General features: G+C 37.5%; 1 protein-coding gene and 2 pseudogenes across 1 annotated transcript; 2 read left to right on the forward strand and 1 right to left on the reverse strand.

Annotated features, from left to right (window-relative positions):
• Positions 1-12,728: 12,728 nt before the first annotated feature.
• Positions 12,729-13,189, reverse strand: LOC138169063 (FUN14 domain-containing protein 1-like; annotated as a pseudogene).
• A 21,161-nt stretch (positions 13,190-34,350) lies between these two features.
• On the forward strand, positions 34,351-37,499 carry LOC138169458 (permeability factor 2-like). The gene is made up of 4 exons (XM_069098916.1): positions 34,351-34,620; positions 34,746-34,875; positions 35,014-35,123; positions 36,254-37,499. The coding sequence occupies exons 1-3, from the start codon at positions 34,518-34,520 to the stop codon at positions 35,111-35,113; spliced, it is 333 nt and encodes a 110-aa protein (XP_068955017.1). The 5' UTR covers positions 34,351-34,517; the 3' UTR covers positions 35,114-35,123; positions 36,254-37,499.
• Positions 37,500-51,066: 13,567 nt separating this feature from the next.
• LOC138169069 (RNA-binding motif protein, X-linked 2 pseudogene) lies at positions 51,067-53,986 on the forward strand (annotated as a pseudogene).
• Positions 53,987-71,759: the final 17,773 nt, after the last annotated feature.

Here is a 71,759-nt window from a genome sequence, read left to right on the forward strand (position 1 = left end):
GACACTAGGTACTATGTATTAAGAATCCAAAGACAAAAGTGGAGGGTGCTCAGTCCCTGCAAATGGTTCCAGGAAGGACTTGCCCTTCAGTAAGCACTCCCTCCTTTGTCTTTTCATGCTCAAAGTTCCCTCAAAGTTCATAGTCCCTGGTTGGGGGGGGGGGGGACAAAACTGAGAAGTGGTAGAAAATCCACGCTGAGGGAAGCATTTTCCCTTACCCAAGACAGCTCAGTCATCAGCATATGTAGGGTCCTGGGATGCTTGAAGGGTTTCCCCTTTCCCCTCACATAGTTCAGTACACATTCAAATAAGTTCTTCTGTCCAAACCCAGGATATTGAACTTTGGGAAAATTGGAGAGGGCTGGGAGAGGAATCAATAGTGGGATAAGGCAGCAAAGTCTCCATGAAAAGTGTGGGCCTAGAGAAACAGAGGCCATATCTCTTACCACACCTTGTGGATCACCTGTAGGAGGAGCCACTTTACTCCCTTCACAGGCTGATGGAGCAAGGTGAGGAATTTAGGTCCCCTTCTCAACCACTACTGCTTTTATTCTCTGGGAGCATGTCAAAAGACTGCTGGGAAGGGGCCAGGTTATTCCTTGCTTCCCATTCATATGTCAGAAAGGAGATTTGTTCTTACCTACCTTTGCCCTAGAACCCCAAGACCAAACTCCTTCCCAGTGTTCCTATCCCCTATTCCTAACAGTCATTTACAACTCTTTAGCCAACCCCACTCTTGTTTTCTTACTTAAAGGGATATAATAACCAGTCAAGAGACAGTATAAATCTCCCACTCTAAGGCAAAAGTCTTTATCTCCTACCCTAATTATGACTCTGATGGTCAGTGACATTTCGGATCTGATGTAGAAGTTCCTTCTCCAATCCCAAATACATCACCAATTCCCAAAGACTACAATGAGCTTGTCTTTGATTGGAGAAAAGACTTAAAATTAAATTATTCCTGTGAAATTCATCAATGCCCTAATTTCAGAGCATAGTATAAATTAGAGGGGTCAGTCACTTCAGCCCCCACTGACTGGCCTGAAATAGATTAAAATGTAATTGGGATATATCTAACAAAAATAAATTTAAAAATAGTTAGAACATAGATAATATATATATATATATAATAACATATAATATATATAATAATAAAAATAGTAGAACATAAATAATGATAAGTCAATTTGACCTCAAGGGATACTTAGATATGACTTAATATACTATTTCTCTTTGAATTTGACAGTATTGGTATAAATGATAAATGTCATTCTGTGATAGCAGGTTTAATAGAGGGAGAAGGGATAGAGAGAACACAGAAACTCTGGGAATCTGAATGAAAGAAAGAAAATTGAATAAAAGAGGGGGGCAGAGGAGGGGTAGGGAAGAAAAGTTTGCCAACCTCACATTTGTTCTAAGGACTGGTCCTGGTTCTTAACTTTCAAGGGTTTTGAGTTTGGTTTCATGGAGTCCACATCAGAGCCAAAGACCATCATGTGTTGAACCTAAGTCATTGACCCACCCTTAGAAGGTGCCATGAGATTTACTTGGTTCTTACTTTAAGTTCTTGGACCCTCCACAATACATTCTTTGACCAGAATGAAAAGGAAACAGACTTCTCAAATACAATTCTAATTATTCCCACTTTCAGATCTGAGGTTAGTATTCAAGGGATCATAGATTTGGAACTGGAAGGGTCTTTGAAGGTGATCTAGGTGGAGAAACTGTGGCCTGAGGAGGTAAGGTCATCAAAGCCCAAGATCACACAGTCTGTAGGGGACTGAGCCAGGTCCTCTGACTTTCAACTACGTCATGCCGTATCATTCTCAGAACATTGTTTACATTCTAATTTCATGAAATCTATTCATTTTTGCAGAACAAAAACATAAGGAACAACTTTGCTTACAGCATAACCCCTTTAACTAGATGTTATGCAAAAGATACTTTTGAGAATACTATTGAGAACAGAAAAAAAATGTTGCAGTCATTCATCTCCATTACATCATGATAATAAGTCATGCATATGTAGAACTTGACTGCTTACAAAATAGTTTCCTTAGGATAGTTCTTTGAAGTAGGAAGTACCCAGGGGTATATTCTGGATCCAGGTTCACCCAACTCAGATGATGGTTTGATTTTTAGGGTAAGCACTGATGGTAGAAAATCAGTAAATGCTACTACAAATTAGACTTTGACTTCTTGTTTCATTGATTGTTTATACTTAATGAAAGTGATGGGGAAAATGTTAGTAAATAAAGATTAAACTTAAAAGTATGTCCAATGTATTTTCTTTTTCTTCTCTAAAGCCAGTGGCTAAACATTACCAGTACCCTGCTGGTGGTACCAATATTATATCCTCATTTTATAAATAAGAAAACTGAGTCACACTGCTAGTGTCAGAGTAAGCCTTTAACCTCGGGTCTTCTGAATCTAGCACTCTTTATACTACGCTGGGTTAGTTCTCTGAGTATTTTCCTTGCCAACATACAAGAAGGATTTTTTTTAAACTGTTCCTAAGAAGTACATATATAATGTACTGAATTGACCTATAGGAACCATTCCTGGAGATATGATCTAAGAACTCCAATGGAAATTTCCCAGGATTCCAAGGACATGGTAACTCATTATTTGGGCCTTGTGCGGATGATATACATCCTAACTGCTTCCCTCCATTGGTGAGCACATTGCGAAAAGGAATGGACATTTAAAGTATGATATGATGATCCCAAATGGTCCCTATGTCATCCCCTCACCCCATAAAAGAATCTAGCAGATGGGCTACAGCAGTTGAAAGAGGAGACAGCTTCCAGCTACAGTCCTTCAGGAGGCTCTATGGAAGGGGAAAGGAAGAGTGTGTCCTCCTTTGCTCTGGTATCATGGCCTTGCCAACATGACAGCTGATACAGGGGTCCTCAACTAGTCACACTTTCAGCCCATGGCTGCCTTTGTCCTCTTTGTTCTTCTTTATTCCTCATCTTATACAAACAAGGACCTTTCCAGAGGCGAACATGCTCAGGATCGAAAGCAACCTTCCATTTGTTGGTTAGAAGCTCCAGAGTTCCTAGATCTCACTGGGTTGAAGCTGAAGGGAAATGGGGACAGGGTGAGGGGAGAATCAATAGTATGCAAGCATATATATATATATATATATATATATATATTTTTTTTTTTTAAACTTCCTTTTTAGTTTCTCTGGAGACATGGATAAATGCTATTTCTTTATCCCAAGACCCTATCCAGATTTTTCTTTTCTTTAGGAAAATGGGAATAAAAATATAAAGTCCTTCATTTGAAGTAGAGTAAAGGTAACATCTAAGGTTAACTCTTACAAAGATAACATTGTTACTTGCAAGGTCATGATACTGATCACAGAAAAGAATTCTTAAGTTAAAGTAGTCCAGGAGGAAACCAAGTGGCAGCTCTTCTGGAATGTTACTGTATTTTGATTTATTATAATGTCCTTTTTTGAGATTCCTACAAATGTCACCTTAAATCGTATTGGGGATGGAGTGTCATGTTAAAAGGCACAGGGAGACAATGCCAGTTTGGAAATCTCTCCAAATTAGAAATGTCTTGGATATGGATTAATGTTAAATTCCATAAAATTATTTCCAACAGACATAAGCCTAAATTACAGAGTACATTATCATCATTGACTTTTTCCTTTGCCATCAGTAGCTACTCTCATCCCCTTGGAGGAGGTAGCTATTGACAACAAGACTGGACCAAGTCTGACTATTTTATCATTAAGGTTATGAGGATAGAACTGGGCCAAGGTGAAAGTAAAATGTTTAATTAACAGCATTATTTTATTTTCTGATGAAGTTAAGTAATAATAATAGCTAGCATTTTTTCAATAGCCCCTTAAGGTTTGCAAAGTGCTTTACAAATGATATTTCATTTGATCCTCTGAAGGACCTTGGGAAGTATGTACTATTATTTTGTCCATTTTACAGGGAGGAAACAGAGGCAGACAGAGTGAAGTGCCTTGTTTGGAGTCACACAGTTAGTAAGTGTCTAAACCTAGATTGAACTCAGGTTTCCTGCCTCCAGGCCCAGCACACTATGCCTCGTGCCACCTAGCTGATTGATTGCCAACTAAGGTTGTTTCAGCCTTCCAGCTAATAGTAAAAGAAGTTATTCATTAAGTTATTGAATCCTATTTAAAATAGCAGAATCGAACACAAAAGAGGAAGTTTCTGTAGTGTTAATATGATGAATGGCAGAGTATTTACATCAGAGAAAGGGACAAATTCTAGCTTTTCTGCAAACCTTGAAAGAAGTAGGGCTAGACAAGATCCAACTTGAACACTGTGTATGAATTACTAACAAAGTAAATTTTTTTTTTAATTACCAAATTTGTTTCTGAATCAGTTTTGATTTTGTCTTTGTTAACCCAAAGCATGACATGTTTATTATCAAAAGATGAGAATACCAGTAACCTATACACATATAAGCCATTTGCTTGCTTATGTACTTCATACAAAGCATTCAAAGCTTAAATAATAATTAAAAAATTAAAGATTCAATCAGTGGGCTGGCAAATGTTTAGCAATTGGCTCTCAAAAGAAACGTGTAGGTGACATACTTTTACGTTTAATCTGCATCATAAATATTTTCCTTGTCACTTTCTTAAAAGTCTAGAAATCAACAAAATGATAAATCTAACCATGATTTGAAGTTGATTTTTGTCATGTAAATGCTCACACTGAAAATTTAACACTTAGTTATAGCAAGTTAGATCAAGCTGGTTTTAGCACACCTCTGTTGATCAGAAAACAACATACTGGCTTAACAATAAAAAGGGTGTGATGAAAAGTCCAAGGAGTATAAAAAGTAATCACATGATTTTTAAGCAAATTAGCTCAAAGTTCCCTAATTTTTATAGTACCTTTACTGTCATGAAATATTTTATTCAGTTCTGTACTCATTGCTTATTTATCTAGTGAAAATATATAAAATATATCCAAGTCAGAATGAATGCTGGAATATTTGATACACAATCTGGAAAACTGTTGTCTTTTAAAACATGTAACTAGAGCGACAGTTTCAAGAACAATCAATATAAACTATGTCATACAGTTTAAGGTCATTATGATCTTTATTAGCCTTAAATTAGTTATCATCATTCCTGAATAGAACTAAGGATGGATTGTAGTCAAAGAAGAATTAAAATAAAAACAATTATATTAACTACTTGATAAACATGGATTACATCAAGTTAAATGACTCCATTGAAAATCATATTGAATAACTCCATCAATTAATGGAAACTTTCTCCATCAATATTAAAATATCATTTGTAAAATTCTTAAAGTGTACTAAAGAAGAATAGATACCAAAGACCTTTAGCTTAAATATGGAGGTCAAATGGAATGGATGAAAGTAATGCTTAAAAATTATTTGGTCTTCTCTAGGCAAGACATGTTAACAGTAAGTAAGAAATTCGAGGCTATGCACATCAAGGAACTGATTAGCATCCTAAAGAAAAAGTTGAATGAGAAAAAACATTCAGAGAATTTAACATAGTATAACAACATAATAGCCATATAGCAACATAAGTCATAACAACAGTCTTAATGTCTACTTAAGGCACAGTAAAATTGATGACAACAGATCTATAGGGTATCCAAAGAAACAAAACATACCCACACACACTGTTCACAAAAAGTAATTTTTAAAAGTTCAGAAATACTTTTAGAATGGGGATACCATATTTAAAAACAATAGTAAAGGCTGGCAATACACACACACACACACACACACACACATATATCACCCAATTCATTAAATGTAACCAAAAATAGTTTATTATTGGACAGGGCTCACAAAAGGATTAAGATCCAAGAATGGTATCAAAATGCACTTCATGGTCAAACTCAACCAGCCATACTTCAATAAGGAAGTGAAAGGGTTGAATGACACAACTTTCATTATAAAAACAGGTGTTTAAGATTATGACTCAAGATCAGGTCATGACTACCAGAAATTATCTTTAAGGAACCTAATCCTATTCATAAATGCAGATCAGAAGTTCATAAAATCATAGATTTAGAGCTAAATGAGGCCATAGTAGTCATTGAATTCAACTCCTTTCCTTTTGTAGATGAGGAAACTAAGGCACATAAAAATTAAATGATTTGCTCAGGATTACATAATTTCCAAGTACCCAATTCAGGATTTGAACCTAGGTCTTCCTGATTCTAAATCCAGTGCTCTGTCCCCTAGGAAAACAGTACAATATATTACTGAAGATTGTAAAAGTTTAGCTTTTACAAAATACCAGGAAAGTTATGACTAGGAGAGTAGGGTTATTCACCAGAAATTCACTATCCTTTATAAACCAAGTGACAAAATCCCTGTATTATAAACACAAACCACAAACTCTCCTCGAGAATTCAACAAATAAACAGAACTGTTACAACAGATATAACTAATTGCTGTTCGCAACCATGCAGACCTTCCATTGGTCTATACAAATTTCAGAATATGATTAATAGAATTCTGTCCTAGATACTTATGTTCTCCAAATTGTGTGGAATGAAAATTTTTCCAAATAGAGGCGTAGCAGAAGAAATTAAAACCATGTGTGTTTAATAAAAGCTATTAAATTTTCAAAAATGGAAAAAAAGAGGTCAACCCCCTAAACTAATGGGGGAACAGGACTAGCTGCATGTCAAACCCATCAATCTAACTGTTAGCAAAGCTTCCAAATGATGCTTTTAATCACTCTACAGAAATTTGAGTTGACATCTCAATACTATTTTTCTTTTTCTTTTTTAAAGAAATTGGGGTTAAGTAACTTGCTCAAGGTTACACGGCCAGTTATTTCTGGGTGTGGTGCTAAGTATCGGAGCCTGGATTCAATCCCCAGGTCATCCCGACACTGGGGCTGGTGCTCTTACTCACTGTGCTACCTGGCCACCCCATCTATACTATTTTTCAATTATAAAAAAAGAAGTCATTTAATTCCCTTGTAAAATAGTCCAGAGAAGAGCAAATATAAAGTAACAAAAGGATAGTGACTCAAACTCTGTGAAAAGATAAAAATAATGATTATTTCAATATCACACATATATGCAATACTTTAGTTTACAATTTTACTTTCCTCTCAATAGTCCTACAAGATGAGTAACAAATATTTTACAGATTCACAGAATTTGAGCTAGAAGGGACTTTAATTCTGTGACTAAGCCACTCTGGAGCCACAATGAGCTTATACTGTCATTAAGGAAACAAGGTTTAAACAGAGGAAATAATAACATTTTTTTCCCCAAAATAGGGCCAATTACAGCATCTTACACCTTCTGTGCTAGGTTATGCAAATAGGATGAATAAGGAGTAAGACTCTCCATGTTAAAGGTGCATGACAGATTAAAGAAAGAGAAATGACATCAGGGAAATTAATTTAGAGTCAGAGCTGTTAGGGACACCCAATGGAAGAGATGAGATTTGAGTTCAGTGTTAAAGAACAGACTGGAAATAGATATCACTTTGTAACAACTCTCCTTGGTTTTCCCATCACATGTATGGCCATTTCTTCTCAGCTTTCATTGCTGATTGTAGTATCATCACCTTTCTAAAGGTGGTCATAGTCTAAGCCTCTGTCCTAGGCTCTTTTCTATTGGCCCAATTATTATCTATGTTCAGGTGACTTCCAAATTTGTAACTCCAGTATTAATATCTCCTAGCATAACGTTCCTGAATGAAAACCTGGGTGTCACCTAAACATCTCAAACCCAACATGTCCAAAATGAAAACACTTTATATTCACATGTGTCAATCCCAAATTCATTACTTTCCTGCTATTATTGTGGTCAGTATATTTCCAGTCAGTCAATTTCACAACCTCAAAATTAGCCTGAATCTTCATTCCCTTAATCCCCTTATTCTAGTAGTTGCCAAATCTTGGCATAACTATATTCACCACATCTCTCCTTCTTATTTCTACCCATACAGCTTCTACCCTAATTCAAGCTCTCATCTTTCACCTGAACCATTGCAAGACTCACCTAATTAGACTTCCTGCTTCCAGTCTCTTCTCTCACAACCCTCCCTCTACAGAGCTGCCGAGTTGATATGACTGTAACTAAGGTGAGAAGACATTATGACTCTTCTAGTCAAAAAACTCCAGTAGCTTGCTAAGATAAAATACAAAATCTTCAGCCTGACATTTAAAGCTTCTTTCCCTTTCATAACATGGCTCCCACCTGTTTTTCCAGTCTTAAATAATTTGGTTCCCCTTCATGCATTCTCTGTTTTAAACAAACTGGATTACTAGCTATTTCTTGGAAAAATAAACTTCTACCTCTCAGATTCCTTGTTCCTTCAAACCACAACTAAGTTGTTACCTCCTACATGAGGCTTTTTCAATATGAATTTACCCCTCCTTCTCATCTTTCCTTATTAAATTTGTTCTTTTAGAATAGTACAGTATTTGTACGTTACACTGTCAACTCCTTGAAGGCAAGGATTCCTTCTTATTCATCTTCATATCTTCAATGAATATTTGACGAATTGATAAGCAAGAAGGCATTTGACTGGCAGAGGAAATGGGGTAACCCATCTTAAATAATTGTTAACCAATGTTATTTAGCTTTAAATGGAATTTGTTCTTATCTGGCAAAGGTTCTAAAAATTATATATTTACTACCATCTGATCTATATTTGCCCCCCAAATCTCTAATGTAAAGAATATTTTTTACATATTGAAGGAAAATAATAATATTTTTCAAGGCAAAACCAAATCAACCAAACCATGAACTTCTCAGGATTCCCCAGAGCATTCAGGAGCAACAAAAGAGAGCTCCATCCTACTCAACTATCAAGAAGGTTGGAATTCCCCATAGTAACTCTTAAATTTTTCTTGAGTTGAATAAACTTTCCAGGATTTTCCTGTTGCACTTAATGCTTCAAGGTTGAGGTGTGGCAATGGTTACTAAATATCCCTACAATAATCAGACTTGTGGGAAGTCTTGCCATTTTCAGAGATCAAGCCTGAGGAAATTCTGTTCGGGTAGTAATGTATACATTATCACTGGATGAATCTGCCTTACCGATATGAACATAGACTACCACTTTCATAGTATGACGGGAAAAGGTGATATTGAATGGGTGGATTACCTGCCTTGAAAAAAAAAGTCTACAGAATTTATTTTACTGGAAAAAGTCCCATTTTCTTAAGCATTGAGGACTTCTCAACACTTCAGTACTATGATCATATCTTAAGACTATTTCTTCACTCTCCACTTCTTCCAATCTGAGTCCCACTTCCAAAATTCTATTGTAACTGTTCTCTAAGGATAGTGGACTTTTGTCAATCTTCATCTTCCTTGACCATACTTCTTGCAGGTTTTGACACTGTATTCCACTCCTTCCTACCAGAAACTTTCTCCTCTCCCCTTGGTTTCAGGTACATTATACTAATCTGGTTGTCCTCCTACTTCCTTAACTACTTCCAAGGCCCAGGGTTTCTACTCAATTTTCTAGTTTTCCTACATGCTCTCTTGGTAGTTTCATTTACCCTAATGGTGCAACTTACACCTTTTCAGAGATAACTACCAGATCACCTTCTTAAGTCTTGACCCTCCCTCTGACTGTGATCTATAGTTCTAACTACATATAGTGTATCTCTTTCCAACTAGCATCTCAGACTCAACACATCCAATGACAAGATCAACTAAGTTTCCCCTAAATTTCCTTTCTACTTAAGTGTCTATTACCACTGTTTGCCTAATAAAACTCCCTTAATCATGCTACTATAGGGATTTAGATGCAACCATGGATTCAATCAACCCATAGTTATAAGCTTAGTGATCATTTTTTCATCCCCCCTTCCCTTCTTTTTTCATACACAATCATTTACTAACTGTTATTAATTCCTTATCCAAAATATATACAGTCTATCACTTTTATTCTCACCCCCCACTACAAATACACATTGGAATATCTAGTGGCCTTTAGTATTGCCATAGACCCCTCAGAGGTGTCCTTACTTCCACTCTATATTTCCTCCAATCCATTGTTCATACCATTGCCATAACAATTCCTCTGATGTCTGGATCTGGTTATGTCACTCTGTTCAAAAATCTTCATTTGTTCTCCATTTCTATCCAAATAAAATTTAAACTCTTATTCCTGCCATTCCAGGTCCTCTACAACTTGACACCATTTTCTAGCTTTATCTCATTACTATATAATATGCCTTCCATATACTTTCTGATATCAACAAACCAGACTATTTTTTTTGTCTCCAGAAAATGCAGTTGTCTACATTTGGAATGTCCCTCCTCTTATTTTCCAGTTGTTAAATTTTCAGTGGTCCTTCAAAGCCCAATTCACATGCCACCAATTCTTAAAAACCAATCACACTTATTAGTAGCTTCTACTCCTCTGTAACTATGTCATTTTGTTTTATAACTCTTTAATGCACTTATTATAGAATAGTATATACTCCAGTGATCTACATTGGAGTCTTCTCCCTCCACTAACCCACTTAGAGCAGACAGTATTGCTTCTGTAACCCTTGTATATTTCATAGCTTAATTTCTTTCTTTGTGTTGAATGAAATAATTTAATTCAACAAGCATTTTTTAGACTATTATGTGCAAAACATTATACTAGAACCATAAGGGATGCAAATATGAGTGAGAAAAAGTCCTTGCTCTCAAAAACCTATAATCTACCGGGAAATATGACACTCATAAATAAATATATACTTAATATTAAATTATGATAAAGTTGGTGGGAGAGGTACAAAGTTCTATGACTATAGAATAGATGCCAAAAGGCTCATTTAATACAACTGTCCTGTTATTCTGTGGGCTTAAATCTCTTCACTGTTTCCACAAGTATAATGCCACCTAAATAGCCAAACAAATAGCTAGAAGAGATAATGAAGACAGTTCAATCAAATGAGAACTGCCTTACAATGGGAGTTAATTGAAAGAAAGAAAGTAAGCTACCAACCAAAAATATTGGAGATTAGGCTAAATGTGCTATAGATGGTTAATTGGTCAAAAAAAATGAAGTACTCAACTGAAATGACTGAAAAGCAACTCCAGGGCATGGAGTGAACAGTAGAGATAGTGTTCCTCCTGTAGATGCCAGCTTAGTCATTTGGAATTGTTAGAGGTGAGGTATCTTTTGAGCAAGTGTCCATGACAAAAAGAGGAAGAAAACTCCAGAAAAAGGAAAGTCTGACTCAGCAGAATACATGACTTGGTATGATATACCACATCCTGTTGTTTCCTAGGCCATTAACCAACATCATATGATACAGCAGAAAAAAGCCTTTATTTTCACGATGACATTTAAACAATGGATGAAGAGGGTGGGGAAATGACCAGTAGTCACCAAATCTTTGCTATTATCAAGAAGCAGTTAATAAGAGGAGTTCTTTTATAACAGTGATGGGAGGGCATACCCCCCCTAGTCATGTTGTAGTTGACTTGTTGGCCATAGGGAGGGGCTGAAGGAGGCATTGATTGAATCCATGTTGCTTCTAAATCCCTCTAACTGCATGATGAAAAGAATTCTATTGCATTTGGGTTCTATTTTATTCTCTCTCTGTGTCTCTTTGTCTCTCTCTCTCTCTCTCTCTCTCTCTCTCTCTCTCTCTTTCTCTCTCTCTCTCTCTCTCTCTCTCTCTCTCTCTCTCTCTCTCTCTCTCTCCCTTCTTTCTCCTCTATCTCTTGGATTCTCCCCCTCTGACTTCTCTCTCTTTCCCTTCTCTTTCTCCCCTCCCTTCTCCTTCCCCCTCCCTCCCACCTTTTTGTCTTTAAAAATTTAATGGATAAGAAATGGCATTTGAGATACAATGAAAAAAAATGTGCTAGAATAAAACATCCAAGAATATTAGCATAGCTATTATTTAAGCAAACAGGCAGTACAAGATAGTGTATAGAGAGGTGCCAGCACTCCTGGCTGTCTGAACCTGGGCAAGTCCCTTAGCAAATTGCCTTGGGGCACTAAGATCTCAAGAGCATAAGTGGCAGAACTGGAGCCAGCCTGTGCTAGTGGAGGTGGCTTCTTCACTGGGGAACTCCCTACTCTTGGAAATAGTCCAATAAACTATGTTTGTAACAAAATAAAATAATCTTGAAAAAATAGCACTAAAAAGCAACAGAAGAGTCTAATTTGTTTTTAATATCTCTAATAAGTATTTCTAATTCTTCCATAAAAGTACATGACAATTCTACAGTTTATTGCAAACAGATTTCTTATTTGTAGATATTTGAAGTATAATACCTATTATTTAATTATTGGCACTATTTACTCTACAGAAAAATGGAGAATGTTTTTTTTTAAATAAAGAAAAAATAGCAATTCAGTGGAGGAAATGGCAAACAAAAGGTCCTTTTACCAAGACAATTACATATCTATGCCAAAAGTTACATTAAAAATGCTATTTCTGAACAGGCATAGGATTAAAAAGTCATGACAAAGTTAGCCAGGTTTTGTCCGGAAATGTGCTATATAATTCACAGTTTCTCTCTCTCTCTCTCTTTCTCTCTCTTTCTCTCTCTCTCTCTCTCTCTCTCTCTGCAAATCCTAGTTTGCCAAGCTTCAAAAGGTAAAAGTCTAAAATTATAAATTTCAGTGTTATCCACCATTTTAGTCTTCTTGCCCAGAAGAATCTGGTGACTGGTACTACTTTATAAGAGAGAACACGGTGACCAATGTTTTTGATTGTTAGTTAATCCATCAAAACAGCAATGTTCATGCCCTTAAGATACAAGGTCTAACAAGAAACCTCCCATAAATCCTCGGGATACCACTATGCTCTGTTTGATAAGTTCTGTTGACTCTTCAATGATGGTGTCAATTTCAGGTGCAACTTTATTTGCTCTTTTCTTAACCTTTCTTTTTGCTTTGTTTACATCTTTTCAACTCTCTTCCAGTCACCTTGCACATAGCCACTATGATGGCAATCTGCAGGAGAAGAAAGCCACCACCCACTGCAGTTGCTGCAAGTTTTCCAACTTTCTAGATTAAAAATCCTACACATCATCCAGTAACTCCACCCATTACAATCTGAGTAGCTACAGAAAGATGATTTCTCTACAATAGGTCCAAAACTGTGGTCAAATATTCAGTTCCACTAGTGGTGTCTTCTTGCATATTCTGTTAAATCCAGTACTTCATAAGAACCATTATCACTGTCATATTCTGTGGGATGGGGGTTCCATGGTCATCATTGTCAAAAGACACCCCCATACCCCTATGAGTCCTCCTCTGACAGCTGCTTCTCCCACCACTCTGGGGACCACTCTCTCTCCCCTTTCCTTGAGTGAGAAGTATGATATAATGGAAATACTATCAGATTTGGGGAAGGGAAGGAGAAACTCAGGTTTAATGAAACTGTTATTTGAGGTCAGAGAATTCAAACCCAGATTTTCCAACATGAAACACAGTGCACTTTCCCATTGCTCCATGCTGAATGCTGGTTTGGGATAATCCATTCTGCTTTTCCAAGAATCTCAACCAATATAAAACCATGAACTGCTAGACCATGGAAGAATAAACATTTCAAGAGTGAACATAATAATTAACACATGAAAGTATAAATAATAAGAGGTAATTAGGTAGCAAGATCATTCTCTGCCTCTGTAACAAAAATGGGCACCACTTCCCATTAAAGGCTCCTGAGAGGTTAGCATCACGAATCCTACAGAATATTGGAAGAGAGGCTCATTCACTTAGCTGTCTGCATCATGGAATCTGGCAAAAGCTTCTTAATGTATTCTGGAGATCAGTGAAGCTTCTTGTCAAATCTCTGGGGTCAGCAAGATCTTGTGTGGTTTGCTGTGTTTAGGAATACCCTGGAAATATTGCTTTACCTGGTCATTTCTTTTTCTGTCCCTCTTGTCAGAGGGCACTCCATCACATGTCTTCCCAGATCTCCAGTTTTGCTCCCTCCCACATGTGGGTCTCTTTGTGCCAGGTTTAAGAAACGAATAAAAACTTTCTATGCTCTTTGCAACACTTTCTACAAATCAAAGTCTTTCTTGACAAAGGAAGGCAAAAACCAATCCCTACTCTCAAGGAATTCACTGTCTAATGGGAGAGACACCATGTAAACAAGCCTGCACAAACAGGAAAAATGCAGGAAAAATTCATTGATTCCATTTTCTTAGCTCTCTGACTTTGTGCATTGGTCATACTGGTTGGTGCACTAGTCAGGTCTGAGGGAGAAGCTCCTTACTCCTCCATGACTAGCTTTTTAACTTAGGCCACCAGGAAGCTACATTAATGACTCATGTCTCAACCCCCAGACCAATGTTGTTTCAAGGACAATTCTAGTATCTTTTAAGGGAAAACAAAAACTAAAAAAGCTAGCTTTTGCTTCTATAACACAACTTGATACGTGAAATTGTTCTTATTCAGTTGTTTTCACTCATATCTGACTATTCATGACCCCATCTGGGGTTTTCTTGGCAAAGATACTGGAGTGGTTTGCCATTTCATTCTCTAGTTCATTTTACAGATGAGGAAACTAAGCCAAACAGGGCAAAGTGACTTGCTCAGTGTCATATAGCTAGTAAGTTTATGAGGCCAAATTTGAACTCATGACTCCAGATCTGGCATTCTATCCACTGTGCCACCTCACTGCCCCGGAATGTATGGAATAGAAAAATAAACAATGCACAGCAATATTGTACAATGACCATAAATTGATCCAAGATAATTGTGAAGGATTAATGATAAAAAATACCATCTGCTTCCAGAGAAAGAATGGATGGATGCTTGATTGAAGTATAATTTTTCACTTTCTGTATTTTTATTTTCCTTTTTTTTTGCAACGTGACTAATATATAAATGTGTTTTGCATGATTTCACACTTAGAATTGATATCACATTTCTTGTCTTCACAATGGGTGGGGGAGGGTTGAGAGGTGGAAAATTAGGAACACAAAAAGTTTTTTAAAGAAATGTTAAAATAGATAATTAATTTTAGAAAGAAAAAATTCAAGATACTTCTTGGTTCTGTGTAGCTCCCTTCTGCTTCTGTAGTAATGGTGGAAGGGTGAAAGAAAAGGGGAGGAGAAGGTGTCAAAGAATGCAGTTTTTAGAATGTCTACATATATTAAGCAGCTGCTGATACTTTCAACCTGAAATATTTGCCCTTTCACATCCTGATCAATATTCTTCTTAAAACGTAGAGCTTGAGCTGAGTGCAGCACTCAAAGTGGGTCCATTCAGGGCAGAGTACAATAAGATGGCTATTTCTACATTCCTGGACAAGGGCTGGACCTCTCTGTCCCATTGCACTCTGGGACACAAACCAGACTATCTGCTATTTACAGGGCAAAAGGCAATGGGAGTAATATACGGGAACAGCAAGGTCATGACCAGTCGAATTGCCTTACTCTGATTTGTGGCACAGTGGAGAAAGCATAGAACAAGAAATTTTACTCCATGGTTTCTGGCCTTTATTCCATTCCTGGGCTGGAGTGGAAATTAAAGTAAGTCATTTGATAACTCCAGCCTTAACTTTTTCATCTGCAAGATGGAAAAGATGACACTTATTCTCCCCCATGTTCCCCTCTCATGGCCCGTACCTCACAGAGTTATTGCCAGGATCAGAAGGGATCATATGTGTGAAATGTTTTAAAATTATAAAAAAAAAATTCTTGGCCAGTGGTTCTTTTTCTTATTATTCACAAAGAGGTTACCTTTCCACTCTTGACTTCAGATTCATTTTCTGACTTCTATCCCAGACCTTGGAAAATTCTGCTAATCCAGGGGTTCTTTTTTTTTTTTTTATTTAATTTTTTTTTTATTTTTCTCAATTACATATAAACAAACATTCATTAAAAAAATGAGTTCCATATTCTATCTCTCATCCCCCCCCCTTCTTGAGAATGTAGGGAATTTGATATAGATTATATGTGTGCAGTCATGCAAAATGTTTCCATGTTAGTGATATTGCAAAAGAAAATGCAGATCAAAAACAAAACAAACAAAAACAACACCAATCAGGAATAATAAATATTTTTAAAATTTAAAAATAAGCTCCAATGTACATTCAGACTCCATCAGTTTTTTCCCTCTGGAGATAGATAGTATTCTTTATCATTAGTCCTTTAGAATAGTTTCAGATCATTGTATTGCTGAGAAGAGCTAAGTCATTCACAATTCATTGCATAATGTTGTTATTGTGTAGACTGTTCTCTTGGTTTTTCTTATTTCACTTTGCATCAAATCATATGTTTTCCTAGGTTTTTCTGAAAGCATCTTATTCATTATTTCTTATAGCACAATAGTATTTCATCACAATCATATACCACAACCTGTTCATCCATTTGTCAATTGATCGGTATCCTCATGTTTTACAATTCTTTGCCACCACTAAAAGAGCTGCTATAAATATTTTTGCACATATAGGTCCTTTTCTCTTTTTAAACAATGTCTTTGGGGTGCAGACCCAGTAGTAGTATTGCTGGGTCAAAGCGTATTTGTAGTTTTGTAACCCATTGGGTTTAGGTGTGACTTGCTCTTTAGAATGGTTGAATCAATTTACAACTCCACCAAAAGTATATTAGAGTCCCAATTTTCCCACATCCTTTCCAACATCTGTCATTTTCCTTTTCTGTCATATTTGTTAATCTGCTCAGAGTGGTTTTACTTTGTTTTTCTCTAATCAGTAGAGATTGAGACCATTTTATATGACTATAGGCAACACTGATTTATTCATCAAAACACTTCCTGTTCATATAATTTGAGCATTTATCAATTAGAAAATAAATTTCACTTGGTTCTCTATAAACTTGATAAATGGGGCATTTTTCAGAGAAAATTGCTTTAAAATGTTTCTTTTTTCCCAATTTCCTGATTTCCTTTTAATCTTGGCTTAATTGTTTTTTTTGTGCAAACCTTTTTTAGTTTTATGTAATCAAAATTATCTACTTTATATCACATAATGCTCTCTATCTCTATTTTAGTCATAAATTCTTCTACTATCCATAAATGTGACAGGTAAAATATTCCTTGCTCCCCTAATTTGCTTATGATAATTCCCTTTATGTCTAAATCACATAACTTGTTTTGATATTGTCTCAATTCTTTCTATTTCTTCTGTGCTGATAATTTCTTCCTTTATCCATTAATCCGGCAGGTAAAATATTCTATATTCCCCTAATTTGCTTATGATATCATCTTTTATATCTAAATCATGTACACATTTTAATCTTTCTTGGTGTGCGATATTGATCTATACCTAGTTTCTGCCAAATAGCTTTCCAGTTTTCCTGGCAATTTTTGTTAAACAGTATTTGTCCCCAAATCTTGGATCTTTGGGTTTGTCAAAAATGAGGTTACTAAATTCATTTACTGCTGTGTACTGTGTACTTAATCTATTCCATCAAATCAGTACTCTGTTTCTTTACCAGTAGCAAATTGTTTTGATGATTGTAACTTTGTAATATAATTTGTGATCTGCTACTACTAAAACCACCTTCCTTCATTTTTTTTTATTGATTCCCTTGACATTTTTAACCTTTCATTTTTCTGGATGAATTTAAATATGATTTTTTGTATCTCTATTAAATATTGTTTCGGTAATTTGATTGACATGGCACTGAATAAGTAAATAAATTAGGTAGAATTGCCATTTTCTTATAAGAATTTTTTTTCCAAACTGTTATGTGGTTTTTGATTATATCAGTAAGAAGGATATAGAGTTTTGCAATATCCCAAAGGAAGAGCTGCCCTATTCTTGAAGGAAGAGAGAGAGAGAGAGAGAAAGAGAGAGAGAGAGAGAGAGAGAGAGAGAGAGAGAGAGAGAGAGAGAGAGTTCCAGTAGACGTCTGATGTCTAGATAATTTATATCCTCTGTCACCTTTTTCTAAAAATTCTCTCATATTCAGTTGGACAATATGTATAAGTGGCTTGTAGTATACTCCAATGACAATATCATTTCTGTTTCTTCCTTCTTTGATTTTCACCCAAAGATTATCCATCATACTTTCCTTACTTGGTTCTTAGATTTCTTTACATCAGTATAACTTTATATGCATTAATACCTCTACCTATTTTGTTTCTTTCAAATATGGTATATTTATCAAGAACCTTATTTCAGTCCTGAATTTCATTCCACCAAATCTCAATATCTACATGGTCAAATTTGCCTTAAGTAATACCGTTAATTCCTCCTGTGTGTTAAATAAAATTTGAATTTGTGGTAGACATTTGAAGACATGGCTTCTACTGCTAACTCTTGCTTTGAATGGTTTTCTCCAGTGAGCTTGAGGGTATTTAAATGATGCTTTATTGTCCATCATTGTTGCTATTTATAACCTCTAGCTCTGAAGAAATATATAGATTGTATTTCTCTACCTCCATCTCCACCATCCTTTTTCACTTTAAAGCCCTTTCATTAGATTTAGAATACACCTCACATTCTCATTAGTCTTTCTTAGATGTATTCTGTCTCTGGCCAGGGATATGCCATCCCTGTGTTTTAAACTATGGCATTCTCAGAAATCAGCTTCTTTGCCAGGTATTAACTGTTCTGGTGAATTTTTTTTTCCCACTCTGCCTTCAATTGACAAGAGTGGGAAGAAAATAATATACACCCTAATTGTCCTTAGTTTCTTAACCAAACTTCATTATCATCAGCAGCACATTTTAGGTTCTTTCCAGCAGCATCATTTGTGCCCAGATTAATCACCAGAAGTCAGTAGTCAACATTTGCTTTGATAAGTCTTTGGAGGTTTTCTGTCATATCTTGGATACGTGCCCCAGGAAGAGAACAGACTTCTCCATTGTTGTAAGACTGAGAAATAGCTTCCCCTGTAACTCCAAGCAGAGAATCTTTGATTATTTCTCTGTTTTTTACTTCTGAAGCTGTACTATAAAATTCTTTGGAGGATAGGCAACTGCTTTTTCATTGGAAAAGTCATATTTATTCCCTTCAGGAAGAGTATCAAATCAGGTTTTTATAAATTGACTTTCATTAATATCTTTTTTATATTCTCTACAGTGTATATATCCCTACATGTAAAATTGTGCCACTCCTTGCAAAGAGCTATCACTTGAAACATAAAACAAAGATAGGGACAAGAAAAGAGTGCAGCAAAATTGATCAACATAGTGAAAAAAGCTAACAATATATTTAGTCATTCATACCCATAGTCTCCCACCTCTACAAAGAAATAAGGAGATGCACTCTCTTGTGTTTATTCCAATGTGGCCAATGTATGTCATTATAATTTCAGATACAATTTTAATTGATTAGTCCTCATCGTTCTTTCCATTTATATTGCCCTAGTCATTGTTTATATTGTTTTCCTGTTCTGTTTATTTCACATATAATTAATTCCTATAAAACTTCTTCTGTTTCTTACTATTCATCTTATTCATTGTTTCTTAAAGCAGAATTATATTTCATTATATTCAGGCATCACAAATTTTTAAATCGCTCCCCAATTGGTAGGCATCTACTTTGTCTCAAGTTCCTTGCTGATTAAAAAAAAAGCTGCTGCTATAAATATTTGGCAGCCTTCTTTTGATCATTGACCTCACTGAAGTATGTGATTGGTAGTGGAATTTCAGGATCAAATATATATCTATAAGTCACTTCCTTTTCATGATTAAAAATTGCTATTCTGAATTATTAGGCTAATTAATGACTCCATCAAAAGTGTATTAGTGCGCCCACCTTTTTGTAACCCCTCCAATATTCTCCATTCCCTTCTTGAGTCATTTTACCTAACTTGAATGTGTGGGAAGGCCTAACAGAGAGTTTTGTTCACTCTGTGTTTATCTTTATGCCTCTAATTTCTTTCTCTTCTCTTATTTCTACTAGAAGAGTTTCTAGAATTATATACAGTAACAGCAGTTATGCATAAAAGGAATGCTCATTTCCCTTTTAAACCATTCAGGAATAGTATATTGTGATTCCACATTCTTCTCAAATTCCACAGGGTCTTCTGTATCACCAAGTGTTGGATCATTGTCCTATTACGTTTTTTTTGGTAGTATTTATTCATAAATGCCTGAACTCATTTACTAGATCTGGAAGTTGTATTTCCTTTATTACTGCTATTTTTTCCTGTTGATTTATCTATTTATATTATAGGTCTCTGAGTTTTCTTCATCCTGAAATCTTTGGTACCGTTCAGTCTTTCTCTCCCTTTATTTTCCTTATCACTCACTTTCTGACTCCTTCCTTTCTTAAGGCTAGATCTCAAAGTGTCTTAGCCTCCTCCCACAATGAACAATTCAGAATTCATTGGCCTAGATCTCTACTTCAACTGATGCTATGCTCTTTCCTAGGCTCAGGGTGATGCACAGCTCCCCAGAAGCACAATGTCCTGTCCTGGTGATCTCCCTCTGTTTCTCAATTTTCTTGCCCAGCATTGCTAATTCTGAGCCTGCTTTCCCCAGCAGCTACCCATGTGGGTTGCAGTACCCAACAGACTTTTGTTCCTGTAGGGCAATGGCCAAACTAGCTACTGAGGCCTAGATAAATTTTCACAGCCTGGATCTGGGGTCTCCATGCACTGGAAAGAAGGAGAATGGGATAAAGATATAAAAGTAGGTTTTGATATAAGCTTTGTTTTGTGTCCCTAGCTCTGCTAGTGCAGCTATTGCCAATAGAGTGGGAAGATTATTGAGTACTCAGGGCCAGTGAGTTCCTGAGTTTGGGGGAATTTTTCAAACCTTCTTTTGGATTCTTGGTGTCCTAGATCATGGAAACAGCTGAAGTTGCTTTATCTTTGGCATGTAATTTCTGCTTTGGAGAAGGTTGAAAGGTCATGGGGATTAGAGAAAATGTCTAGTCTACCATCTCATTTGCACTTACTTCCTTTTGTTTGGAATGTTTGCAGTTTAAAAATTCTGTTGATATCTGTTTGATCTCTTCACTCCCTGCAAGAATCTCTCAAATGCCTCTCATATTAAATATAATTCTTTATTTCATTAATAATCATTAGCTTTGGGCTTTCAAGATGTGTCATATTGGATTGGAATGTGAGCAACTTCACATTTTAGAATATGCTATTCCTAACCCTCCTGAAATTTCTTGTTGCTACAGAGCAATGCTCTACTATTTGAATTCCTTTCCTTTATATTTAAAAGTCTTTCTCCTGAACACTTTTAGAATTTATTTGTTGTTGAAGGTTTTAAATTTAGCCTCTTTCTGTCCTGGTGTTTTAAGAGCAGGTTTCTTTTACATTTTTTCCCCTACAGGTTAAATATGGATTGACATGAATAATGCTTTCTTTTCTGTATTCAGAAGCTTTGGACCATTTTCTTATATTATTAATTCATGTATTATTATTATTTATTTTTAATCTTAACATTATTCAATATTACATTATTTATTACATTATAGTTTCAAATTTCTTTTAATTTGCCATCTTTCCCTGGGATTCCTGTAATTATTAATCATTGTCATTGTCTATTCTGTCTTCAAGGTTAATCTCTTTATCTTGAATAACATTCATATGTTCTTTTAGTCTTGTCTTTTATTTCTATTGTATATACTTTTCCACTTTGAATTTTTTCCATGTTCAAAATATGTTAATCCTTCTTTTACTTGTGTAATTAAAATTTCCATTTCATATTATTATTGTTGTTTTTGTTACTATAGTTATTATTAATTACTATTGCTTGCTTTCTGCTAATTGAGTTGTAAAATTCTTCTCTAAGATAATTATATTCTGAGCTATTAGTTATTATTTAGTCATGTCCAACTCTTTGTGACCCCATTTAGGGTTTTCCTGGCAAAGATACTGGAGTGACTTGCCATTTCCTTCTTCAGTTTATTTTACAGGCGAGGAAACTAAGGCAAACAGGGTTAAGAGACATGCCCAGCATCACACAGTTAGCAAGTTTTTGAAGTCAGATTCAAACTCATGAAGATGAGTTTTCCTGAGTCCAGGCCTAGCACTCTATCCACTGTGCCCTGTAGCTGTCCGTATTCTGAGCTATAGTCATTCCTAATGCCTACCTTTGTGGATTTCATTTCTCTTTTAAATATTTCTGAAGATTTTAGTGGTTGTCCCATAATCTATTAGGATTCCCCAGGATTCTGTATTTCTTCAGACATTGGATCACTTTCTTTTGTCTTGTAATATTTGTTAGGAGAGTTCCATAATCTTTTTGAAGTATCAAGACTCAGACTTTCTTCTGGTTTTAGATTCTCTCTGTTGTCTTATTTGTTTATGCTCCAGTCTTTTATTGAGCATTGTCTTGAAACCAATAATGCTTTGGCTTTTTCATATTCTCTCATCACTGACTTTTTGGCTTATTCTTTGCTGGATTTTATTGCCCCACTCCACCCTTGCAAGAACCTGGCTGCAAAGCTACTTCAGTGTACTCACATGAGAGAAATACAGTTCATCTGCCTTGGTCTCTACCTTGAATAGTCTGTGGGGAGACAGGATTGTCCTTAACTGAGTAAGTATGCTAAGGATTAGTCTTCTCAAGTATCAAAATATAAGGATTTTATGTTGTCAGAATTCTCTCTTCCTTATGTCATAGATTAAGCTGTGATTGCTCTATATCTAGAGAATAATTTATTTTATAAGAAGAATTAGAGAGTTAGAGTTGAAGAAAGCAACTACTTCTTCCTTATTCTGTGACCACAAATTAAATAATTTTTAAAAGAATTGCTAACTATAAATGACCTCTTGAAAACATGCTTCAAGTCAGAAGTTGTAAGAGAAATGTAAATTAAAATAACTCTGATATTTCACATAACATAATACAAACAGGCAAAGTTGACAAAAGAGAAGAAAAGTCCATTTTCATGGACTTTGATAAGACATGTACATAACTTGTGATATGCCACAACCATTTCTGAGTCTAAGTTGGGTCCAAAGAAGAAAAATGACTAAACTAGTCAGACCATTGAGCCCATGGTCCCACTACAGATATCAAGAAAACTGATGATGGGGGCGGCCAGGTAGCACAGCAAGTAAGAGTACCGGCCCCAGTGTCCAGATGACCTGGAGATCGAATCCAGGCTCAGACACTTAGCACCCACCCAGAAACACTTGGCCATGTAACTTTGAGCAAGTTACTTAACCTCAATTGCTTAGGGCGGCCAGGTGGCTCAGTGAGTAAGAGCACCGGCCTCAGTGTTGGGATGACCTGGGGATCAAATCTGGGCTCAGATACTTAGCACCACACCCAGAAATAACTGGCTGTGTAACCTTGAGCAAGTTACTTAACCCCGGTTGTTTTTTTAAAAAAAGCTGATGATGGAAACAAAAGTCAGATCTATTCTCCAATATTTTAAGTAGCATACTTTGTGTTAACAATTAACCAGTGGGGCAGCTAGGTGACATAGTGGATAGAGCACTGGCCTTGGAGTCAGGGGAATCTAGTTCAAATCTGGCCTCAGACATTTGACACTTACTTAATGTATGACCCTGGGCAAGTCACTTAACCCTGACTGCCTCACCAAAAAAGTGAACAATAAACTAGGAAGGGGAGTTTCAATTGAACAATAGCTGATAGCATATGACTCAAATTAGTTATTATTGTATAGTAAGAAATGATAAATATGAAGAATTCAGAGACACATGGGAAGATTTGTATGAAATGATACAAAGTAAAAACATCAGAACTAAGAGAACACATAAATACTACAATAATGCAAATGACAAGATCACTGAGAAGAAACTGAATTCTGAGGAATGACAAAATGTATCTATCATGCTAGAGAGGCTGAAGACCACTAAAACAGAATAGTATGTATATTTTTAGATATCACCCTCAAACATTTTACCTAATTATTTCTCTTGCTAAAAACAAAGGATTCAAATTGTTAAGAAGAGAAGTTGAAATGACTATCACATGGACAAAATTTTTCACTCATTTGACTGGACTGGTTAATCCATTCCTATGTTAAATTTTGAGGGCTAGATTTACATTTTCCTCAGTCACCAAGATTGCTTTTCTTTTTAAACTAGGATTTCCCTCTTCTTCTTCTGTAAAGTCAATGTTTTGTCTCTTCAGTTATTTCTGTTTGACCTACTTTAAGACAACCCTTCTTCACCCTCAAGCCTCCTAATTCCCTCCTCATTCTTCCCTTTTCCTCTGCCTTAACTTTTAAATTCCCCTTTCTTTCTCCCTATTATCTATTTAACTTCCCATATTCTTTCCCCCTCTCAGTTAAGAGTTAAGTAAAATCTTCCTCATTCTCTTTAATTTTTTTTCTTTATTTCAATGCCATTTTCTAAAAGAATTTCTTTCTATTATTCTCTTTGTTAATTCTGTTACTTTTCTGCCTATTTGAAACATCTATTGTTTGATTCACCATACTAAAAAGCAGAGATGTTAACTTGCTGACAAAGGTCCATGTAGTTACAACTATGTTTATTTCCAGTAGCAATACATGGCTGTGAAAGTTGGATTATAAGGAACTGTGAATGCTGCAAAATCAACACTTTGGAACTATGATGCAAGAGAAGACTTTTGAGAGTCCCTTGGACAGCAAAGAGGTCAAATTAGTCAATACTTATAGAGATTGATTCAGACTATTCACTGGAAGGTCAAATACTGAAGCTAAATCTTAAATACTTTGACCACATAATGAGAAGACAGGACTCTTTGCAAAGGACCCTGATGTTGAGAAAGATTAAAGGCAAAAAGGAAAAGGAGGCAGCAGAGAATGAAATGAATAGATAACATCATAGAAACAATAAATATGAACTTGGACAGATTTTGAAGGATAGTAGAAGACAGAAAGGTCTGGTGTCCAATGATTCATAGGGTTACAAAGAGTTGGGTATAACTAAATGACTGAATAACAAAAATTCTTTGATTCATGAAACTTAAACTTCAACAAATCAATCAAAAAGCATTTATTAAACTCCTGTGATGTTCCAGGCACTGTCATATGCCCTGTGGATATAAAGAAAAAGAATCTCTTGTATAAAGAAGAGAAAGGCAATATATCAAATGAGAGAGACAATATGAAAACAATTAGGTGCAATCAAGAAATACACATACCCACATATATATACATTCATTCATATAGTGTGCAATATAGATACATATATAATGTGCTATACATATTATAGTAGATAATCAATGGAGGGAAGTCATTAGCATTAAGGAGATTAGGAAAGGTTCTTGTAGAATGTAGGATTTTTGGTGGGACTTTAAGAAAGTCAGTAGGATGAGATGGGTAGGGAGAGAATTCCAGATGTGGAGGACAGACAGTGAAAATTCATGAAGTAAGGAAATAGAGTTTCTTGTGAAAGAAACAGCAGGGAGACCAGTGATCTCAGAGCACGTGGGGTTGAGTAAGGCTTAAAAAGACTGGAAAGACTGGGGAGGGGCAAGATATAGAGGGCTCTGAACATAAAACAGAAGATTTTATATTTGATCCTGAAGGTGATAGTGAGTCAGTGGAACTTACTAAATAGGGAGATGCTGTGGTCAGTCCTGTACTTTAGGAAAATCGCTTTGACAACTGAATAGAGGATGGTCTGGCATAGGGAGAGACTTGAGGCAGATAGATCAATCAGTAGACTTTTGCAATAGACTTGAAGTGATGAGGACCCCCATGAGGATTGTGGCTATGTGAGTGAAGATTCCTGACTACAGACCCAGCCCTCTATTCCACTGCAGCACTGTCTAGCAGTGGCTGGAAAGAGAGTTTACAACCATTAACAAAAACCTTTGGCAACTTCCTTGGTAAATCCCAAAGAATTTACTGTGGCTATGATGACCACTGGTAATCAGGATGTTGAAAAGGACACATCAGCAAATGAATTATATGACATACCCTATGATTCTAAGATATTAGATATTTGGCATAGCATCTGACACAGATTAAAATTTATGCAACATTTCCACTAAAAAATCATCTTCTGGGACACACTGTTCCTAAAGAAAAATCGTCACTCTAGCTTACAAATACTGTTTTTTTTTTAAATAGAACTGATTTGACAATGAATAATGACACTTGAGAGCAGACAGCTCAGTCATTTCACTCACCAGATGGAAGCCATGGGGTATAATTCTATGAATAAGTTTTTAGCATCACAGAGGAAGAACTCCATTTTGAGAATTTTCCCCTTAATTTTCATCTTGGCCTTTATGGAACTTCTAATGGAGCTCTGGGACCAACTTTTTTTAATTCTTGTAAATGTTCTAAAGAAAAATGTTATGTAAAAGCAGTCACTTCTAAGAAAGATTAAAAAAACCCCAGACTTTATAATTTCCTACAATAATAAAATAAGATTTAAAGGGGTAGAATATTTCAGTGCTTCAAGGATCTGGGATTTGAATAAACACATTTATGTAAGAAATTGCTGGCATTTAGGCAATCTGGCAATGACTCTCTTAGAGCTTTGCTGGGTTAAATCCCAAGGCAAAGTACACTGAGTCCATGATTAGTCTATCCTGGAGGGCTTTCCAGATGGATGCTTGTAACAGAGATTGTGCACAAAGCACATGGTTTTTAAGAACCCTGGGCCTCTGGGCATGGAAATGTCTTGAACTTCATGGGAGGATAGAATTCAAATGAAGAATCACCACTAGATTAAAAATAAACCAAATTCTTGACTGCTAAGTAGTAACAATTATCTTGAGGAGTATGTAGGTTTTGCTAGACTTCCAAAGGGAGTTATGATGCAAAAATGGGGTTCAGAACCCTTGCCTTGGAGGGTTAACTAGAGTACTAGTTCTAACAGTGTATCTATGGACATCTTAGAGGTCTCTGAGCCCCTTTGAAAAGGACTTTGAGGTAAAAACTCTTTTCACAATAATACTAAGATGTTTTAATTTCGAAGATGATAAATATTGATAGATGTAACCCACATAAATACAACCTCTTTGGGAGGTGGGGAGGAGTCAATCATTTTTAAGTGTGTAAAGTGGTTCTTAGACCAAAATATTGTGAGAACCACTTATGTAGAATCCTGAGAAGTTAAATCACTGAGACTAGCCCTGGGTCATATAGATAACATGTGTCAGAGACAAAGCCTTAGCCCAGGTCTTCTGTGCTTCAAAATTGGCTCTCTACCCACTAGGTCATAACTAATAGAAATTCATAGTTCTATATGCAAATATGATCTTACCTATTGAAATAGTGTTTTTGTTGATATTTTTCAGCTCATAGTGTTTTTTAAATGTATGCAAAGTAAAACAGGATCCTAATAAAACATTAACAACAACAAAATGATACCATATATTAAATGGAAAAATGTTGAATGAAGATCAATTTTAAAATAAATAGTTAACATTTAGGACATTATGACTTAAGTAAACCATATGTCTTGCAAATTACCTCTAATAATTTTATATACCTCTAAATTTAAATATGTGTTTCTTCTTCTATATTTTTTGTTCTTCCAGTATTGAGTAACTTGCTAGATTTTTGGACCTTGTGGTTTACTTCAAGAAGATGTCATGAGGGAGATATTTTTAACTTTTCCCAAGAGTAACAACTAAGTAATAACCGTGTCGAAAGCCAATCTAGGACAAAGAAACTTATAAGTGAAGACACCAAAAACATTTCCTTGAGGGTTGAATGATTGGTTGATATTACATTAAATAAATCTCTTAATCATGACATTGGTAATCCAAAGCTTAATAAGCTGTTTCTAAAGAAAGTTGACTCATTAAATGAAGATTAAATTTCAGTTTCTCTCCATTTTAAGATTGAGTATACTCATGCTGTTCAATGAAAGAAACATGTTCCTTCAAAACTCTGCTTTGTAAGATACCTCTTTTGGCTTTTTCCTGCTTTGTTAACCCTACCCAGTCTCCAGAAGTTCTTTGGACTTTCAGCATGTATGCACATCATTCACACAGTTCTCATTTGTATTTATTTCTTATTCAGATTCCTTAAGGAAATCTCCATTTTACACTACTTTTCTAGCTTCCTACAGGACCTACATTATAGGAGCTTTATAAACAGTATAATCCTGGTAAATATTGATGATCATATAATAATGTTTTAGAATTAACAAAAGGTAGAGATGAGGCCTGTGATTTTATTGCTTTCCCTTATTTAGAGAACTGTCTAGAATACCAATTCTTTCTTTCCTTTTTTTTTATTTTTTGGAGGGGATAAGGTAGGGCAATTGGGATTAAGTGACTTGCCCAAGGTCACATGACTAGTTTTCTGTGTTAAGTGTCTGAGGTTGGATTTGAACTCAGGTCCTCCTTACTCCAGGCCCAGTTCTCTATTTACTGTGCCACCTAACTGCTCCAACATAAATTCTTAAAGAAGAAATTCCATCTACCAATCAAGTTCACCAACTTCTCTACCATTTGTAGCCCTAGAGAGTTGCCTAGAGCACTGAGAGGTTATCAAAGAGTCTCCACATGTAGTTATGTGTCAGAGACTGGAAGGATAGAGTTAACATTTATTAAGCACCTACTATGTGTCAGATACTATGCTAAATACTTCAAAAATATCATCTCATTTGACCGTGCATATCTGAGAGGTAGATTCTATTATTATGCCCACTTTTAAAAAGTGTAAATAGTATTTTATTTTTTCCAATTACACATAAGGACAATATCAACATGCATTTTTACAAGATTTTGAGCTCCAAATTTTTCTCTCTCCTTCCCCTCCCTCTCCCCAAGATGACAAGCAATTTGCTGTAGATTATACACATTTTTATGGCCATTTTACACTTGAGGAGACTGAAGTGAAATGAAGAATGAACATGGATGGCTTGAGCACTTCCTCAAAAAGGAGTTTCTATGAGGAAATCAACAGTAGATGGAGGGAAGGAGCTTCAGAGATGGAGTCATCTTCCCATATCCACAATTCCCTAATGGAAATTTCAAACTTGATGTTCCTTGGGTATATCAAATTCAACATTTCCAAAACAGAATTCATCACCTTTTCCCCCCAAAGCTACCCCTTCTTGATATTCACTCATATCAAACATGTAATCAGTTCTCAAGCCTTGTAGTTTCTATCTCCACAAAATCTTTCATCCATCTCATTTTCTCTACTCTCAGAACCCCCTTACCACCTTCTCTTGGAATATTTCAAGAGTCCCTTAATAGGTTTTTCTGTTTCCAGTCTCTCCCTCTCTGCAATCCATCAGTCACACAATAGCCAAAGTGGTTTTCCTAAAGCTCAGATCTGAGAATGTCAGTCCCCTCCCCAATAAATTTTATCAATTCCCTAGTAACTCCAGTAATGTGTGTGTGTGTGTGTGTGTGTGTGTGTGTGTGTGTGTGTGTGTGTGGTGCCCTACCTCATGTCTTAGGGAGATGGGAATTTTACCTCTATGAGGGTGCTGAATGATCAGTCTTGATGTCCTATCTTCAAGACATTATTAGATTTGGAATTATATCTATCACAAGTCTGATATTTGGAGTCTATGGGCATGAGTCTTTTGGAACTCAGGAAAAAAGTCATTTTCCTTGGTCACTATGGTTGGGGAAAGTAGTTCTATCCCATATCTGGAAGGTTAGTTAGCTAAATATCCACTAGTTTACTTTCCTCCCTCACTATTAATCAAAAGAAAGTAACAGATAGCAACCAATCATTTATTAAAGTCAACAACACAGTAACTGGATAAGCCACAGAGATTAGTTTAGGTGATAGAATACACAGGAATTAGGAACTTGATGAAATCTCAGCTTAACTGTGGAGAAAACCATTTCACCCGATGAGTCACTCAGGTAGGAATTGCTAGGGGATACAGGTACTGGGAAACCAAGTACGTGTTGGGATGTTGGGTTTTTTTTCCCCACATACCTATAGCTTGGAAGGTCTCCTCTATGCCATTCAAAGTCTTTTCTGTGGCTTTTTTAAAAATTTTGTTTCTCTCCTTCCCTTGATAAACAACCTCTTAGCCAATCTAGTCATGGTTCCTGCAGTGCAATCTTTCAGGGGTCCTCTTAGAGGTAGATTTCATTCAATTTTCATTTTTAGCCTGCTTAATAATATAATTATTAATACAGTAATGCATGTGTATATGGGTGGCTGGTGACACAGTGTAGTCAGAAAGACTGCTCTGGAGTCAGAAAGTCTTATCTTTGTGAGTTCAAATCTAGCCTCAGACACTTACTAACTGTGTGACCCTGGGCAAGTCACTTAACACTGTTTGCCTCAATTTCCTCATCTGTAAAATGAGCTGGAGAAGGAAATTGCAAACCGCTCCAGGATTTTTACCAAGAAATCCCCAAATGGGGCCACAAAGAGTCAGAAATGACTAAACAACAAAGATATGTAAATAATTTATAAAAAAACATATCTATATTTGCAGTGAAAGCTCAAAGAAATTTTTACTGATTAAGGGTCCATAACCCCAAATTCTATGGAGACCACTTATCTAGCTTTCAGACAGCCATGAAATCACAGGGGCATAAGTGGTTGCAGAGAAATGGTTCAGAACTATTTAAATTGCCTTGAGCCAGAGTCTCTTTATACTTATCACTCCGTGGTGAGATAGTTAAAGGTAGGTGCTTTTGACTAGCTCTCTTCAGGCTATGAAGATTATAGTTTTTTAGATTTAGAGAAGAAAGGAACCCTGGAAGACATGTAGTTCAAACAACCCATTCTAGAAACGAGGAAAGTGAAGACCCCAAAGGTTAAGTGATTTGTCTGAGGTTACACAGACGCATCACACATCAAAGGCAGGATTTGAAATGAGTCTCTCTGATTCTAAATCCAGCACTTTTCCCACTGAAATTCTAATAAATGAGATATTCACTCACTCATTCACTCATTCATGCAATGTACATGATAGTTCCCTTCCTCTCAACTATATCACTATAGCAGTGATCTCTGTACAAATAGCTCATGTCAGGAACTCCAAGAACTGAAATTCTATTTTCTCCAAAGGAACTACGCCTTTCAGATCCCCTCCTATTGCATCCATCCCCACTTTCTTGGTGTTGCAAGGATGAATGTTGGGTTTCTTGGATACGTTTCTACATTCCTTTCTGACTTGAGCAGACCCAAGAGAGAAGGAAGCTTGATTCCAGGGATTTTGTGGTTGGCTGAGTTTGCAGGATTCAGGTGACTCACTGTTTGTTGATCAGGTTGGGAATTGAAACTGCCCTCTTACAGGAGAGTCTTCTTTTTCCCCTAAATGCCAACAGGTGAAGATTATTTATTTAATAGACAATTCACAAGGAGCTATTTCAGTGTGCATATCAGATGAGGTAAACTATTTCAAGGGGGAAACCAAAGGTCCCAATGAAGCTGATGAACTCAGATAGACAGCCTTGTCTTGTGGATCAACCTTTTCCTGTCTCGATAGTCAAATTTCCCAGGAACATAAACATGCCCATCTCACTCATTCATGAAAGAGTTTATTTGGGATTAATTGGAAAGCAGTTTTGTAAGTGCCTTGGTCTTATGATTTAAAAGCTCCCTAATAGTTTTCAGTTTATAATTCATTTCCATAGAACTCTATTTATATTTCCTTAGTGTTTTCTAAGTCCTAGAGGCAGTGCATTTGAAGTTAGCCTCATGGGCAGGAAGACACAATAAGATCTGCCTCTGGTGTAGATTGGCTTTGTGACCTTGGGCAAGTCCCAAACTCCCCCTGGCCAATGATGACCTGCATCAACAAAGGGAGTTTCCACTTTGTGAGCTTGATACACATTTGCAACTGTAGATCTGGTTTAATTAAAAAAAAAAAAACAACCTCTACTCTGGAGTTAAGCCAAACAGAGTAAAAAAAAAGGTTTGTTTTCTCTCTCACACATTACAGAAATTGTGGCTAAAATTGCATGGGGGTGAGCTCCAAAATCCTTCTACACACATCAGAGAGTTCATCCCCATGTTCTAGGGTGTAACTCCTAACATAATCAGTGGTCACTTCCCCAGTCAGATGAAAGATGGTTCACTGTACCAGTGCTGGTGCTTGCCCCACAAGTTACTAAATCCTTTGTACCTTTTGGTCTAGCAATATCACAACCAGGTCCATATCTCAAAGAAATCAAAGAAAGAGGAAAAGATTCTATGAACACACAAATTTAGAACAGCTTTTTTCTGTGATGGATAGAACTAGAAACTGAGGGAGTTCTCATCTATTAGGAAACAGCTGAACAAGTTATGGTATTTAACTGTGATGGGATACTATTGTACTATAAAAGATTTGTATAAACTGATACAGTGTTAAGTGAGCAGAACCAAGAGAACAATTTATACAATGACAGCAGTACTCTAAAGATAAACAACTCTGGGTCAGCTAGGTGGCACAGTGAATAGAGGCCAGGAGTCAGGAGGACCTGAGTTCAAATCTGGCTGCAAACACTTAACACTTACTAGCTGTGTGACCTTGGGCAAGTCACTTAACTCAAATTGCCCTGATTTCCCCCCTCCATAAAGACAAAAAAAGATAAGCAACTCTGAGAAACTAAAGAAATCTTATCAATGCAATTATCAACCATGATTCTAAATGACCAGTGGTGAGGACTGATGAACTAAATATGAAGACCGAGACATACATTTTTAGACATAGTTAATGTGTGAATTTGCTTTGTTTGATAATGTCTATTTATTTTGGGGGGGGGGTGGAAGTGATAAAAAATAAATATTTGATAATTGAAAAGAAATTAAAATTAATTTTTAAAAGGACTGATGTTTGAGCTATAGGAAGCAGTATCTCATAAGAGGGAGCTTTGGTATCCACGGAATGAGCACTAAGCTTTGTTTTTCTCTCTATGCATTAGTATTATCTACCACTTTAGGTTTGGTAAAAGGGAATATTTTGAAGGGAGGTTAATCTAAGGAAGATTGGAAGGTGATTTGAGAAAAGAAGTCACTGACAAAGTATTTCTTTTTGTATAAATCAGTATTGATTATTTAAGTTCATGAACAGGTTATGAAGGGAGTGGTGGTACACTCAGAACAGAGTCAAAGATGTAGCCCAAGGGGAGGAGGAGGAGAGAGGAGGCTGGGATACCAGAGTCTCTTAGCTTTGTCTGCTTTAGATGAGGTCTATCCTGATTTCTGAGCCCTAGTCCAGGGCACACGATGACGCACATGATAAGATGAAATTGCAGGGGTACCATTTTGGTCAAACATCAAGGGTTGTCCAAAGTTTACACAGCCCACCAAAGGTGGGGGCTGTGATTCTCTTTAGATCAGATCCTTTTATGGAACCGAAGCCTGGACATTTGATTAATTCCATCCTGTGCACTTCAGCTCTTACTCAACATCCTGGTAGTTAGTCTTTGTGCTAAGGAATGCTTTCATGACCCCTCTTTTTGTACTTGGCTTCTAGTTTCTTTGAATTTGCATCCAACTTGCAGGGGACTTGCTCAAGAGCTGCTACTTGCTACCCCATACAGTGGTCTGATCCAGATCAGGCTGAGTTGCAGCACATTTCTTTTTTCTTTCTTTTTCTTTTTGGAGGACATGGGGTTAAGTGACTTGTCCAAGGTCACGAGGCTAGTAAGTGTTAAGTGTCTGAGGCCGGATTTGAACTCGGGTCCTCCTGGCTCCAAGACCAGGGCTCTATTCACCTAGCCGCCCCCTGTACAACACATTTCTGGTTTCAGTCTTCCAGGTTTCTATCTATGGATAACTTTCATTTCTAGATACTTCGTGCTAGTCAGTTTGCTCATATTTTTCCAGAGGTTTCTAGTCTCCTCTAGTGGCTATCAGCTCGTCTGTCACATACATGGTCATTTTGGTGAGCATGTCCTGGTCCAGCCCCGCGATGTTCGCCTTGGTGGGCTCCGTGGCCTCCTTGGCTATCTCCACCACTCCATCGTCCAGGTCTGGGAAGGGATGGAGAAAAGATGGAGGGAAGGATGGGGATAGGAGAGGGAAATAAGAAGGGGAGAAAGGTAGGGAAGGGGAGAGGGGAGAGAAGGGGAGAGGAGGCGTAAAGGAAAGGGGAGGAAAAGGGGAGCTTTCGTTTCTTTAAATTTAAAGTTCAGTTTAGCTCGATATCACACATATCTTGCCTTCCTTTTTTTTTTAAGTTTGGGGGGACTCATCGCGGCTCGAAGATTTCTATTGCTAATGGAGTCTTCAGATAGCAGGACTGCGGAACAAGCCTCCCTTCCATCCATCCAATCTTCCTCCTCTTCCTTTTTTCCCTGATTTAATCTTTCGAATTCAATGAAGAAACATGGGTCCCTACGGTACAGAAGCTTTCCCTACAGTCGGGAAAACCACACGCTGAGCTGGCATAGCACATAGCATCTCTTCGTCACCAGTGACCACGGTTTGGCCACTGGGGAGGAGTACCTTGGCAGCCCCAGCGCCGGCTCGTGCCTGGTCTCTGCCAGTGGCTCCCCAGCGCAAAAGTTCAGTGGCGAGGTGGACTGGCTTTGGGTTAGTCTGGATTTCCTCAGGCTTTCTTCCCGTTGAGGGCGGGCCAGCCCCAACGAGGTCCTCCACCTACCTTGCACAGCCCGCCCCTTACTCTCCACCTCCCTACCCCCATCTTCTTAGGGAATTTCCCGAAAATGCCTGGGCAGCCAATTTCCTCCCGGAGTCCCTGGATGGACATGGATAAAAGGGCTCCGAAGTGCACGAGGTGCATAAAGCTGACGACCTATCTCCACCTGTGCGCTTAGACCTCCTCCTTCACGCCCGCTCTATTACGATGCGCCCTGCAACTTGCGCCCCAGTCACTGCGGGATCCGCGCTCCTTCGCTCGGGGTTGCTGCGGCTCCTGTTGCTGGCCACTTTAGCCTGCATCGCCAGCGGTGAGAAAGGGAGCTAAGAAGAGGGTTGGTAAAGTGGTTTGGGGAGAGTGAGGATGGCCCCGGATTGCTTAGCCTGGGGTCCGTGGGTTACTAGAACCAATGACCAATCTCTGTTTGCCCCTCAGCTTCCTGGCCAGGGACGGTTGGAGAGCCTCGCTGCAGGTGCGTGAAGACCATACAACGGATTCATCCCAAAACCTTAGCTTCTTTGGAATTGATCAGAGCGGGACCCCACTGTCCCAGGCACGAAATCATGTGAGTCCCTTGTTCTCTGACAGCTCCCAGTTTTTAAAGTTGGGTTTTTTTTGTCCCGTCCCCCCAAGTCCCCAGTTCGGCGACCTCTGTCCCAGCCATGTCTCCCTCACTCTCTGGTTCTTCTCTTTTCACGTGCAGAGCCACTCTGAGGAAGGGGACTGAAATTTGTCTCAACCCAGAAGCTCCTTGGGTGAAGCAATTCGTCCAAAGATATTTAAACGGACAGTCTGCCCCTTGATTTACTTAAGGTGTGTATCGAATAATGTTAAGTTTCTGGGAAAGCTTCATTTTCCAGGATCAGCTCTACTCTACTTAAAACTCCTCAGCTGTCTTACATTCCAAACCTACTTTTATTTAGCATCCTACATTTGTCACGAACAGGTTCCACTGAAAACGAGAAAATGAAGTCAGATCTCTCTCTCTCTCTCTCTCTCTCTCTCTCTCTCTCTCTCTCTCTCTCTTTCTCTCTCTCTCTCTCTATTTCTCTTTATTTCTCTCTCTCTTTCTCTCTCCCTCTCTCTCCCTTTCTCTCTCTCTCACTCATATTGATATGTATGTAAAACACATACATACACACATCTGTATGTACATGTAAGAATATATTTCAATATAATTTTAAAATGCTAGTTTTGGAATGGATGAACTAGTTCAGCTTCTTTGTTTTACTGCTGAGGACAGTGAAGATCAAAGCACATGGAATGGGGACAGAGGTGTACGTGGTAGTGTATAGAACACTGAACTTGGGGTCAGGAAGATCAGGATTCAGATTCTGTCTTCAACACGAATTAGCTTCAGGACCTTGGACAAATCACAACTTCTATAAATCTCATTTTCTTGTGAGTAAAAGGGGCCCTCTAGCAGTACTGATCTCGTGGCCCTTCTACTCCTGTCTTCCCCTGGCTTCCTTTAAGTCTCACCTAAAATTCCACCCTTCCCTGTCTCTTTAATCTTTACTCATTCCCTCTGAGATTCTTCCTATTAATCCCCTAAGTATCTTGTTTGTACATAGTTGTTTAAAAGTTTTCTCCTCCATAGACTGTGAGTACCTTGAGAGTAGGGCCTGTCTTTGCCTTTATTTATATCTTCATCCTTTAGTACAGTGCCTGGCACACAGTAGGTACTTATTTAATGCTTGTTGACTTAACCATGCTACTAAAGTAAACCTGAGCTCTTAGTACCTGATCTTCCTGAGGCTTAGCTTCTTATGTTTCCCATTACACAGGGCCAGGTTTTTCCTAGTAACTTTATTGTTGTTTGTCTTCATCTCTCAATGAATTTAAAGTTGTATTTTAAAAGACTCACCAGTTTTAATTAGTGTAAACAGCAGTTATTTGTTTACAGATTGAAATTTAAACTGATCCTCTCCTTTCCTCAACAGTGGAACTGAGAAAAGACTAGTGAAGTGAAGATGCTCTGTAAGAAAATTTGGATTCCTTAGCAGAAAATCTTTCAAGGATTTTTTTTCCCTTTGGAAATGAATGAATGGATATGAAGAATACTACAAGAAAATGAACATTATTCTGAGTGTGTGGTTCAGCCAGTCAGCTAGCCATCACTCACTGATTTAGGATTCATAAAGCACCCGCTTTATGGACAGTGCTCCCAGCACTTGGCATTCTCATTGCCTTATTATGAACTTGACATTGATTTAAAAAAAAAGTTATTTAAGCTATTTATTTTTTACATGGCACATTATTCTGGCATCATGAAATCTTTGGCATTTGATCAGCTCTTTGGAAATCACTACACTAAGTGGCACTTGGTAATCTGTGAATGCTTTAGGATTATTGTAATCAAGGCTTCTCAAAAGATGAAGATCACAACATACACTCCACAGTTTAGTATATGAATATGGGATGAGTTTTATTGCAAAAAGGAAACCATGACTATTAGGACAAGGGAGATTAAATGAAAGACATTCACTCCAACTGGCTATGAAGCTAGCAAGATTTTGCACTAGTTACTTGCACATTTACTAAGGTTCGTATCTCAGTCTGGAGTTCTTATCTCAAGAAAGCTGGAGTGCCATACATTTATCCATCACGTGTTAGTTTATTTAGAATTTCCAAATAGTTGAGTTTTAAAGAAAGGAATGTATATTTTCCATATAAATTTAGAATGTGGTTTCTATTTTAGTATGGCATAACGTCATTGAACATGGATCTTGTTAGATATTTTTTGAATATTATTAGAAGCTCTGTTTACATTGCTAGTTATACATGCATATATGGGCATACATATATAGATTAAAAGATAAAGAAACTAAGGAAATAATTAAATTCTTAATTACGTATGTTATATACTTCCATTTTTGCAGATATATTTTATGAAAAACATTAATTTAGTAAGAATCAAGAATGCTTCTCCAGCAGTTTTGAGAACTGAAATATAGTTAAACAAGTCTTCACATAACTTTCTTAAAAATTGGATGAACTATTAACAGAGTTTTGGAGAAAAAAAAGCATTTTTATGCTATAATGAACTAGCCAAAATTACTTTTTACCATTTTGTTGTAAGAAATTATGTTACTGTTACGCTGCATAAATATTTTTTTTCCTTTTCCAGTTAATTGTACTTATTTCATTCCTCTTGGTGGAAAAATAAATGTTTTCCAAATTCAAATGATATTGTATTCTTCTTGCTTTAGTCTTATGGTAAAATATTTGCATTTCTTATCCATTAATTTTTACATTATTTAGATTTAATAAATTATGATAAATGATATCTCTAGCCACACACACCCGATCGTGACCTTGGCATGGCAAATAGCTTTGATTTTCAAGTCATATAGCTAGTTCAGTGACCCAGAAATTATAGGATCATTGATTTAGAGACAAAAAGAACCCGACTCCCATCTAGTTATAGAACTATAGAGCTGAAATGGGAAGCAGTGGTGTGTTGGCAAATGTTTAACAATGGGTTCTCCAAAAAAATGTACACATGACACACTTTAAGGTTCCATCTATATTATTAATACTTTCTCCATTATTTTCTTAAGTCAAGGCAATCAACAGAACAAAATTTGAGGTCAGATTGGTAGCATTTACTGATTTCTGAGGTTTAAATGCTTATACTGAAAATTTAACAAATGGCTCCAGCCTATCTGAGCTGGCCCCAGCATATCCCTGGCTGAAAGAGACTAGCAAGTCATCTAGTCCAGTCCTCCCCTTTTACAAAGAAAACTGAGACCCAAAGAGCTTGGGATTTGCTTTTTGTTTGTTTGTTTTGCTTAAGGTCATACAGGTAGTGAGAAAGGTGAGATTGTAACATATTTCCTCTGAACTCAGCACAGATCTCTATGCTCTCATAGAATGGGTTACCTAATAATTTTATGACAGTAATTTCACTTTAAAAAAAATCTTCCTGTTGTAGGGTGCACCAAAAATGTACATGTTTTCCTAGAATATTATTCTCACTTGGCTAATAGAGTGTCCCAAAAGTCTTAGTTCAGGTTCAAGCTTTAATACTTTGAAACTACACTGAGGCTTTTGGCACACTCTATTAGCCTGTGATGTCATCGGTCTTCTTCAAGAATGAAGGACAAAACAACAGCAGAGAGACTGGGAGGGAAATGTAGTTAGTTTGCCAGCTGCCAGCAATAGCCTAATTAACATTTTCAGTTTATTGACATTTTATATGGGTGTGTGCAATGATGCCAGGAAAGCAAATTGAGTCAGGCATGGGTGAGAACAAACCAGACACACTGGTACAATGGAAAGAGCTCTGGATTTGCAGTCAGAGAATCTGTGTACACACCTATTTATTGCCTATTGAGAGGAATGGTTCTTAATAACTAATGATTTGGGGAGACTGAGTTCCTGTTTTCTTTTTTTCTCCTTAAGACCTCAGTCTTTGAAAGTTTAGTTAAATTGTAGAAGTTTTACTCAACCAAGAAACTCTAATCTCTGGTGAATTTCATTTAATCAAGCTTGGGTGGAGACATATCCTTTTGTCTAGATCAGGGGTGTAGAACCTGTGGCCGTGAGGCCATGTGTAGCCCCCTCAGTCCTCAAGTTTGGCTTGGATTCAGTCAAAGGGCTGCACTTGAGGACCTAGAGGGTTACATGTGGCCTCAAGGTCACAGGTTCTACACCCATGGTATAGATAATCCAAGGCTGGGGGTAGTCTGAGTACAGGGTGACATGATGTCACTCGCAGCCCTTCATTTTAATACAGCTCACCTCCTATTGTGTTATTCAGTCAAAGTTGATTGTCACCCTTCAGGAACACCTACTCTTTGAAGAGTATATAAACTGTGAGCCCACCACCATGATTGTCTTTGGTCTAAAAGAGATGGACAAATGACCATCCTTTTATTAATAATGTGCTGGCCTTATTAATAAAATGACTAAATTACTCAGGAACTAGGTTTCTTGAACCTTTTTAATCACCACACTATGTGACCTAGATCAAGTCTCTGAATTTCTCTGGGCTTCATTTACTTCATTTGTATGACCATAGAACCATAGTTCCTTCTAGTCCTAAATCTGTGATTCTATAATCCTGACCTCATCCAGAATATCATTTTGAGTTCTGGAATTATATTTGAGGAAGCTGGAGAATTGAGAGAAAAAATGTTAATCATGGTGGTAAAGGGACGTGAGAGTCTCAGTTCTTCCTGACTCCAGGCCAATGCTCTCTCCACTGTACCACCTACCTGCCCTGATGTAAACATGCTGAATAAAATATTAGCAAAGTGGTTATATCAACATATTAGAGAAATTAACCATGATCAGGTAGGTTTTATACCAGAAATGCAGAATTTGGTTTAATATTAGGAAAATTGGGAAGTGTGATAGACCATATTAATAACAAAATAATTAAACCACGTGTTATAGCAATAGAGAAAAAATATACTTTGACAAAATGCAATGACCATTCATGATAATAACATTTAAATAGCATAGGAAGAAATGGATCTTTATTTAATGGAATAAATGATATGCATTTAAAATCAATAGTTGATTTTATCTGCAATGCTAAAATGCTAGAAATAATTCATAGAATCATAGATTTAGAGTCAGAACAGAACAGAAAGTCTATGTTTTTCGACCTCCTCATTCTGGGGCTCAGAAAGGTTAACTGAACTCCCCCAAATCAAACAGGTAATAAATGAAAGGGGCAAGATTTGAAATCATAACTTCTGCCTCCAATGTTAACACCCTTTCCACTGTATCATATAAGCAATAATAATAACCATTATCACCATCATTATTTGATATAGCTATGGAAACATTAGTTTTAGCAATAAGAAAATAAAAAGAAATTGAAGGAGTAAGCATAAGCAAAAATATAATTTTTACTTCTTTAGAGAACCCAATAATGCAAATAAAAATTGGCTGAAATAATTAGTAACTTCAGCAAAGTAGTATGATATGAAATACCTCCCCCCAAAAAAAGTGCCAGCCTTTCTGTATATTACCAATAAACCTTTCAGAAAGAGATAGAAGAAGAAATTTCCTTCAAAATATTAAGTGTAAAAAAAGGTTAAGTCAGAATATTTAAGTTCTTTATTTTAAGGCCAACCCAGAACATTCTGTCCAATAAAGTATAGTTACTTTCCAATTTTTAAAAAATGTTATTATACTTTTTTTTCTGGGTCTTTGGAAACATCTGGTATAGTTTATCTTGTGATTTTTTTCCTTTAAGTGATAAACTATGATGATCATTCCTGTAAAGTTGATAGTAACAGTATATTTCAAATCTCATTAATACCCTGTCTGTTGCACAGGATGTTACAAAGATCATAATACAGTTTAAGTTTAGTAACTTAATGCTATTACCACTCATCATGGAATAGATGGTAAGGCTAACTGTATCTCTACATTTTCTACAAACTTAAAGACTTAACATTCTTTATATGGACTAACTCTCAACTCTTAACACACTTTATACACCATATACATTGTTCCAATGTCTTACAGTTTTGTTTAGAATGAATTACTCCAATTGAAATCCTTAGGAAATTTTGTTGTTCTTTTGTAGTCTTGGTTAACTACTTATGACCCCATTTGGAGTTTTCTTGGCAAAGGTACTAGAGTTATTTGTCATTTCCTTCTCCAGTCTTTAGGAACAGGAAACCTTAAATATTTTAAGCACATAACGATGTTTCCCTTTCATAAAATCTTGAGAAACTAATAGCATGATTTGTCTTTTTCTGTTACAATAGAGGTTTTTTTTTTCATTTCCATCCTAGAGACACTCCTAAGTATACAGGGCAATTTGTGAAAGCAGCTGCTTTGAAAGCCAACAGTTCTGATAAATACTTGATTCTCTGGGGGGAAAGTGTATTTATGACACACTTTCAAGTTGAATACTCATCATTACCATTTAGCACTTTCTAAAGTCTAGACAATCAACAAAGCAATAAATTAAACTCTGAATAGCAGCATCTTCCAGTTTCCAATGTGTGACTATTTGCACTTCTGTCTACAGATTAGTCTTCTTGGACTCCAGCATGGTCTGTCTTATGAAACATCTGTGAGTTGTCCTGATCACTTTCTTACCCCATCCCAAACCCCCACAGAAGCAACTTGATGGCTTCACTCACAAGTCAATTCTTTTTCTTCAACTGACTTTGGCTTCCCCTTAGCTCACATGCTGTCCCATCCACCCTTCTCATGAAAGCTAATCTGTTGCCACTAGTCATTTTTCTTCTGAGTTTCTCTTTTTTTCTAATATAATAGATGTCTAATTTTTAAACTTTCTCTAGAAATAAAGTACATGGAAATTAATTTTTTTGCTTTTTTTTTTGGAGGGCGGTTGGGGTTAAGTAACTTGCCCAAGGTCCCACAGCTAGTTTGTGTGTGTGTGTGTGTGTGTGTGTGTGTGTGTGTGTGTGTGTCTGTGTCTGTGTCTGTGTGTGTGTGTTAAGTGTCTGAGGCCGGATCCGAACTCAGGTCCTCCTGACTCTAGGGCCCACACTTTACTCACTGTGCCACCTAGCCGCCCCTATAGGAAATTAATTTTTTGCTGGACATTTTAAAACTTTAGTGTTTCATGATCAAAATAGAAAACTATAGGTTGGTAAATAACATTGCCTTCCCTTTTAAATAATACGAAAAATGATTGGCATTTTGCTATAAAATACATCAGAAGAAATCCAAGTTTTCCTCGCCAAGTTTTCTTTTAATTGTTTTTTCCCCTTGTTTTTCTTTCTACTTGTGAAACGACACCACTCCTAGTCATTCACCATCTGTAAGTTTATATTCTAACTCACTGTTCTTCTGGCAGCCACCTTTCTCCATGTGGGTCAAATGTTTTCTGACTAATGTGCTTTCTGGATTCTTTTGGTCTCCTTGTGGTGGCAATTAAATTAACTGGTTAACCTTTTTGGTGAAATTATTATGGTCCCTGCTGATGTAATTTCTATTGTATAATTCCCACTTTTCATTCTTCAAATGCTCATTTAAGTAACCCAGCATTATATAGCTTAAATTGTTTACCATAGTTTTCTTATTATTATCCTTTCTCCTTGTTTTTTTTTATATTAATTGTGAGCATAACTCCAACAAATCAGTGACCTGAAGCTACTTAGCCCAGAACTTGGCACATTATGAGCATTTAATAAATTCATATTGACTCATAGTTATTTGAATGTACACAGATACCTCAGGGATAATTCCCATATCAATAATAAGTCTTTGTCTTTCTGTTAAAATTGAGTCAATTTGATGGAGTTATTTGGTGCCTATAATACCTAGTGCTCTTTTATTCTCTTTTTGAAAGAAAATGTTCATGATGTTTCTATACAATCTACAATTCTTTGGCCTCTCTCATTTATTCTTTTGTTTTTTTTTTAAAGCAACTGGGGTTAAGTAACTTGCTCAAGGTTACAGGGCCAGTTTTTGTGTGTGTGGGTTTTAAGTATCTGAGGCCAGAACCGATCCCAGGTCCTCCCAACTCCAGGGCCCTAGGGTCGGTGCTCTTACTGACTTCTCCACCTAGCCGCCCCTTCTCATCTATTCTTTACAGACCACACTTTCCCATAAATTTCTCCCAATCTTCACCTTTTCCCACTTTTTCATTTAAGTCCCAGCTATTAAGGTGTGTGTTGGTTTGATTTGGAGAATCTCCTCAGGTTCCTCATGGAATTTCTCTGACTCTTCATCCTCAGCCACCAATATTCATAGGTAAGCTGCAATTATTTCCATGGTGATCTTTTTGCTGATATCATTAGTGATGTATCACATGATAGCCAGATAGGTCTTGAAATAATGTTTGCTATTGTTTCTGGATGTACAATAAGAGCAGCTACCCCTCCCACACTTTCTTTGCTTATCCAAGATTACCTGCAAATTCTCCTTGCATTTAGTTGCAATGTCCTTCTTTCTTCTCTGTGTTTTTTTTAATGGCCAAGAATATCAAGATTGATGTGATTCAGCTCCTCCAGAAATACATCCACTTGTTGGCCAAGGATCTGACATCTAGTACCCACAGACAAAATTAAGTTTGCTAAGAGTAAAAAAATGGACTGGTTCTTAGCAGTCAGTCAGTCAGTCAGCAAGCACTTATTAAGCATTTATTGTTTGCTAAATACTAGGGATACAAGGAAAGGCAAAAAAAATACCTCTCAAGGAACTCCCATCTAATGGGGAAGACAACTACTACATACAAACAAGTTATAGACAAGGTGATTGGAACTCATCAACAGAGAGGAAGCACTAGAATTTAGAGGGACTAGGAAAGGCTTCTTGCAGAAGGCAGAATTTTATCTGGGCCTTAAAAAGATCTTGGAAGTCAGGAGGTAGAGAGAAGGGGGAAGAACATGTCAGGCATTGTGGCCATCAGTGAAAATACATGGGCAAGCTAAATGGTGCAGTGGATAGAGTGTTGGGCCTAGAGTCAGGAAGACTTCTCTTCCTGAGTTCAAATCCTCAGGCAGTGGCTGTGTAACCCTAGGCAAGTCACTTCACCCTGTTTGCCTCAGTTTCCTCATCTGTAAAATGATCTGGAGAAGAAAATGGCAAAACATTCCAGTATCTTTGCCAAGAAAACGCCAAGGTGGTTACGAAGAGTTGGATATGACTGGCAAAGGACTAAACAGCAGCAACAACTACAAGAAGTGAAAATACATGGATTCAAGAGATGGGGTACCTTGCAGAAGGAAAAGCAAGGAGTCCAGCATCACTGGATAGCAGATAATCCTTTTCTCATTTTTTTGATCACTCCAACACCATCACTGCAGAAGCAAAAATGGGTTGTAAGAGACCAAGGGTCATTTAAAATTTTCCATGTTTCATCAATTATTATGGCAAAGAAAATCCATAGCCAGATGGCCAGCCTACTAGTGATGTGTTTCTCTGTAAATAAGTAATTTGGATCTGGAAAAATAGGTTTAAGTATGTTGTGAGGGTTCTACTGGTACATATAGATTAGATGCTGAAGGTAATACAGTTGGACCCTCCAAACTTTATTGCCTGTGCTGGTGATATTATATTAAGGGACTGATATTGAAGGTATCTGAACAAGGCCATTAGTAGAGACCAAAAAATTCTCACAAGAGATAGTCAATAACGTGCCATGGAGTCTTCTTATTTACCGTCTCACAGATATTTGAAAGATGAGAATACAAGATACCATTGTGCTTATAGTTTGCCATTAACATCAACTACAACAACAAACAAACACATTTAATTGAATAGAATAGAATGTTACTATACAGGTTCTTTTCCAAACGTGTCTCCCACCCCCTCATCAAGATTGTTGTTTCCTTGGCAAATGTAACAACAGAATGCATTAAATGACCCTCTGTTCTGTCACCCTGTCATCAGGTGAGGTATAAAAAGGGAAAGATAGACTCACCAAAGGTATGCAAAAAAAAACCTTTTGGAACACCCTGCATATACATGTTGTCTCTCCCAACAGATCTTTGAGAATAGAGATTGCCTTATTTTTTGTGTCCCCAGTAACCTGCTCAGAGTAAGTGCTTAATAAATGCTCATTAGTTGGTACTCTTCATTCTCTATAGTTCATAACACAAGAAGAACCCACAGTATAATGTATCCAATTAATCAATCAATATTTATCAAACTTCCACCTGAAGTGGTCATTCTCACTCTAACCACATGGTTGTCTACCATTTTCTAGCATCCTATTATGTTCCTCAATTATGTTTATGCATTTAAAGATACTTTAGGGGGCGGCTAGGTGGTGCAGTGAATAAAGCACCGGCCCTGGAGTCAGGAGGACCTGAGTTCAAATCCGGCCTCAGACACTTAACACAAAAAGTAGCCGTGTGACCTTGGGCAAGTCACTTAACACCAATCGCCCTCCAAAAAGCAAAAAAAAAAAAAAAGATACTTTAGAAATGACTACTCTAGAGCCTATATGTGTGTGGTCATGGAGCGAAGGTGGTGTTTGGTCTGTGATTCAGATTTGGGTTCATTTTGGTGCAATAGGAAAAGTCCTTTGAAAAAGATGACTTTCATTATTGAAAAAAATACTTTGAGTGGGTATTCTCAACTCCCATTTTCCTTTTGGAATTCCACATGCATAAATATTTGTCTACATTATTAATAATTAAGTATAGCTCAAAGGTCCCCAAATCATGAAAATTGCAGAACAAACTGATGCTGGTGCCTTATCTTTGTTGCTGTTGTGTAAGCACCTTTCTCAGTCTATTCCCAGAAGTCTATTTTTTATGCTTATCACCCAAGGCTATCGCTAGTTAGCTGTACTGATGGGAAAGGGCAAACTCTATGTTCCCTTGTGCAATCATTGAGGGTATGATGGAAATGCAGTTCACCTGGACCTTTTCTAAGAAAAAAAATTCAAAACCTAGTGCCTAAAAGTAACAAATTATTGTATATAAAACTGATAGATCTGCAAATTATTCCAACCCCTTTTGAAAAAGTGACTAAAATATTAATTTGTTTCTTAGTGCTAAGTACATATCTTTAAGAGGTCGAAGACAGAAAAATGTCCAAAATATACCAAAAATATTCATAGCAGCACATTTGTGATAGTAGAGTACAGGAAACAAAGCAGGGACCCATTGGTAGGAGAATAGTTCAATAAATTGTGGTACATGAATGAAGAATTCAGAGAATCAATGTAAATGGAAAGACCAAAAAAAAGAAAGAAAAGAAAAAAATTGTAATTATAGGATCCAAGCTTGACCTTAGAGAGAGTTAAGTGTTTTAACTCATTTCAAGAAGTGTTTTAACTGCCATTTCAATTGATCCTCAGAAAAACCCTGTGAAACAGGTGCTATTATTATATCACCCTCATTTTCCAAGAGAGTAAGCTGAAGCTGAAAGAAGTGGAGAGAGGGAAAGAAATATTTGTAAAATGTATTTTGGGGAGAGAGAAAGATATTTTTGGAAATGCAAATAATTTAATTTGAAATGTAAAAATTGTAAGATTTAAAACATGTTAGCCATCTATAATCATAATGAATTGTATATTTACATGTTAATTATTACGTGTTGATAACACCATATGTGTTGATTATATGCTAATATAATATATTAACATGTGCCCTGTGTTAATCCCCTTTCAGTTGTTTTCCTGACATATACATTATTTAGTAGACTACACTTACTCCTCTCTCCCCTTTCCTAACACACTAATATACAAACTAAGGTCTATGTCTTTGTAATGAAGAGTCTTCTCCCTTCTGTATAGAATAACCTTCACATTTTAAAATCACCTTTCTTCATATTATCAGGCATTTTTCACTGTCTTAGACTAATTACAGGAGAAGCAAATTAGCTGATAATAAGCAGCAAAATATTATGTCTGACATTTACAGTGTTTAACCAAATTCGTTGTTTCAACTGAATAGTATGGAGATAAGTGAGGAAGCATTATTGTCCCCATTTAACAGCTAAGCAAAATTAATAGTCCATGTTCTAGTTAGAATGGAAATTTTAGAAAATGTGGGACTGATATAAGATACACCTCTCCTTTTGACCCTTAAGCCTGAACTTCAAGGACATTTAACTGTCCTATATGGGACTCTGGGCAGGCTCTGAGGATGGTGGAACTCCAAGTACTTACCAAGTCAATTGTTTCAGATGAATTGGGCCAGGGGAAGCCCTGAGAGAAAATCCTGGATGTAGTTAGCTTTCCCTTCAAGGCCAAAAGGAGGCCCCTTTCTGAAATTCCCAGCACTCCTGGTTGAGATTGTGGGGGTGGGACTATTGATATGAGGGTAGTTATTGATAGGTTCTCAGTTCAGGAGAGAGTTGAACCTAAGCCTTTCAGAATTTAAGATCAGGAAGTGTAAGCACTCTCCTCTCCACTTCAGGTTTAGCCTCCTAGGTCTGATTTATTGTGCAACCTAGATTAAAGGAAAGGAAATACATTAATCAGAAGGAGGGATTGAGGAGAGGATAGTGTTTCCTTTTTCCTTTGATCTGTTTGGGATATAGACCTAGTGGTGGTAGTATTACTACATCAAAGGGTATGTACAGTTTGTCAGCTTTTGAGGCATAGTTCCAAATTATTCTCCAGAATGCTTGGACCAGTTCACAACTTCACCATTAGTGTCCCTATTCCCCCCTATTCCTTCTAGCATTTGTCATTTTCCTTTGCTTTCATGTTAGCCAATCTGATACGAATGAGCTAGAATAACAGAGTTGATTTAATTTGCAACTCTCTAATCCATAGTTGTTTAGAGCACGAGTATATGACTACAGATAACTTTGATTTCTTCTTCTTAAAAATTCCTGTTCATATCCTTTGACCATTTATCAATTGGGGATTGGATGGCTCTTATTTTTACAAATTTGGCTTAGTTCTCTGTACATTTGTGAAATGAGATCTTTAATCAGAGAAACTTGCTCTAAAAATCCCCCCTCCAAGTTTCCTACTTTTCTTTTGACTTTGACTGCATTGGTTTTATTTGTGCAAACAAACCCTTTTTAATGTCATGTAATCAAAATTATCTATGTTATTTCCCATGATCCTCTCTCTCTCTTGTTTGGTTCTAAACTCTTCTTTTTTTTCCTAGATATGACCGGTAAAATTTCCCATACTCCCCTAATTTGCTTATGATAACCCTAGGTGATATCTTGAGCTGAAATTTGAATATGGTGAAGACCATAGTCCTTTGGCCACAAAGTGGCCATTCGGTAACAATATCTCAGTGCAGGCCATCCTCCCTAGGACCAGTCTCAGAGATTCTTAGGGCTGCAGGTAGACCATCAGTCAGTTCTGCAGTACATATTGCAGAACATCACCAATAACATGCGGAACAAAGGAATGTCAAGCAACTGGCAGGAGGGCTTCCTTCCTGATGGTTACTGCCTCTCAGTACCTGATGGTGATGCAGTGGATACAGTACTGGGCTTGGGATTAGGAACATTTATCTTCCTGATTTCAAATCTAACCTCAGAGACTAATTGGCTGTGTGACTTGGACAAGTCTCTTAACCCTGTTTGCCTCAGTTACTTATTTGTGAAATGAGCTGTAGAAGGAAATGACGAACCACTTCAGTAACTTTGCCAAGAAAATCCCAAATGGGGTCATGAAGGATTGGACAGAACTGAATAACAACATCTGGTTCCTAAACTTGCTGATGGAGTGTTCTGTCACAGGTGTACTTCTCTGAGTCTGGATCTTATTGGCACAGAAGCTCTTTGGTCTGACGCTGGACCATCCCGACCACTCTACATACCAACGGAGCTGGATTATCACCTGATCCAAGATAGAGCACCCTCTATCATCTGTGTGCTTTCATGAACTTTCTCCACCCTCTTCCCCATTCTGTCTTTCCTCTTCCTCCTTAATGTTATTGTCTTCTCTCTTGAAATCATCTTCAATTTTCCCTGTGTAATTCCTTTACATATATCATTGCTTGCATGTTGTCTCCTCCATTAGATTGGAAGCTCCTTGAAGGCAAGGATTATTTCGAGCTGTTTTTGTATTCCCTAGACCTTGGCAGAGTACCTGCTATATAGTAGGTGCTTCATAAATGCTTTTTGTTATAATTTGCCAGTTAAAATCCTTGGCTCCCTTCAAAGCTTACCATCTATTTCATTCATTTCTCCCACCTTGAATATATTATCTGCCATTTCAAATTTCCTTAAAGCATTTTACATCCCTCTTTTGTCAACATCACATTCTGTCTCATATCATTTTATTAATGTATTTCTCTTTTTAGAGTATAAGCTCAATGAGGGAAGGGATTATACAATTCTTCACCTATATATCTCATAACAGTGATATGCACATACTTTAAACTCACTGTTAGTGAGTTGCCTTGGTTTCCTTCCCACATGGAATTGTCCAGTCCCTCTTTGTCAAGACCTTGCATCCTCTCCAAGACTGGGGTCATTGACTGCCCAAGATATTGGCTCTGGGCAACTAGGTGGCATAGTGGATAATGCACTGAACCTGGAATCAGGAATTTTAAATTTGAGTTCAAATTTGACCTCAGACACTCACCAGCTTTGTGACCTTAGGTAAGTCAATCTCAGACTCAGTTTCCATAACTTTAGATAAGGCACTATCTAGATCTAGAAATATAAAGACAAAAATCAGAATACTTTTTTTTTTTCCTGAAGGGGTTTACATTGTACTGGAAAGCTATGACTTCAAAAGAGTATTGGATTCAGAATCACAGGACCAGTGTTCCAATCTGGTCTCTTCTTCCTACAATGTGAATAGCTGGGGAAAAGTCATCTGACCTCTCTGGACCATGACCTCATCTGTAAAATCAGGATGTTGTATTTGATGACCTCTGAGGTCCCTTCCAAGCCAAAGTCTATGTGCCTATGATCCTGTTAAGTACAAGTAGCCAAGTTCCAAGCATTGTATATAATAAATCCCATAAAGTGGTTAAATTATTTCAATTTTCACTATTCAATGCTATAATTATATGCAAAATATGGAAATTAGTTCCAGCCCAGTGGAAATATGCAAGGGGAATTCAAATAATGTAACCAACTCCCAAGTGGGTTTCAGTATTGCCACTAATTGGGTACCTACCTAATGGTATAAGGTATAAAGTAACTGAGGCAGCTAGCTGGCATAGTAAAAAAAATGTGCCAGGCCTGGAGTCAGGAAGAACTGAGTTCACATTTTGTCCAGACACTTACTTGTGTGACCCTAGGCAAGCCACTTAATCCTGTTTGCCTCAGTTTCCTTATCTGTAAAATGAGCTGGAGGAGGAAATGGCAAACCACTTCAAATCTCTGACAAGAAAAACCCGAGGGTGGCTAGGTGGCACAGTGAGTAGAGAACTGGCCTTGGAGTCAGGAGGACCTGAGTTTGGATCTGGCCTCAGACACTTAACATAAAAAGTAGCCATGTGAACTTGGGCAAGTTGCTTAACCCCAATTGCCCTCCAAAAAAAAAAAAAGCAAAAAAAAAGAAAACCCTGAATAGGTTCATAGAGTCAGGCAGGACTGAAATGACTGACCAACCAAAATAATGCAACTGACAGCTGAGGAGAAAGCAGAGTTGCAGCTCATCCACAAGGGAAGGCATCTGGGAGGCAGATGTGAGGAGGGAGGGTTTTCCAGGAATGAGAAGAAACTTTTGCAATGGAGGCAGGAAGTAGTATAAAATTCATATAAGAGTGGGCTGGAAAGAAATATGTGAAAAGGAGGATTGTGTTGTAAGAGTGAAAAGGCAGGGGGAGGGGATGAGATGGTGGAGTGGCAAAGAAGTTTGTACATAGTCTGAGGGTGGGGCTTCTTAACCACAAATGTGTGTTCTTTTAAAAAAAAAGTCTTTTAATGACTCTATTTCAAAATAATTGGTTTCTGTTGTAATTCTATGTATTTTGTTACCTTCATAAATATGCAAGCTTCTGTTTGGATTGTGACACCTTTGTCCCCATATAGGTGTTCCATATGCATCTTCATTTCTCTTGTAATATGTCCAGTTTTACATATGTTTCACAAAGTTGTGATTTCTGATAGACAGTTTTATTTAATGCATCTAAAAGCATAGTTGTGAGAAGGGATCCATAGACTACATCAGACTGCCAAAGAGGTCCACGATGAACAAAAAAGGTTAATTACTCCAGTCCTTGAGACACTAGCAGTTACTGAAGGTCTTTAAGTCCCCTAAAGGAGATTATTTTGATAGCTGGATGAAATAAAGATTACAGAACAGGAGACTGAAAGTGAGATCCAATTAGAAAGCTATTGCCATAGTCCAGTTGGGAAGTGACAAGGGTCTCAGTGACAGCAGTAGGTTGATGGGGACAGATCAAAGAGATGGCATGGTGTTGGAATGGACAAAATCTGTCATCTGATCAGCTGCAGTAAGGTGAAGGAGACCAATGCCCTAGAGGAAAGTATATTGTCCCCAAAAGAAGCGGAAAATTTCAGAAAGGCGGCAGGTGTAAGGGACAAGATGATCAGGTCTGTTTTGGGCAGCCTGAGTAGGGGAGGCAGCATGAACAAGGATGTTAGCTATGTGAGTGGACAGATATGAAGGACAAGAAGAGATGATGAAGGTGGTGATTAGGAGATTTTTTTAGTGTAGCAACCCTCTGACCTCATTCTTCCAGAGTGAGACCAGCTACATGTCATCTACATTTAGAAGCATCTAAGTGACCCTATCAGATAGATCACTGGGTTTTGAGTCAGATGAGTTCAAATCCATCCTCAATTACTAGCTCTGTGTCCTTGAACAAATCACCTAATTTCTGCTTGCCTCAGTTTCCTCATCTGTAAAACGGGAATAACAATAGCATCTACTTCACAGAGCTGTTATGAGGATCAAATGTATTTGTTAAGTGTAAAATTAATATGCAAATGCTTTTTACAGTGCCTAGCACATTGTTTTTCAGTCATTTCAGTGCTGCCTGACTCTTTGTGATCCCATTTGGGTTTTTTCTTGGCAAAGATATTGGAATTGTTGGCTATTTTCTTCTCCAGCTCATTTTACAGATGAGGAAACTGAGGCTAACATGGTAAAATGACCTGCCCAGCATCACTCACAGCTAGGAAGTGTCTGAGGCTTCCTGAACTCAGGAAGATGAATCTTCAGACCTGGTACTCTATCTACTTCATCACCTAGCTGTCCATCTTAGTATGTTGTAGGCACTTAATAAATGCTTGTTTCCTTCCTTTCACTGAGTTCTAGGGGTATGCCTCAGTTGTGCTGTTGCTTCTCTTATGATATCTGCTAAAGTCCCTATTCTGGTAAATTTTCTTCTGCTATCAGCAGCCAGTGATTAGCACCCCACTTCCAATTAAGATCAATTAGCTTTTAACAAAGAGATATTTACATTGAAGATAGATCAAAACCAGAAGCGCAAGCATTTCCCCCTAACACCTAGGGGCACACTCTCTCCTATAACACCTCTGTCCCTAGGGGAACATCTGTTCAAACATAAAGAAGTTTCTCCACGGTATTCATGCCACCAATTTCCATTTGAGGCACAATGGTGTCTCAGGCCCAAGTTGTCTTTAGTGTGGGAGGGGGAGGGGAAATAATGTAAAAAGTGCATAGCAGAGGGCAAAAGAAAACCAAAAAGGAAACAAAGAAAATTGGGAAGCTTTGAAAACAATGTGTAATATTATGTAGATTTTCTTGAAATAGAAATTTATTTGTGATATTGAATCCTCTCTTTCGGTCTGCTGAGTACATGGCAATTTTTTTTTCTTTTCTCATTTTGTATTTAAGTTTTAAATAAAAAACAAATATTTACACCCCTACCCCCCAGTCACTTAGGTATTGCATATTCTGTGGAACTGGGAACAAAACTAAAGTTGTTCACATTCTCTTGGATGGGAAAGGCAAAGATAAAGAGGAATTCCAGGAGGGAGAGTTCCTTGTTGTTTGGGGGCCTTCAGCTTCTGATGTCATTGAAGCTGAATGAAGAACTGTCTTTTTCCCCAAAGCAGCCCTCTTCATTCACCTTCCAGCCTTGTAAAACAAGGCTTCAGAATTGTAGGGATGGGCCTGGATTTGTGAATTCGGTGATCTAGGGGATTCCCAGAGGAAGAAATTCACTTTCTCTGCTCTTCATAATTTTAGCCTCTTATAACCTTCCTTATTACCAGGACTTTTTTAGGTTCTTTTGGCCAAAGTCAACTTTCCTTCTAGCAAATTGTTGTTTTGGTTATTGATTGGAGGAAGGGGAGATTACAATAGAAATCCGAGTTCACACCTACTTTCTCCTGAATATTTAGAATACCAGGCCCCACCCCACAGTAGGACATACTTTTTTCTTATATAAATGGAGGGAATGCACACTTGCTTTCTGTGCTGCAGGCTCCTGGTCTAGGCAACCCAGAAAGACGACGATCAGGCAGTACCTTAAGAACCAAGGTTAAGCTCGTCAATGAGTTGAACAAGCGGGAGGTGGAGCTCCGGGTGGCCGAGAAGGTGTCCTGGCACGCCGAGTACAAAGATAGCGCTTGGATCTTTCTGGGAGGGCTCCCACATGAACTAACAGAAGGGGATATCATCTGTGTGTTTTCTCAATATGGCGAAATTGTGAACATTCGTACGCGATAAGAAGACTGGGAAGTCCAAAGGATTCTGTTTTCTTTGCTATGAGGATCAGAGAAGCACAATTTTGGCCGTTGACAATTTCAATGGGATCAAGATAGGAGAAAGAACTATCTGAGTGGACCACATGGCTAATTATAGCCCCCCCCCCCTCCCCCCCCAAGGATTCTAGGAATCTGGAAGAGGCAACCAGAATGCTCCGGGAGGAGGGCTGTGGGGTTAAAGTCGCACGTCCTCATTCATCTGAGTCCTTCGAAGATGAGAGGCCTGTGAAAAAGCACAAAAAAGAAAGAAAAAAGGAAGAAAAAAGACAGAGATTTAGAATGAGTATGGATAAGGAGGAAATGCCTGCATCATCCTCCATAGCATCCCGATACAAGACCAGAAAGGAGAAGGAAGGAGTTGGTTTGGGGAAATCTGATGTAGGCCTTGTGAAGGGTTCACATCTAGAGTGGCAAGAAGGTCGTAAATGCTTAAGTGGCCCACCTGTGCTCCCCTGAAGTCAGTTTGAGAAAGCAGAGACCTCAAGGAGAGATTTAGGGAAGGATAATCCAAGCTTCTGGACAGAAGCTAAAGCTGGTGCTGCAGTGAAGAACATTCTAAAGGCAGATCTAAGAAGAGACACCAACACAAGTCCCATAGCTTTGGGAAAGAGGGTCATTTCAGGGATCAAGGGTCTCCTGATTGATGCCCACAGAGGTCCAGTTGAATCTGTGCACAACTTCTGTCAACCTAGAAGTAAAGATTCATTTAAAAAAAAAAAAACAACCTCACCTGATCTAAGTTGTCATTATTGTTTCAATAAATAAAGTCTCTGCTACTAAGTTAAAAAGAAAGAAGGAGGCAGCAGCTAGGTGGTACAGTGGGCAGAGCACTGTCCCTGGAGTCAGGAGGACCAGAGTTCAAATCGAGCCATGGGCACCTCACATTTACTAGATGTGTGATTCTGGGCAAATCACCCAACCCTCCATGGCCCCCACCCCCAAAATTAGTTGAACCTAGACATCATTTTTCAAGAAATCATCAAGGAAAACTGCCACGATATTCTAGAATCAGAGGGAAAAATAGAAATAAAAAATGTTTAGGACCTTGAACAATTGGTTAGAGAACAGAAGATCACAATGGGTGGGAAAATGCAAACAACTTTGTAGGTCAGCTATTCTCACTCCTTTTTACAGATGAGGAAACTGAAGCCAGTACTTAGCTGACTTGCCTCCAGGTTCAAAGCCCCTTTGGCTCTGGATGCACTATCTCTTCTTGCCTCTCTCTGTTGGAAATGTGGAGGGAATGAAACTTGGGTGATTTGGGAAGTGAGGGGAGAAGAGAAGAGACAGAAGGAGGGATTATATCTTTAAATTCTTTACCAATGTCAAATGGGGGGATAGGATGGGTGTGGAGCCAGGTATCTATTTAGGAGGTGTCTCAAGTAGGAAAGCCAGAAAGAATCAAAAACTGAATTTGCCTAGAAAGAGTGGGCATAGAAAAAAACAAATAGAGGCAAGTGACACTGTAAAGATCTAAGGTCAGACTTTCTGGAGTATTCGTAGTGAAAGAAGAAGAGGAGGAAGAAATGATAGAAGGAATAGGCCAAGGTAGAGAGAAAAACATGTTAGGGAAACCAAGGGAGGGAGAATTAAAAATGACTCAGTTTTGTCCACTGCTCCAGAAAGACTGATTTGACAATGTCTCTAAGTCTTTCATTCCTAATTTGATCTAGCAAGGGGAGGAAATGATGCTCCTGGCACTCTCCAAAACTGTTCTTCCCCTTTCTCCTAGACCTAGAACAAGTTCCTGCATCATCAAGAAGAAAGTGAACAGTATTTAGCCAAGAACATCTTTGTGTTCTTATGAACTATTTTGTAAGGAATCAGTCTCCTGGTATACGAGAAAGGGAAGAATTTATAGCAGAGATCATCACTGATGAGTTGGAATATGGAAGAGTTGAGAGTTGATGTCTCGATGTAACATGTTGTGTTTGTGTGTGTCTTTAATGTTCTGTTACAGAAAGTACGAAGGCAGAGAAAGTGCCTGAGCAAAGTCCCTAAAGTGGGGGAAAGGATACTGGTTGTTTAATTTGAGTGGAGAATGCAGGATTCTCTATATCTCTCAAAGTCCACATAGATATCTTCAATCTCTTTTGTCTCAAACCAAATAGAACAAAATGCAAAGAGCCCAAAAGTAGGCCACATGGTGGCCTGGGATGGGAAGCCCTGAAGTCTCTCTCCCTACATCATTGTCCCTGTCACCCAAACTACTATGAGGCAGTGGGGAGACTGACTTAGTGTTAGGTCATGGCTTTTTCAAGGTCTAAAAATCATTTAGTATGCAGCCAATCAATACTGCACATCTTCATCTTGTGTTTAGCAGATGGAACCCCTTAGATTACATCTACACATGCTCCATCCAAGTAAAGGAACAGAGACCTTCCATTAACCACAATTTTGCCTTTCTCCCAATTTACTACACGAGTGATTCTCTCACTCTCCTTCCCATTACACTAATTTCATGGAAGGGATTAGGACCTTCAAAGATGGTTAGTCCAGTCCCCTCATTTTATAGGTGATGAAACTGAGTTTGCAGAAAGTTCAGAAAAAGGGTAACCCCTAGGCATGAACAAAACTGGCACAGTCACCATTCTGTTTGCCCAAATGATAGAAAATAGTGACCAGAAATATTTCTATTTGTGTTTTTGAACTGACCTGTGATTTCTCTGGTATATGGAGTTAATGATTGAAGAATGTGTTTAACCACAGGAGATCACTCTCTTCTCTTTATTTTAAAGTCTGAGAGGGTGCCTAGGTTCAAAAAGAAACATTGCTGGCTATGGATAAGAATGCCATGCCAATATTTCAGAATATATTTGCATTGTACTGAGTTTAAATGAGGAAGGAAAACATCAAATTTTTTTCTAACTTTAGTTCAGATATAAGTTCAGTCATTTTTCCATCACGTTTGACTCTTCATGACCCCATTTGGGGTTTTCTGGGCAAAGATACTGGAGTGGTTTGCCATTTCCTTCTCCAGTTCATTTTACATATGAGGAAATCCACGCAAAACAGGATTAAGTGACTTCTCCAGGGTCACACAGCTAGTAGATGTCATCAGATTTAAATTCAGATCTTCCTGACCTAGAACTCTGTTTACTGCACCACCTAGATGCTCCAAGAATAGATTATTCCCATATCTTCTTTTTTAACAGGATTACTGAAGTAGTAGAAAGGAACCTGTGGATATTGTTTACCTCAATTTTCACAAAGTCTTATAGAATCTTATACTATTCTCATGGAGAAAATGGAGGATATGGATTCGGCATTTTGTTGGAGGGCTAGACTCAAAGAGTAGTTGTTAATGGCCTAACACTGTAGGTAGGAGGTATCCTGTGGAGTACTCTAGAAATCTGTTTGGTCCTGGGATTTTTAACATTTTGATGAATGATTTGTATAAAGGCATAGATGGCATGCTCATCAAATTTGCAGATATAAAAGCAACATAGTTAATGATAGCTAACATATTGCAAGTTAAGATTTGCAAAACACTTTAGATAAATATGGGAAGGATAATTAGCTCCATGCATGGCAGAGTTGAGATTCTTTCTGACAACTGAAAAAACATGGGGCTAAACTTCATAAGATGAAATGCATTTGGGAGAAATATAAAGTCTTACTATTGGGTCCAAAAATATCAGCTTCACAAGTGTAAGACAGGGGAGGCATGGATAGTCAGCAGCTGCTCTGAAAAAAATCTCAGGGTTTTAGTGAACTCCAAGCTCCATTTATCATTAGTGTGATATGACAGGCCAAAAAAAAAGCTAATGCAGTTTTGGACTGCATTGAGAGGTTTAACTTCCTAAAATAGGGAGGTGATGGTCTTATTGTCCAACATCAACAAGCAGATTGTGTTTAATTCTGGGTATCACCATTTAAGCATGTCATTGATAAGCTGGAGAGTGTCCAGAAAAGGACAGATAAATTGGGGAAAAGTCTTTAATTCATGACAGATGTGCATCTATTGAAGTAACAGGGCATGTTCAGCCTAGAGAAGAGAAGATTTGGGGTGGTGGTGGGAGGACATGACGGTTGTCTTCAAGTATTTGATGGGATTTTATATGGAGGAGGGTTTAGATTTGTTATGGATTCTACAGGAACCCTACAGTAATCCTTTCTATATTACAACTTTCCCATTAATGGTTTTGATATATTTTGGGCTGGCATAAGAAATTAAATGGGAATATTTTGAGAGTTTTGCCAAAGTCACAGGGGACATGTGAAGGCCAGTAGACAACACAGAGCCTATGACCAAATATTTAACCTAAAATTTATAATAAAGTACTGTAAACACCCCATAAAAGAAAGAGAAAAAATAGTCAGATTTCTCCAGTGCAAAGGGAGGGTGAAAATTTTTCCATGGATCTTCCAGATTTGGGGAGTGCTGTGCCCATAACCCCTGAGGTATGGAAGGGATTGCAGTTCTAAACAGCCCAATCTAGGCTTGATGTCAGGAAAAGCTTCATCTCACCACCATAGAAGCAGCTGAGAGGTGGTGGTTTCTGCTTCTTTGGAGGTCTTTGAGCAGTCTTCACAGCTTCTTGCTGGTTATGTAACGGTAGAGATTTCTTTTGTGTATAGATCAACTAGATAGCCACTGTAGTCCTTCTTCATTTTAAATCCTGCTATTGATTTTTAGTAATTTAGATTATAACAAAACAATAACCATTGTTACTTAATAATTCCAATAATATAATAATTGTTATCATTATATTATTATTATACCTAACAGTACTTGGGCAGCTTAGGTGGAGAGTGCTGGGCCCAGAGTCAGAGAGACTCCTCTTCCTGAGTTCAAATCTGGCCTCAGACACTTACTAGCTGTGTGATCCTGGACAAGGTACTTAACCCTGCTTGCCTCAGTTTCCTCATCTGTAAAATGAGCTAGAGAAGGAAATGGCAATCCACTTCACTATTTTTTGCCAAGAAAACCCCAAATAGGGTCACAGAGAGTTGGACAGGACAGGAAACAACAATGACAGTACTTACTATGTTCCAGGCACTGTGCTAAGCACTTTACCATTATTATCCCATTTGGTCTTCAGGACAACTCTGTGAGGTAGGTGCTATTATCCCCATTTTACAGGTGAGAAAACTGAGGCCAACAGAGGTGAAGTGACTTGCCCAGGGTCATACAGTTAGCAAGTGTCTGAGGTTGGATTTGAACTTGGGTCTTCTTGACTCCAGGCCCGGTCTCAGTGTGCTCAGATTTTTACTATATAGACAATGGCACGATCACCACTTTCACCACCTGCTGTTGTCACATCCCTCTCCCTACCTGCCCCAGCTATTGATGAATGAACTGTGAATAAAGGGAGACATTTGGCAACTATGATGGTTTGAGCCACTGTGCTTGAGAGTATCAGTAATATGGAAAAGCGATAAAGGGTCAGACTGCTTTGGAAATTAGAAATGACTTTTGGGAGTGGGAAGAAGAAACCACTTCTCCTTTGAAAGCTTCCTCTTTGAGCTAGGCGAGGCCAAAGAGTTGTTATACACAGCTAAAGCTGACAGCTCCTCAGCTCTCCACATTTTTTTTTGTCTTATTCTTTTCTTTGCCTCTCCTGGCAACCTGAGGCCCCACATTCCACAGGCTTACGTCAATGCTGAAGGAGGGGGCTGGTCCTTGTTTCCATGACAGGAAGTATTTTCTTGTTTTGCTCAGTTATCAGAAACTATGAGAATTTTGGACCAAATGAAGACTTACAGCTGTCCAGGGGGGAAACCAGATTATTGCATAGCCAGTCTGTCTGAAGCTTAACAATATGAATTTGTCATGTCAATATCACAGACAGAAATGAGTCTGTTGAGCTGCTCATTCCTTCCTTCTCATCCTGTCTCATATTTCTATAAGGTTTTAAAGGTATGACAAAGTGTTTTACTCACAACAACCTTGTGAAAGGTGGGGTACAATAGTCATACCTTCCCATTTTAGAGATGAGAAGGCCAAGGCACAAAGGGATTAGAGTAATTTACTGTCAAATAGCTAGTAAGTATTAGGGTTTCACTAGAATTAATTATTCTGACCAGTGCTCATTCTACTATATTATATTCTCTCTAGAATTAAGGAACTTAATGCTAGAAAGATTTTAATGTTTATTCTATTTCATAAATTAAAAAAAAGAATGCCTTATCCAAGCCTCTCACTTTACACAGAAGGAAAATGGGCCACCAGGAGGTTGTTTGCCCAATTCTTGGTGGAATGGGTGTACCTAGAACCCAGTTTTTCAGTCCTCAAGTTCAGGATTCTTTTTTTCTGTCTTTCTCTGCTTCTTCGGGATGCCAGATCTGTATCACCAAGTATTTAGAGGAAAATTAAAAGGACAAAGTAGAAACACACAGGATTAAGATATTTCTAATCTTGCCTGTAGATAAAGAGTTGACTGGCACAAGTCCCCAAAAGGCTGCTTGTTCCCATTCCAGGCACCATTCTAGAGTCTCTCTTGGCTTTTTGCTAGCTCTCCTGACCTACTTTGGTATCTAGGGTGGTAGCCAAAACATATGCAGCAACTCTTGGTTAAGGATGATTTTCTCCTTAGGTGAAATTTGACTTGATAACATCTTGTTGAACTGGCATTTAAGCTTATCCCATATTCTCTGTATATATTCTTCAATAACCTCACCATCAAGCCTTTACAATTCTCCTTTTGAGGTTCAGGGCCAACCCCTTTCCTTTTCCATTTTCAGTATTTGTGCCAACTGTCAAATTTCCATTTCAGTCCTAAGGACACTTCTGACCTTTCAGAAGTTGGCAAAGTTGGGCCCAGATTCCTATCATTTCCACACTGCCAGCTGCAGCCACTTACCTATGCTCTCATCTCTCAGGTGTCTTTCTTACTGTTTCACAATGTAATTTAAATGTAGATGAACTAATGTTTCCATTTCTGACCTGTAAAGGAGAGATTGTATGGCAGAAGAAATTGGAGAAGAGTCAGAAATAGAAAAAAAGAGATAAGGAGTTATGAAGGTCATTGGGTAAGCTGGGGAATTGTGAAGAAGGACAAGGATGGATTTTGGAGAAGAGATTGGGGAGATTTGATGAGGGGTAAAATAATGAGCTACAGGAAAAGTGAGCCTCAAAAAGAAGAATTTGGTGAGAAAGACCTGAAGATGATAATCAGAAAAAAGGTGAAATGCCTCAGGAGGAGAAGAAGGAAGGAAAGGAGAAGAAAAAAGAATTGAGATGGAGGAAGAGAAGAAGGAATCGAAGGAGAATATAGATATTAAAACAAGGTAAGTTAAACTTAACAAAATTATATGACAAAGGAAGAGTTTAGTGAGAAAAGGAAGGAAAGAAGAAAAGAAGAAACATTTATCAAGCACCTACTATGTACCAGGAATCGTATTAAGCACTTTAGAAATATGATTTAATTCGGTCCTCACAACAAGCCTGCAAGGCAAATGCAATTGCTACCTTTATTTTATAGTTGCGGAAACTGAGATAGAAGAGGTTAAATCACTTGTCAAGGATCATAGCTAGAAAGTCTCGGAGGCAAGATTTGAATTTTAGTCTCCTGATTCCAGGTCCAGTGATCTATTCATTGTACCCTAAGTCAAAGAGAGTTGAGTGTGACTGTCAAGACCTTAATGGATATTAATGAGACTCTCAAGGTGTTAATAAGATGTTAAAAAGAAAGAGATAACTTTGGAATTTGGATTATCCATAAGGAGTTTGAAAGACTAAGGCTCTTACTTTATGTATGTACAGGAAAACAGGAAGGAATTTGCAAATACTAGTACTTTGTTGTGTTTGTACTTCTGACATGTTTCAAATTGCTGTCTGTGTCCAAAGTGAGAGCATCTAAGTGGCACAATATATAGAATTCAGGGTCTGGAGCCGAGAAGACCCAAGTTCAAATCCAGCCTGTGTGACCCTGAGCAAGTCACTTAACCCTGCTTGCTTAAGTTTCCTTATCTGTAAAATGCACTGGAGAAGGAAGTGGTAAACCACTCACTATCTCTGCCAAGAAAATCTCAAACAGGATCAAAGAATCATGAATGAAAATGACTGAGCATCATGTCCAAAGTGCAGACTTTTCTTTCTGCTAAAAGAGAAGGTGACAGGGTATGAGAATTCCCTCTCCAAACACCAGATTATTAGGGACAAAAAAAGTGTTCCTTTAAAAAGTTGCCATTAAGGGAGCAAAAAGAAAGGAAAAAAAAAGAAAATGAATAGAAAGAGGGAGTTCTGATTTGTGTTAAAAGTTTGGAAGATTGGAGAAAGTTCCACAGGGAAGGAAGAAGATTCTAAGGCACAAATTTGAGTCTCTTCTCAAAGAAGAGGAAACTTGATGCTTTCAAGGAGGAAACAGCTGCTTGTCCTCTAAAGAATGAAAAGATAGATCCACAGATGTTGTCAGGTGAGCAATCATCTAGGAAGAATCTGAAGAAGATCTATCAGAAGAAGAGGATGAGATGTTGGTGAGGCAGGGCACCAAGGATAGCTCATTTGTTGACTTGGGAGCAGCAATAAAGATGCCTTCTGTCTCTTTGGATTATGTATCTAAGATACAATGGGAAGACTCATGCTACCATCAAAATAGATGGGTATAAATCACGTGAATGGCAAGATGGGAGAGTAGGATGACCCCTCACAACTAAAAATGTCAGAAAAAGGAATCGTGTGTCACATATAGAAAGCTTAAGATGAATGCACAAGATAAGAAGACATAAACCTTATGTAAACATTTTACTTGCTTTTTTGGAGGGGAAAAGGCAGGGCAATTGGGGTTAAATGACTTGCCCAAGGTCACATGGCTGTGTTAAGTGTCTGGGGTCGGATTTGAACTCAGGTCCTCCTGACTCCAGGGCTGGTGCTCTATTCACTGCACTACCTACCTGCCCCTCTATGTAAGCTCAAAAAAATCCATGAAATAAAATCAAACAATTGAAATACTTAGAACTCCCACACAGAATCTTCAATCTAAAGCAGGGAGAAAATATTCAAACTTCTATTCATCTTTATTTAATGAATTCAACTTTATTGGTATCTAACATACAGTTTGACTCTGGTACCTTCAACCAAATATCACATATGGTGAGTAAAGAATGGAAAATCCACAATGCATATTGGACTTACTGGGATACTTGCAGTTCATTTACTGGGATATTTGTAGTTCATTAACTTGTTTTCAGTATATTTCAACATACTGAGGTTTATATGGTTACAAAGAAATGAATAGTATCTACTTTTAACTAAAATCACTCTTACAAGATATACAAACAGCTTTGAAAAGGCCTTCAAAGAAACCACAGGCCAAAGATAATGGGAATTATGCAAGCATGATGGAGCCACAACAAAATGTCTGAGTGGCTAGAAGAAGAAGAGATGAATTAGAAAATGGAATTTTTCCTACTTCTAAGCCCAGAGCTTGACTGAGAGGGCAGCTTGGCAGAGTGGATAGAACATTTCTGAATAATTTTTTAACTGTGTGCAATGTCTTGTTTTTATATCACCCTCATTCAGAATACATCCTCTTCCATCTCCCAACTCTGTGAGTCTTCCCTTATAACAAAGATGCAGTTACCAAAAATGGACACAGTAACTGACTGACAGACTGTCATGTGCCATGGCCCATAGATGAAGGTGTTATTAATAAATAATTTGGACTTCAAAAATATTAGATAATCAATTTCTTCAGTTATAATAATAAAAACAAAACTCATGCTGACATGAATTCAATTGCAGGCTGACTTTTTTTTTTGCTTTTTGAAGGAGGGAGGGTAGGGCAATTGGGGTTAAGTGACTTGCCCAAGGTCACATGGCTAGCAAGTGTTAAGTGTCTGAGGCTGACTCAGGTCCTCCTGACTCTAGGGTCGGTGCTCTACTCACTGCGCCACCTAACCACCCCAAGCTGACAATTTTTTAAATCTTTTCAAAATTTTATACTTGACTACTGAAACTTAAATACATAATAAGAAAAGAAACACTATAAACTTAAATATTAAAACAAATATAAAAGAAAAAACCATGTTATGTGCATAGCTGAATGTAAGAGAGGATTTAAAATACATAGCAATAAATTTCCATTTAAAGAAAGCTTATATAATAAGTACTACATGTTGTGTTGAAAGCTGTCCATCTTTTCTTTGCTCCCTTGTAGGTTTTCTTTTGTTCTTTGCTGTACACTTTTCATTTTTCTTCCCCTTTCCCCCTCTCCATCCCAGGCTACAAGCATGTCTATATTTACATAGAGATATATCTCCATACACATATACATACATACATATATAAACATATACTTTTCCTAAGACATTCTAGTCCTAATCTTTGTTTGTATGCATGTGTATATCTCTTATTTCAGGCTGTCTTCTTAATATTAAATAAACTAACCATTGTGATTCATTGAATACAGAAATATTTTGGGAAGCTAATAATAACATTGGAAAATATCAGATTATAGCTTTGTAAAAGATGAAAAACTTTCCACTTGAATTATTTTAATTTGATAAAAATTTATCGAATATTTGGGGGGAGGGTGATGAAATTCAATGTAAGAAGCAGCTGTTTTGCCTATGAAAAGTAGTGTAGCTCATTTTATTCTACCATTTCAATATAATTTGATTTGCAATGAATCCAGGTATCTGTATTTATCTAATATAGATACTACAGATTGTGACAACCTCAATTTCACCCAGTTCTGAAAAACAGTTCTATCTTATAGCTTTTCACGGATGCTGATGCAACATCAAGTTTCAACTACCCTTTTTATGAACATTTTATGAGAAAGTCACACTGTTTTTGTTGCATTCATAAAATTTAATGGGGATTTTCTCAGTGATAGCATGCACTTTTAATATTTGCTGTTTTCTGATTTTATTTTTAGGATCAAATAAAAACCAAAAATTACTATTCACATGAAAAGTACCCTTGATATTATTGTAAAATTTTTCGTGTGTTTCTTTCTAATAATTCTTGAACTTCTAGGTCCTAAGATATATCATTGGGTATTAGCTATTTGCAAAATAATTAAATATCATCTGTTTTCATAAAAAAAGGCACCAAATACTTTGTACTTGAACAAGACATATATATAAGAATATCTAAAGGAAAGCTGAGACTATGAACAAAAGAAGCTGTCTAGCATTCTGAAGTTAAACCAAAATGGGAGGAATATATTTTAAGCAATGAAAAAGGATAGAATATTGGTCTGCATGCAGAAACACAAAAACACGCATACATGTGTGTTATACGTACATACAAATATGTATTTATATAGACATATAACTATGTGTTTATGGATGTAACTATGTGTTTATGGATATAACTATGTGTTTATGGATATAAATACATTCATATTTACATTATAAAATGGGTTACAGTGAATTTGAAAGATACCTGAACAAAATCTGAACATACAAATGCAATCCAGTCCTCATCACCACCATGACAGCTATAGAAAATTAAATATTCCCTCCTCAGTAAGAAGAAGGAAGAGGATGGATAGATACTCTCAGAGTAAATAATAAACACTTTTTAAAAACTTAAACACTTTTGGAACAATCAGACCTTACTTCACAAAGTAATTGTAAAGGCTGACAATATCTATTTGTTACTGGATTTATTGAATACAATAAAAAAAATGGTTTATCTACCACTTGGGGTATACTGGTCTGCTTGTATCAACTCACAAAAGTCAGTTGTTAAAATTTCAATGTGAACATTTACATCTGCTGCAAATTATGACTTGATTTATTGTTTTGTTGATTGTCTAATTTAAGAAATGTGTGATTGATTAGGGAAATACAAATTAAAACAACTCTGAGATATCACTTCACACCTATCCAATTGGCTGATGTGACCAAAAAAAAAAGGGATATGATAGATGTTGGAGAAAATGTGAAAAGATTGGGGGCACTAATGCATCGTTGGTGGAGTTGTGAACTGGTCCAACCATTCTGTAGAACAATTTGGAACTCTACCCAAGGGCTATAAAACTATAGAACCTTTGATCTAGCAATACTACTACTAGGTCTATATCCTTAAGAGATCATAAAAAAATGGGAAAGGACCAACATGTACAAAAATGTTCATAGCAGCTTTTCTTTCTTTCTTTCTTTTCTTTTCTTTCTTTCTTTCTTTTTCTTTCTTTCTTTCTTCCTTTCTTTCTTCCTTTCTTCCTTTCTTTCTTCCTTTCCTTCTTCCTTTCCTTCTTCCTTTCCTTCTTCCTTCCTTCCTTCCTTCCTTCCTTCCTTCCTTCCTTCCTTCCTTCCTTCCTTTCTTTCTTTCTTTCTTTCGGAGGGCAATTGGGATTAAGTAACTTGCCCAAGGTTACACAGCTAGCTTTTTTTTTGGGGGGGGGGTGTGGGTGTTAAGTGTTTTAGGCCGGAACTGAATTCGGGTGCTCCTGACTCCATGCCAGCGCTTTACTCACCACGCCGCCTAGCCGCCCCAATAGCAGCTTTTCTTTTGTGGTGGCAAAGAACTGAAGTTGAGAGGATGCCCGTCAACTGGGAAATGGCTGAACATAATCTAATACTATTGTTCCATAAGAAATGCTGAGCAGGAGGATATCAGAAAAACCTGGACTCCCATGAACTGATGCTGAGTTAAGTGAGCAGAACCAGGAGAACCTTGTACATAGTAACAGCAACACTGGATCAACTTTGGTAGACTTAGCTCTTCTCAGCTATATGATGATGTAACACAATTCCAAGATTCATGATGGAAAATGCTATCCACATCCAGAGAAAGAACCATGGAGTCTGAATGCAGATTGAAGCAGACTATTATCTCTTATTTTCATTGTTTTTGTTTTTTCTTTATCGTGATTTTTCCCTTTTGTTCTGATTCTTCTTTCACAACATGACTAATATGGAAACATGTTTAATATGATTGTTCATGTATAATGTATATCAGATTACTTGCTGTCTTGAGGAGGGAGGAAGGGAAGGAAGGGGGAAGAGGGGGGGAGAAAAAATATGGAACTCAAAATCTTATAAAAGTGAATGTTGAAAACTATCGCTACATGTAATTGGAAAAAGTAAAATACTATTGAATGGGAAAAAATGAAATGTGGGAAATGTGAATAATGCAAGGTCAATTTAAAAGTGTGTTATGTACACATTATTGTTTTGGAGAACTGATTATTAAACATGTATTTTATTTTATTAAATATTTATAAACACTCTTTTCTCTGCAGTTGAAAAGAAGGCTAAGATTTCAGAATAGAATTCAAAGGTCCTCCATGAGTAACATCCACATGAATTCAGCCAACCGCATGTGAACAAGGGAGTGTCAAACAAATAGCTGAGTCATGGAGTTGGTTTTTTTTTTGTAGAATGGAGGAGTTTATGATAGCAATTGAAGATTAGGATTGTGCCACCAGAAATTACAGAAATGACCTTCAAGTAGCTCAGACTTACTGATTCATGCAGATGATGCAACAAAGTAGTTGAAACTATGAAACTTCTCATGGTGGGATGCAAAAACTTAGCATTTAGTGGATACTTAGAAAGATGCTGTTGGGTGCCTGGAATTATGCACTAGAAGCTCATTATTCTTTATAAACTCACAGATGACGAATCCCTGAATTACAAATGCAAGATCCAAAGATGCTCAGTATTGGGATCCAGGATATGACTTCAAGCTTTCACCTTACTTTACCTGTTTCAAGGCCTACCATGTAACTCCCTGGCAATTTCTAAGCTATAATGACACAAAAATATCCTCTGCCATGCCCCACCATATTAATTTCCAATTCTTGCTCTCTCTTATGTGTTTTCTTCTCCTATAAGAATTCAGGCCCCTTGAGGTCAGGCACTGCTTCACTTACTTGTATCTGTAGTCTTAGCACTTAACACAATCCATGATGTATAATAAAAGCTTAATAATTAAAATATATATATATATATATTTTCAAATAATCTATGGCCTCATTGATTTACAAGTTCTTTTTGAGTCAATAAACATTTTTTAAGTTTCATTTTATGCCATTTCTATTTCTTTTCTAAAATGATCTAGGATTTTGATATGACCAACCAAGAATTATGGTTTCACTGTCCTTAAAGAAAACAATTTATTATAATAGTGCGATGTGGTTGACTCTGGTCCCACTCTCTCAGGACCAGGCCTATTTCCATCTCCTCTTAGGGGTCAAGGTTACTCTGAAGTGTTTGAAGTATCAATTTTCTCTGCTATTGACTTGTGTTTCCCCCATTTTAGTAGTCCAGCAATTAGCACCCCAAGTTTATATAATCCTTAAAATTGATTGATTTTTATTAAGGGATATTTACTTCATGCATGTAATAAAAACAAACATGCAAACATTTCTTCCAGGACATTGAGAATGAAGAGGAGATTAGGCTGACAAGTTAGTTCATTTCCCACATAGCACTGGTGCCATCAAGGCCATGTCCAAGGCAGCCATTGCCAATGGTTTCTGTTGGGTTTGAGTTCTGGTAACTCTGTTCCTCATGGCTAGCCCTTGTTCAATCATTTCAGTCATGTATAGGTCTTTGTGACCCTATTTGGGGTTTTCTTGGTGAAGAGAATGAAGTGGTTTGCCATTGCCTTCTCCAGCTTATCTTACAGATGAGGAACTGAGCAAACAAAGTTAAGTGATTTGCTTCTATTTTCAGATTGCATGCTGGGGCTCTGCAGGTTTTTGATGCTTCTAAAGTGGTGTGATTCTGGGACAGGTCTCTGCTGTCCTGGTCTGTGCTCTGGTCTTTACTCAGGAATGCCCACTGCTTCTCTGTAGCTTCAAGTACTAGTGGTTTTCTCTACCTTGGAACTTTGACCAGGTTCCCTGTTCCCTTGTGACCAACTGCCAGCACTCTTCTCCACCCTTGAACTGCTACTCAGGATTGTGTATGGGCAATAGAGTTGCCAATCAGTGCCAAGTGCACCGAGTGCCTGCAAAGGTTCCTTTGTATTCTCTCTTATTATTTGTCTGACTCCCTTACTTATGCATAGATGTATAGAGCTCCCAAACCTGCTATTGCTGCTATAATGGCCATCTCCAAGGTCCATTGCTGGTGTTATGACTGGATTGTGGGTCGGTTCCTACCCTGGTGTCACAGACCTCTCCTGCCAACCTACTAAGTCATCTTAGGTTGGAAAAATGTTTTACCCTAAATCTTTTGTTGACTCAGCTACTACAAAATTCAATTTGATGTGTTAGTTTAAACTTGTTTGGAAGGAAATGTTGGAAGAATTTGGCTGGGTTACTGCCTTTATTGTACCATCTTGGCTCTACCTCCCAATACATCTTTTATACAATTGCCAGAAAGATTTTTCTTAATGATTAGACATGACCACATCCCTCTCCTAATCAATAAAATCCATGGTTTCCCCATTACCTCTGTAATTGGCTATTAACTTTTCTGTTTGGCATTTATAGTTCTTTACAGTCTGATCTCTTCCTACTTCTCTGAGTTTCACAAACATTATTCTCTTCTATAATCCTGGAAATAGATCATTCTGGCAACTCTATCCACCCAACATTTTTCTCCCGACTCTGTGTCTTCACACTGACTCTCCCACATGCTTGAATGTCCGCTCTCTTCACCCCTACCTCTCAAAATCCCTGGTTTATCTCCAGAACTCAGCCCAACTGCCACCTTCTATTAGACACCTTTTCCAGTCCCTACAACTGTGATTGCCCTCCTTTCAGAAACTACCTTGTGATCATTTAAAAAATATATATTCTATTTATTTTACATAGGTAGACATTTTCTCACCCACTAAATATATGGTTCTTGAGATCAGCAAGCATATCCTTGATATTTTTTTTATTTCTAGCGCTTAGCACAATCCCTAGCACATAGTAAGCACTTTTGTTGGCTCGGCTACTCCAAAATTCAATTTGAGGCATTATTTTAGGATTGTTTTGAGGGGAATATTGGAAGAATTTGGCTGGGTTACTGCCTGTACTCTGATCAATAATTATTGATCAATTGATTTAATCAATTTTGATATTAGTGAATTTCTCTATCTCAGTATAAACATTGGTACATAGGCTGCAATTATTTTAATTTTAATAATTATAAATAATAATGATTTAATTTAATATTTTTCCATATCTTGTCCTCCCACCTATGCCTATTCTTACTTTTGAAATTAAAGAAAAAAAAACAAAACTCCTGAAAGAACGGAAGAGAGAGAGGTATACCTCTTTTTTAATATAAACAATATATAAACATATATTATTTCTTCAAGCAGGACGAATTTTCACATTGTCCATATCCAAAACTATGGTTCATTCTCCCTATTGACTTCATCAATTCTCTTTAGGTGATAAATAGCATTCTTCCTCATAAGTGCATTGGAACTTTGATTGGTCATTGTATTGACCAGAATTCAAAGAATCTTATTCCTAAATTATGAGAGATTGCCACAAATTTACAGGAATAACATCCATTTTCCAATTGAGAAATGGTTAAAGGATATGAATAAGCCATTCTCCAGGGATAAACACTAAACCATTAGCAATTATATGGGGCGGGATAATCCAAATCTTTAATAATTAGATAAGTGCAAAGGAAAACACCTCTCAGATTCAGCTCACATTCAGATTGGCCAAGTTGACAAAATCAAAGAAAATAAGACAAAAATTCCAGAAGGTATGGGAAACAGATACATTAATGCGGTATTGTTGGAATTGTGAATTTGTCCAACTACCCCAGAAACCAATTTGTATCTATACCCCCACACTTACTAAACTGTTGTTTAGTTGTTTTGGGAGTACCTGTTTTATAAGGACCTATTGGTAGTCCTGTGTAATGTGATGATCATTTGTTGCCTTTGGGTGTAGTATAAAACCCTTTCCCTCAATTTCTTTCTTTGCCTCTCTAAAGTATATCTAGGTATCCTCCTCCCATTTAGCTACAGGTTTTTTTTCCTCTTCTGGTTTTGTTTATTCTAAAAATATTGAGATTGATATAATTCAACAATGTCAATACTTGAACAATGTGGCGACTTGATGATTGGGCAAAACTCTCAAAATTAGAGTACCAACAGTCACGTTAAAGTTTATAATGTTGTGATTCTTAGAAGCTTTTCCCACTCTCCTTTCTCCCTGTCACCACACTGAAGAAGAATGGGGTTGAGGGTCATTTTTTGACCATGACAACCAATGAGACAAAGAAAATAATCCTTGAGAATTTAGCAAATAAGACATACTGGGATCACAGGACTGTTACAGACAATTGTCCCCCTTGGCAAATCTGAGCACCTTGGTTTCTTTAGCTGTGAAGGAGGGATTATAGTAGTCCCTACCACCCAGAGTTGTTGTGAGTATAAAATGAGATAATGTTTGTAAAACACTTAGCACAGTGTCTGGCACATGGTAGGTATTTAAATAAATAAATGCTTGTTTCCTTCCTATAGAACACATCCTAATATTCAGTCAAAAATAGTCTTATCCACCCTGACAATAGCATTAGATATAAAAGAATACTAGCAGGACAACCATTTGACCATTTCCATCTGGTCTCTGTCCAGGTTGAGAAGATGACAAGGATGGTAAGCTTCATAATAGTTCACACTTATGTAGCACTTGGGACAGCTGGGTGTCAATGCAGTGCCTAGAGTGCAAGGTCAAATCTGGCCTTGGACACTTACTATCTGTGTGACTCTTTCATCCTCTTTGCCTCAGTTTCCCTATCCATAAAATGAGCTGGAGAAGTAAATGAAAAACCACTCCAGTATCTTTGCCCAAAACCACCCCAAATGGGATCACGGAGAGCTGGATATGACTGAAAATGACTGAACAACCACCACAACATACGGTATTTCAGAATTTACAAAGCATTTATCTATAGCCATAGACCCATAGAAACCTTCCATTATTACTATCCCCCCCCCAAAAAAAAACCACTATACAATAGCAGATTTCTTCTGTAAGTCTCAGAGCCACATAACTTAGGGCATTGTCCATTCTTCAATATGTCTTCTTAAGCTTAGCGACATCCCTCTGACGTTATCTTCCATTTATCCTGTACATTTCTTGTTCCTTCACAGTTGTTTGTGTAAGGACTGAGACCATGCTTTTGTCTTTGCATCCCTGGTACAGGTGCCTAATAAATCCTTGTTGGCTTGACTGAGATGAACAGGTTAACTGATTTGTCCTGGGCTGCACAGCAGATAAGTGTCCATGGCTTGATTCGAACTCGAATCTTTCTGACTTCAGGCCCAGTGCTCTCCACATCCAACCTCCTAGCTGTCTCTTGGCATAAATGCTGTCTGATGCATGCTTGGCTTTTGTTTGTTTGCTTTTCAAGGAAGTCAGGGTTAAGTGATGTGCCTAGGGTCACACAGCTAGGAAATGTAAAGTGTCTGAGGCTGGATTTGAACTCAGGTCCTTCTGACTCTAGGGTCAATGCTCTATCCATTGTACCACCTAGCTGCCTCATATAATGCATTGTTTTTTAAAACAATTTTTTCACAAGAAATATTTACTTCAAAAGGTATAA

The sequence above is a fragment of the Petaurus breviceps genome, unplaced genomic scaffold, assembly GCF_028583685.1.
Source record: "Petaurus breviceps papuanus isolate PSGF00001 unplaced genomic scaffold, PetGlider_PUasm1.0 126, whole genome shotgun sequence".
Lineage (NCBI taxonomy): Eukaryota > Metazoa > Chordata > Mammalia > Diprotodontia > Petauridae > Petaurus > Petaurus breviceps.

Coding starts and splice junctions, on each gene's coding strand:
- LOC138169458 (XM_069098916.1), top strand. CDS start 34,518: ATGCGCCCTGCAACTTGCGCCCCAGTCACTGCGGGATCCGCGCTCCTT. Junction 34,621..34,745: donor TTTAGCCTGCATCGCCAGCG/GTGAGAAAGGGA, acceptor TTTGCCCCTCAG/CTTCCTGGCCAGGGACGGTT. Junction 34,876..35,013: donor TGTCCCAGGCACGAAATCAT/GTGAGTCCCTTG, acceptor TTTCACGTGCAG/AGCCACTCTGAGGAAGGGGA.